Source organism: Halichoerus grypus, chromosome 2 (genome assembly GCF_964656455.1).
Source record: "Halichoerus grypus chromosome 2, mHalGry1.hap1.1, whole genome shotgun sequence".
Lineage (NCBI taxonomy): Eukaryota > Metazoa > Chordata > Mammalia > Carnivora > Phocidae > Halichoerus > Halichoerus grypus.
The window spans coordinates 36,077,962-36,138,909 of NC_135713.1; the positions used below are offsets into that span (position 1 = coordinate 36,077,962).

The 60,948-nt window shown below is 37.8% G+C and overlaps 1 protein-coding gene and 1 pseudogene across 2 annotated transcripts; one reads left to right on the forward strand and one right to left on the reverse strand.

Moving 5' to 3' along the window:
- The first annotated feature begins 8,093 nt into the window (after positions 1–8,093).
- On the forward strand, positions 8,094–15,862 carry LOC144381073 (endogenous retrovirus group K member 13-1 Env polyprotein-like). 2 transcript variants are annotated; one of them, XM_078066706.1, is made up of 3 exons: positions 8,094–8,669; positions 13,473–13,811; positions 14,330–14,461. In XM_078066706.1, exons 1-3 carry the CDS (start codon positions 8,535–8,537, stop codon positions 14,354–14,356), a joined length of 501 nt encoding a protein of 166 aa, XP_077922832.1. In that variant the 5' UTR covers positions 8,094–8,534; the 3' UTR covers positions 14,357–14,461. The 2 variants fall into 2 exon arrangements, with proteins under 2 accessions (XP_077922832.1, XP_077922831.1); XM_078066705.1 differs by having other exon boundaries at positions 8,132–8,669; positions 13,473–15,862.
- Positions 15,863–37,165: 21,303 nt separating this feature from the next.
- On the reverse strand, positions 37,166–52,710 carry LOC118547965 (unconventional prefoldin RPB5 interactor pseudogene; annotated as a pseudogene).
- Positions 52,711–60,948: the final 8,238 nt, after the last annotated feature.

The window sequence follows — 60,948 nt, forward strand, 5'->3', positions numbered from 1 at the left end:
ATTTTAGACTTTGTGTGTCTTCCTCTTAAGTAAAAGTCGACCAACCTCTATGGTTGCATGCCCAAATTTACCACATTTGTAGTATTTTTCATTCTTTCATTTTCTAATCATCCATGAGAGGTGAAACCAAGTAAGTAAACTTGTTAAAAATTATATGTTTGGTGAGATTCTGAAATACATTCTTATAAAGTACCTGGTCACTTGCAGGGACTCTGGGAAACTTCAGTGATTTGAACAGAACTTTGGGTTCACATATTTGCTAAAAGTTAGAGCTCCCCATCAATGAAATTACCTATACTTAACTCTGTTCTCTGTATGATGTCGGCAGAAGGGGAAATTGGTAACTGGGCTGCTTGCGCTACCATAACAAAATACCATAAACTAGGCAGCTTACACAACAGAAATTTCTCACTGTTCTGGAGGCTAGAAGTCCAAGATCTAAGTCCAACAGGGTCAGTTTCTGGGGAAAACTCTCTCCCTGGTTTGCAGGTGGCCACCTTCTTATGGTGTCCTCACCTGGCAGAGAGAGAGAGAGAGAATAAGCTCTTTGGTGTCTCTTTCTTTTTTAAAAAAAAAAAAAATTATTTGAGAGAGAGATAGAAAGAGAGACAGAGAGTGGAGGGAGGGGCAGAGGGAGAGAATCTCAAGCAGACTCCCCACCCAGCACAGAACCCAACGTGGGGCTCAATCTCACAACCCTGAGATCATGACCTTAGCCAAAATCAAGAGTCAGATGCTTAACCAGCTTAGCTACCCACACGTCCCTCTAGTGTCTCTTCTTATAAAAACACTAATTTTATCATATAAAGGCCCCACTTTTATGACCTCATTATCTAAATTACTTCCTTAGGAGTTACAGCATTACCATTTGAGTTTGGGAGGACACCAATATTCATCCATAACAGTTGGTTAAACTAAATAATATAATAATTATTATATCATTATTACTATCATTTAAATAGAGATGTGTGTGGAAATTCTGAGATATTTATTTTAGTGATCTTTGGTTGAGTGCCAATTTGTAGTCAAACTCAAAAATGGCGTCTATTTTTTGGCTCTCTTAAAAAGGATGTGAAAGTACTATGGCCTGCAGTTAATTTATACAATCAAAGATTTCGGTTTCCATTGTATTTTTTAAAATGCGGTAGACAAAAATAAATAAGTAAATAAAATGCTGTAGACATCAATGAGTGCAGAAATAAGTATACTATTGGGCGCCTGGGTGGCTCAGTCGTTAAGTGTCTGGCTTCGGCTCAGGTCATGATCCCAGGGTCCTGGGATCGAGCCCCACATCGGGCTCCCTGCTCGGCAGGAAGCCTGCTTCTCCCTCTCCCACTCCCCCTGCCTGTGTTCTCTCTCTCGCTGTGTCTCTCTCTATCAAATAAATAAATAAAATCTTTAAAAGAAAAAAAAAAAGAAATAAATATACTATTATCAAGCACATATGTCTCTCAAGGTCAGATTAAAAGCTGTATTAAGCATTTTCGTTAAGAGATTGATATTGCTGTTTGATGAGGTGAATGAAAGAGCAAAATTCACTGATCAAATTTGTTTTTCAGTACAGCCTCCAAATAGGAATGAGGCTTGGTTGTTATCAAGTTTCCAATGACTGTCCTTAATGTAGCAGTTGTAAAACTAATCAAGTGTAGTGATCCTTCATCTGGAAATTCCTCAGACTTCATCTAATGGATCTTTAAGTTGTTTGTCCAGACAGGGGTCAGTGAATTAAGCTAGTGGTTTTATTGTTGGTGGTATTGTCTAATGGGATGATACAATAGACAAAAAACACTGTAGTTTACCTTCATAGTAAATATACATTATGAATATTTTTTACTTATATACTGCAGTGGGACCACGAGTCCCTCGTTTCCAGCATGAATATTACTTGTCTTCAATCAACAGACTGCGGAGCACACAGTGTTTGCTGAACTAGCTGAGCACTTAAACTTGCAGTATTTCTTAAACTGTAATGTGTAAGTGAACAACCAAAGATATTGTTAAACTGCCCTTTCTAATTTTCAGATCCAGTAGGTGTGGGTGGAGTCCAAAATTTTGCAATTCTAGGAGTGATACTGATGCTGCTGGCCCAGACCACCCTTTGAGGAACAAGGCTTCAAAAGGCCGAAAGCACAATTCTTTTTTTTTTTTTTTAAGGTTTTTTTTATTTATTTGAGAGAGAGAGAGAGATGAGCAGAGGGAGGGGCAGATGGAGAGGGAGAGGGACAAGCAGATTCCCTGTTCAGCCTGAAACCCTACACGGAGCTCGATCCCAGGACCCCAAGATCATGACCTGAGCCAAAGTCAGACTCTTAACCCACTGAGCCACCCAGGCGCCCCACAGTTATTTTTCCTAAAAATCTGCAAAACGGATATCACTAAAATAACATTGCTATCCTACTCTTTATGGTTGCTTGGGGAATTGATGAGATTACATATATAAAGCAACTGGCACAAAAAGAGTGTAAAAACTATGAAAACTACTAATTGGATAAACAAAGACATTGTCTATTATGATGAATTTTATGTAGCTGAGTTTACCTAGGGCAGAGAATTTGAAGGGTTTGTTATGGTAGCATGGGCACGTCAGTAAGAGTTTGTTGAAAATATTAAATTCTAGAGATATGAGATTTTTATTTCAAAAGCAGGAGTAAATTCATCATTGGCTTTCACTCATGGTGAGGACAAGGTAAAAGCAATAATTTCATCTGGCAAAATTAAAGTTTTGGAAACCAGTGTGGACATTTGTGCAGTAATATGGATTTGACTTGATGAGGCATGCAGGTAATGGTGGAAATAATGAAAAGGTGGAAAGAGGCCAACAGATATTGAGTGCCTCCTCTCGGCCAGGCAACGTGCTCTACAGGACACTGGCTGCATGGAAAACCATCTGGGAGACTTTCAGAATGTGTGCACACATATTCAGACTTCACTCTCGTTTCTCACCAGAATCTCTGCAGGAAGGTCCAAGCAAATCTTTTTAAAAGCTCTTTACAGCATCTTTTTCTTATGACAGGTATACCAGTTCCCCTGGAAGACTTCTCCCCAGCACTCCTACAAGGAGACCATCACTCTTTCCCTTCTCCACATCTCCTCAAGACTGGCCACCTTCTTGTCATGTCTCCCACAGAAGAGAAAAATGGTTACAGCAGATAATCCTGTACTCTGATAACCTGACAGCCTTCTCTTTTTGTTCTCAAAAGTCTAGATTGAAAGGAAAAGATATTTTTAAATTAGCCGTGTTTTCTCCTTACCTCTCTGCTCAACCTAATTCCTCTAAGGCAATTAGAATTCTCAGGAGGTGTAGACAAGAAAGAGATGCACACAGTTCAATATTTCAAGATCCTTTCTCACTATAATAAATGGCCTGAGTCAGGGTGTGATTTTAGGACTAACTGAGTCCCAAGTACATATTTATTATTCCTACTATGCCCAGCTGCCAAGTATCGCAAGTTATCTAGGAAAAAGCAATTAAATTAATAATGACTTTTGCTTTTCCTTTTCTAAGACAGAAAAGAAATAAGAGTCAGTATTTCATCTCTCAAGAAATATACCCTGAAATAGGGGAAATATGGTGCCATAATCAGAGTGACATCTTTATCTTGAGCTACGAGGCTCTTGTCACAGATTCCATTTCATCAACATCTCCAACTTCCAAATATTTTTGGTCCAGTTCAGATTTTAGAAACTGAATGTCACCCTTTCCAATAGATCTTTCTCTCCCATTTCTGCCATTTAAAAGTTTCTCTTATGTCTCTTACCTGACTTGATTGGATCAGATCTCCCTTCTATCAGAGCATAGTTTGTAAAGTTTGCTTCCTTTTAGTTTTCTTGAACAGAAAGGTTGAGTCTACCCAGTTAAAAACCTGTATGCATTAATAGTCCCATCACAACCCTGAATCCTTTTTCAAAATTGGCATTTCCTCAGTATGTATGTTCTCTTAATATACGTTTTTTTATTTTATTTTAATTATTTTTTAAAGATTTTATTTATTTATTTTAGAATGACAGAAAGAGCTCGTGTGAACAGGGGGAGGGGCAGAGAAAGAGGGAGAGAGGGAATCTCAAGCAAATTCCTCACTGAGCACAGAGCCTGACGTGGGGTTCAATCTCACAACCCTGAGATCATGACCTGAGCTGAAACCGAGAGTCAGATACTTAACCAACTGAGCCACCCAGGTGCCCCATTAATATGTGTTCTTTTAAAGTTTTAAATTTAAATTTAGTATTGCATTGCCCTCTGATCTTTTCTTTAAAGCTTCTCTAAAATATGTCTACGATATTTTCCTGGGAACAGTGATTCTCAGCTCCAGCTACACATTAAAATCTTTTTTTTTTTTTAAGATTTTATTTATTTATTTGACAGAGAGAGACACAGTGAGAGAGGGAACACAAGCAGGGGGAGTGGAAGAGGGAGAAGCAGGCTTCCCACGGAGCAGGGAGCCCGATGAGGGTCTCAATCCCAGGACCCCGGGATCATGACCTGAGCCGAAGGCAGACTCTTAACGACTGAGCCACCCAGGTGCCCTACACGTTAAAGTCTTTTGAAGGCTGCTGATGTTAAAATCTTTTGAAGGCTGCTGACAGCCCTGCTGGCCTGGATCCGGGAGCCCTGGGAGGAGTTGTTTTCCATCGGACTCCGGACTGTGATCCAAGAGACCCTGGATCTCGATGGGTGAGGCCTCCCTGCCCAGCCCTCCTGGCCTCAGGAGACATGGCTGCGGAAGCTCTCTCTCCGGACTCTGGCTGTGGACTTCTCCGGCCTGTGGGAGCTCCTCAGCGAGGCCTCAGATGAAAAAAAAAAAATTGTTGCTGGGCCCAATTCAATTAGAATCTCTGGGGTGACACCACGTGTGAGTTGATTTTTTGAATGTCAGGATTGAGAATTGCTACTTTAGATCACACGTTGCTTCAAAAATGTCCCTTCTCTTTTCCCTAAAAAACAAAAACAGAAACAAAAATAGCTGCAGGGCATAGGTTTAGCTAAAGGGAGCCCCGGAAGGGCTTGGCGGCCTGGATGCTGGGGATCCCAAGAGAGAAATGTGAAAGTCACAGAAGTGGAGGACATAATTCAACCAAGGTTATTTACTCAGCTACTAGATACTGTATTTATAGTCCTCATTTCAGCTAAAGCTCGTGAGACTGTAGAAAGTACCTTTTGCTCAAAATCAATCTTTTAGTGGATTGACGATCAATGACTTGTGTTTCTCTGGTCTGCAGGAAGGCTGTGGGGAGAAGAGCCAGAGTCAACCATGCCTCAATTGTAGCTTCTCATCCTGTCAGTCCCATGGCCCCTGAACTTGCCGGGTAAAGAGGTTCTTTTCAGATTTATTAATGAAGGGCCCAGAATTTCTAGCTAAACCCCTACCACAGGGGCCCCAAGCACAGGAGCATCATGGGGTAGCCTGTGGTTCAGAATTTGAGACTAGGCACCATAAAAACTACTCATCATGACATTGCTCTCCATTTTGAGCTCGTCACTAACCAATACGTGCCTCGGTTTCCTCACAGGTCAAAAGGATGTGGGATCAAGTGCCATACACACCTCAAAGGATTTTGTGAAATGAGACAATCATACAGCTAAGTGTTGGAAAAACTCCCAAGTACAATTCAAATAAAAAATGAATTTTATCACTGTGATTATTTGTGAATGATAAATTTGGCCCACTTTCTTCTATTTATTGCCAACTTTTGAGACAGAATGGAATTTGGAAAGTAAAAATGAGGGAAAAAGAGTCACATTGCAGTATATTTAATGATATGAAGCCAGTGAAAACAGAGAAAATAAACTATTTTATAGGAAAAGAAAAGAAAGACATCCCGGGTATTTGTGATGACAATGAAAATTTGGGGGGAGGGAAAATAGGTTTTTTTTTTAATTTTGCCTTATTTACAAATGTCTTCTTTCTGCTGAAACATACTTACATTCCCCTTAGCAACCTAAGCATTGGTTAGGGCAGAAATGGCTGACTTTTAATGTAAGTTGAATTCTTAAAACTCCAGAAGGAACTTTTGTCACTTTCTAAGCCAAAATAAAAATTCAGTCTTTATCCTTATTATGTTCTCCAGGGAAATTTCAGCTCCTCAGTATAGCCCCTGGGACATGCTGCTGAAAAGCTGTTTGGCTGCTCTGGAGAAAAAGATCTCAAACTTCCCCTGAGATGCCATTATAACTGCTCATTTCAGATATTTATACACAAAATGACTTTATTCTCAAAATAATTTTTCAGAAATGTGTTTTCCAAGTGATCAACAATATTTAAATTCCATATCAGAAATTACATACTGGTAAAGAAGTTAACCTCATAAGAGACCAGGAAAAATTGTAAAATGTTCTATAAATATCCAAGGGTTTCATCATTATTTGTGAAAATAGTACACGAGGGAAAACGTGTTCCAAAGCCATCAGGAAAAATTGTGTTCCATTTAGTTCCTACCATGGTTACTCCTCTATTCTGTTTGCCCTCAACATTTGTGAAATTAGTCAATGCTATATTACTTTACTTTTATGATTAACTTTGGGTGAGTGTTTATAAAGATCAGTGGAAACTTTCCTCCTTAAAGGCAAAATTGCATATTATTCTATATGCACTCAATAAATACTTATAAATCACCTGCTAATTTGAATCACATGAAATTGATTTTCATGAGTCAAATGTGATTCAATACCAGCAAATTTATATGCCTAATCTCCTACAGACTAACTCTTGTCAATCACTTTTTCAAATATCAGGTTGTTTGTCTTTAATTTTTAAATATCTAAAAAATGTTTTCTCATATATGTCAAAAGTTTAACTAAGTGTTTTTTCTCTCTGCTTAGGGTAGACATTTGTACTTTATGGCAGATAAGTAACATTTCTTCATGACTATTTTGATGACTATTTCAAGTATTTTTTTAAAAATTTTCTTTTATAAGTCTTAACATTTTTCTCTATAATTCATGGATTTTAGTTACATTCTTTTGATGTTAAAGAAAAATATCTTGAAGATAGGGTAAATTGAACTAGAATGTTTTAGCTTTACTTTCTTCTTGGATTCCATATTTTATCTATACACACATAAGTCACAAATTAGCTAACAACATTCTTCTTTCTTTTTTTTTTTTAAGATTTTATTTATTTATTTGAGAGAGAGAGAATGAGAGAGAGCGAGCACATGGGGGGGGGAGGGTCAGAGGGAGAAGGAGACTCCCTGCCGAGCAGGGAGCCCGATGAGGGACTCGATCCAGGGACCCCAGGATCATGACCTGAGCCGAAGGCAGTCGCTTAACCAACTGAGCCACCCAGGAACCCCATTCTTATTTCTTTAACATCATTTTCCAACTCTGTTCATGCAAACTTGAAAAAGCAAATTCTCTAAATTCGTGCTGCAACAGGTGCTGAGGCAAGTATTTTTACCATTCAGTTAGTCAGTCCTAGTTTTTTCTTTCCCCTTCCCCTGACAGAAAAAAATGTTGAAAAATGTTTATTTTGCAAAGTATGGATTTCCCTTTCAGTTACAACCAGAAATCACAAATGTTTATAATGTCTAACAAAGACATGCTCACATCTCTCATCACTGATTTAATTCAACTTTCATTTTTCTCCTCACCATCAAACCACCAGAAACTCCACAAATACTAAAAAACAAAACATTATGAGGACTATACACTCAGATTGTCATTGTTTTCCCTCCCCTGCCTCTTCCATTCTGTTTTCTGTTGTGTAGATCACATTCTAAGATCATTTGTCTATCAAGCTACGCTTTCAAAATGCTGATCTCCCAGAGAGCCTGTATTTCCTAGAGGGTAATTCTAGTTCTTTCCCTTTTCATTTACTAAGATTCCTTGTCAATAGAATGAGTCCATTCTTTCCCATCCCAATTTTCTGCCCCTCAGTTTCAGTTTAGGCATATTTAGAGATTGTTTCACTCATTCTCCATACTCCTCTTCTGGGCAAATGCCTTTCCCTCCCTAGGAGTTTTTTTTGTTTTTTTTGTTTTTATGTTATGTTAATCACCTGAGGCCAACATAGGCATGTGAGCCCTCTGTGGCCGGAATTGTTTGTGTGCTGTGGCGCACGCAGGGTAAGGTCGGGAACGCCCAGGCCTGAGAGGGGGAAAAGTCTCCCTCGCCTTGTTGTGTGCCTATGCCTCAGGCATCCGGTCAGCTGAGAAATGGCTCATGATGTTTTGAGTAATCTTGGGCACATTGTTCCTTGTGACGCCCACCGAGGAGAGTGGCTTCGTGTGCGGGGATGTGATGATCAGATAACATCCTGCTTCAAATGTATATGCGGGGTGTTGTCTGATCTCAGCATTCCTGCATAGGGTTTGATTTTATGTAGTTTCGGGGAATGGGTCATAAGGTACCTTTGCATAAGAACTGATCAGAGAATGAGATTTACTTAAGATATGTAATTATTCCGGTGCAACCGAATTTGATTTTGTCCTCTCTTGCGTAAAGAAGTATCGGGATATCTTAATGCTTACATTGTTAATCAGTAACAATATATTTTGATTGTAAAGAGCATAAAAGATGTCAAGAAATAAACGGCAGTATGCAGTTGCAAGTGCTGCCTTTGCTCTGCATCCCCTGTGTCCCGGTGATTTCGCGACCCTTACCCAGGGACCCCAACGCACTAGACGTTGACAATTGGCGCCCGAACAGGGACCCTGAAGGACGTTCAGGAAGGGTGAGTAATTTAATACAATACAGGGTCATGGGACAAGAAACCTCTACTCCTTATGTTCGAATGCTGAAGCATTCACTTGCTGTCTATGGCATTACTGTCGCTTCTACTGATATTGAGATGTGTTTGAAAGTGGTTCGAGACTGGAATCCTTGGTTTCCCGAGGAGGGCTCCCTGGAGGTGGATAATTGGCGGCGGGTCCGCCATAATGTAGAAAAGGCCATGAGGCAGGGGGAAAAGATTCCTGTACGATTTTGGTCCATCTGGTCGATTATATTTACAGTGTTAAGAGCAATGGAGGATGATCGCACGGTTGAGAATTTTCAGAAGGAAGTGGCTCCTTCGATACAGGACCTTCCCCTTGATACAGATGAGAAAAAGGCAATAGAAAAGGATGCCTTTAAGCTTGCACTGCCTCGCGAACCTAATGAGTGCGATAGCGATGAATCGAAACTGAAAGTAACGTCGGATCCCGAGACCGAGCACTTATGGAAGGTTTTTCAGCGGGTCATGACCATGGCGGGGGAATCTAAGAAAAGGCCTTCCGCTCCGCCTTTGCCGCCCGCGCTAGCCTTTTCTCCCAAAAATCCTTTTCTTTCTGCTGCTTTAGCTGAGCTTGATGCGTTAAAGGATAATGACGATGAGAGTGAGGATGACAGACCTATCTTTGCCTTTCCGGTTATTAGGCCTCCCCCGGTCCAGGGAGTAGCACAAGCACCATATTATGAAGGTATTTCAATAGATGATATTGGTCGCTTGAAAAAGGCAGTGACTTTATATGGACCGCAATCACATTATGTCAAAGAGCTACTTCTAGGTATAGCTCGACATTATTGGAGAGTCCTTTGTAGAGCTCTCTTAAAGGAGCCTGAATATCTGCAATGGCAGATGTGGTTCTCCGAGCTCTGTATGGATCAGGCTCATCAGAACGCTTTAAGTAACAATCCTCGGGTCCAGGCTATAACTTATCAAATGTTGGCGGGAATAGGTCAATATTCTGATATTGCTGCTCAAGTTATTACCCCTGAAGAAATCCATGATCAATTACGGGAAATTAGTTTAGAAGCTTGGGATCGTATTCACCCAAAAGGAGAACATTATGGATCTTGGACTAAGGTTATTCAAAAGACTAACGAGCCTTATGTCGAGTTCTTATCACGATTAAAATTAACCTTGGAGAGAACTGTCATAGGGGAAGAAGCTAGACAGCAGCTGTTAAAACTGCTGGCATATGAAAATGCTAATGAGGATTGTAAGAGAATTATATTGCCTATTAAAGATACAGGAGATATTAATGCTTTCATGAAGGCCTGTAAGGATGTTACATCAGAGAGTAGAAAGATGCAGCTGTTTGCTGAAACAATGGCCACTACCTGGCATTCCTTGCAATCTAAGCAACTCGAGAACATGAAATGTTTTGGTTGCGGTCAATTAGGGCATTTGAAAAGGAACTGTAAAGAAAAGAAACCTGACAAAGGGCGCGGACCTGGAATTTGTCCACGATGTAAGAAGGGAAAACATTGGGCTCGAGAATGTCGCACTAAATTAAATACAAGTTTTGCAGAAAAGCCGCAGGGAAACTCGATTTCGGGCCCTACCCCGGGCCCAGGACAAATGAACAGGGGAAACCAACCATATTCTCCCTTAGCCCAGCTACCCAACACAGTGCCGCAGTGGACATACCAGCCATAAGGCCATTTACTTTAAAAGGAGGGGATAGACCTCAGAAAATTCCTACTGGAATTTATGGACCCTTACCAATTGGCACTTTTGCTCTATTAACAGGTCGCTCTTGTTTGACATCAAAAGGAGTGACTGTTCACTTAGGTATAATTGATGCTGATTACAGAGGAGAAATTCAAGTTCTTATGTCTTCCCTAGTTGATGTGTCCTTTGAAGCAGGAGAACGAATTGCCCAGTTATTGTTATTACCCTATCTCCCCATAGGTCAGACTACCGCTGTCAGGCATGGAGGGTTTGGCAGTACGGATCAAAAATGTGTTTTTTGGGCTACACAAATAACTCGTATGCAGCCCTTGATGACAGTTAAATTGAATACGAAAGATATTACTGTCTTGTTGGATACAGGGTCAGATATCACTATTATCAAAACTGTTGATTGGCCTGAAAATATCCCCTATAATGAGATTCCTTGTCAGATAAAAGGAGTTGGCAAGGCACCTGTCCGAAGTATTGGCTTAGCCACTCAATTTGTAACATTTACCTCCCAGGATGGGCAACTGGCCGTGTTAAAACCATATATTTTAGATGTTCCTTTAAATATTTTAGGCCGTGATGTTTTAGAACAGTGGGGAGCTCACCTGGAATTTTGATTATAGATGGAACCTATTAAAATATTATGGAAATCCGAAGATCCCTTGTGGATTGAACAATGGCCATTAACTAAGGAAAAATTGGCTGCTGCACACCAATTGGTAAGAGAGCAATTACAAAAACAACATATTGAACATTCCACTTCTCCGTGGAACTCTCCAATTTTTGTCATAAAGAAAACTTCAGGTAAATGGCGTTTACTTACAGATTTACGTGGAGTTAATAACTCCATGTTCCCCATGGGGGCTCTCCAGCCTGGGGTACCTTCACCGGCTGCCTTGCCGAGGGATTGGCATACAATGGTAATTGATCTACAGGATTGTTTTTTCACTATCCCTGTACATAAAGATGATAGGAAGCGTTTTGCCTTTTCACTTCCTTCTATAAATAGGCAGGGACCTCACCAAAGGTTTCAATGGAAGGTTTTGCCTCAAGGCATGATGAATTCCCCTACGATGTGTCAACTTTATGTTGACGCTGCCTTGCGTCCCGTGCGTCAAAAGTGGCCTCAGGTGTATATAGCTCATTATATGGATGATATTTTGTTTGCTAGCCCCCATCAAAATGAGTTAGAAGAAATCTTAAAATTATTGCCAGAGTATTTTATTCCTTTTGGATTGGTAATTGCTCCAGAAAAAATTCAAAAAGGAAGTATTATAAATTATTTAGGATATGTGATAGAAAGAAATACTGTTAGACCACAAAAAATAGCTATACGAAGGGATAATTTGAAGACTTTGAATGATTTTCAAAAATTATTAGGAGATATTAATTGGTTACGGCCATCTTTAGGTATCCCTACTTATCAATTACATAATTTATTTGATACATTACAAGGAAATTCTGATATTCATAGTCCCCGACAGCTTACTGCGGAAGCAGAAAAGGAATTACAATTTGTGGAAGAAAAAATTAAATCCGCTTTTCTTACTCGCATTGATCCTTCTTTACCCTTGACAATGTATATTTTAAATACATGGCAATATCCCACAGCTATTATTGGACAAAAAGAGTTGCCTGCTGAATGGATTTATACTAGACATCATTTTTCAAAAAATATCACTCCTTATGGTATTCAGATTGCATATTTGATAGAACAGGCTCAAGATAGAGCTATAATTATGACCGGATGTGATATTATGGATATAATTATTCCTCTTTCTAAAGATCAATTTTCATTTTTGTTACGGAATATAGAGGAATTACAGATTGCCCTTGCAGGGTATGTGGGACAAATTAATTACCGTTTTCCTAAAGGAAAATTATGGGATTGTTTTCGTAAACAAGAATTTATTATTCAGGATATAATTAGTGAACAACCTTTGGTTAATGCACCCACTCTGTTTACAGATGGGTCAAAAACTAAAAGTGCATATTGGACAACTAAAAGGTATTGGGTTCAAAATACAGATTTTAATTCAGTCCAACAAAATGAATTATTTGCCATCGCCCAAGTATTAAAAGATTTTCCCTCGGCTGTGAATATTCTTGCTGATTCAGCATATGCTGTTGGGGTCGTTAAAAATGTATATACTGCCGTGGTATGTTCTAATAAGTCCAACCTACTTAGTTTATTTTTACTCTTACAAACTTTGTTAAGAAATCGTAATACTCGTATTTATGTAACTCATATTCGCTCTCATACTAATCTTCCTGGTTCCTTGGCTTATGGCAATGCTCAAGTAGACGCTTTGGTGTCATTTGCATCTGCAGACGAGGAACATAATTTATTGCATACCAATGCTGGTAGATTACATGTTCAATATAAAATTCCTTATCGTCAAGCAAAACAAATTATAAAACAGTGTCCTATTTGCAGACCTTTACACTTACGTGCTGTAAAAGCTGGGGTTAATCCTCGAGGAACTTATGCCAACGAACTTTGGCAAATGGATGTTACTCATGTGGCACAATTTGGTCGCTTATCTTATGTACATGTTGTAATAGATACTTATTCTCAATTTATATGGGCCACAGCACAAATGGGTGAAACTGCACAACATGTTATTACTCATTTATTAGAAACGTTTGCTGTGATGGGTTTACCTTCCAATATCAAGACAGATAATGGGCCAGCATATAAAAGTAAAAAATTTCAAGCTTTCTGTTTGCAATATGGTATAATGCATAAAACAGGCATTGAATATAATCCCCAAGGACAGGCCATTGTGGAGCGTGCACACAATACTTTAAAATTGCAAATTAAAAAATTAAAAAGGAGAAAAACAGATCATATATTATCATTTACTCAATCTAATGCACGTTCCATTTTGTCACAAGTATTGTTTACATTGAATTTCTTGAATCTTCCGCAGGGAGATATTCTCTCGAGAGCAGAAAAACAATTCATAGAGGGAGAGACGGCTCCTCTTCCCTTGAATGAACATATATGGTTTAAGCCCGCTGCAGATGCAGAATGGCAGCCAGGAGTGTTGCTTTATAGAGGGAAAGGTTATGCTTATGTTTCCACAGAAGATGGACAAACCTGTTCCTGGCTCCCGGCAAGGTGGATCCGGTCACGAACCAATTCGGACGGCTGTCAGGCGACGCATGAAGGCCCCGAGAGTGCATGAATCGTTGTTACAAGCTGATGAATCTCTCCTGCAAGCTATGGCTCACTTACATTTGGATAGGCGTCATCATTGGCGGCCTCCGCCTCTTGCTTTACCCACTTGGGGGCATATTAAAAAGCTTGCTGGGGAGGGACAAAAAATCTTGAAGCAAACAAGGAAGCCTTGTACACCTGAGCATTTGTTCTTGGCCATGTGCGCTTTGCTTACTATGTCATCCCCTCCTATTGAGGCGACTAATGTAAGTTATTGGGCTTATATACCTAACCCACCTATGATGGAACCTGCACCTTGGGGAAGTGCAAATATTCCCATTTATACCTCCCCGATGATACTTTCGCCTCCTTGGAAGAATCTGACTTATCTTAATCAGGATGACGGTACCTTTTTTAATTTCCTGCATAGAGGGGATGGTCCATATATTTGCTTGGGTCCCTCGCCATGTGTAAATATGAATTGGCAGAATTGGATTTTACCTGGACCAATGGTTAATTCCTCTCGCACTCAATTACAGAGGCTTGAAGCATGGTCTCTTAATATGACCTGGGGAAATGTCACCTTTGATGAATTTCCCTCGTTCCCTGCTTGTCCTGATTTTACTTATATTGGAATGGCTTATAAGCCATTTAAATGGCAGGAATGTGTTGGTAGGTTTGCAAAATATTATAAGGATCTGCTTATGTGGGGACCATATGGTCAATTTTTACAAAATTGTTCAGAGTGGGATGTCTTGCGCTGTAATTTATCCTTGTCTTATAGGATGCCCCCACGGAACCGATGGAATGAATCTGTAGTAAATCATCGATTGATGGCTTGGGGAGATGGCGGCATCGCAGACCCTCGCATATCACATCAAAAATTTCCAGATCATATTCAAACACACTTATGGAAAGTTGCAGCTGCGCTTAAGACTGTCAGACTTTATAATGGAACCTTTTCCGGCACAGCAAAGACTGCGTCGGCTTATAATTTCACCATTTTTAAAGAAATTAATGTAACCGCATGTGTACCTTTACCATATCTAATTTTGATAGGAAATTTTAGTTTTAATGATGGAATTAGCTGTATTAAATGTCGATTGTATTCTTGTATTAATAGTTCTATAGAATTTAAACCAGGATATTCTCTTATGATTTTGCAACAACGCTCTCATATTTGGCTTCCGGTAAATTTAGAACGTCTATGGGCTCAAAATCCAGTGGATGCTCTGGTATTGGAATTTTTCAGGAAAGTTTTAAAACGAACTAAACGATTGATTGGTATTGTTGTAGCGGTCATTCTAAGTTTAATTACGGTAACCACATTAGCCACTGTTTCTGGAATTGCGTTACATACATCTTTGCAAACTAAACATTTTGTAGAAAATTGGCACCGTGATTCACGGGATCTTTGGCTTTCCCAAACTATGATTGATACTCGTTTGCAAACGCAGATAGATGTTCTTAGACAAACTGTTAGTTGGTTAGGGAAGAAGGTTTTAACAATTGAAAGACAAATTTGGTTGCGTTGTGATTGGAATTCCACATCCTTTTGTATTACTAATTTAAGATATAATGAATCTCAACATGATTGGAGTATTATCCAGAAATATTTAGAGGGCAATTCATCGGTGACAGATATGATTAATAATTTGCATACTAATATTCAGGAGATATTTGGAAAACCCTTTGAGAATGAGGATGCTGCTACATTGGCTCAGTCGTTTTTGAAGCAATTTGAAGGACTAAACCCGAAGGGAATTATTCAGAGCTTAGGGCATACCGCTGGAGGAATCGGAATTTCATTAATTTTTGTTATATGCTGTTTTCTGTGCATGTATGTATGTTTTGTTCGACCTTCCCGGAAGTCTATTGCCACCCTTTGGTGGGCGTTTCTTTCTAAACAAAAGAAAAAAGAAGGAATTGAGGCCAACATAGGCATGTGAGCCCTCTGTGGCCGGAATTGTTTGTGTGCTGTGGCGCACGCAGGGTAAGGTCGGGAACGCCCAGGCCTGAGAGGGGGAAAAGTCTCCCTCGCCTTGTTGTGTGCCTATGCCTCAGGCATCCGGTCAGCTGAGAAATGGCTCATGATGTTTTGAGTAATCTTGGGCACATTGTTCCTTGTGACGCCCACCGAGGAGAGTGGCTTCGTGTGCGGGGATGTGATGATCAGATAACATCCTGCTTCAAATGTATATGCGGGGTGTTGTCTGATCTCAGCATTCCTGCATAGGGTTTGATTTTATGTAGTTTCGGGGAATGGGTCATAAGGTACCTTTGCATAAGAACTGATCAGAGAATGAGATTTACTTAAGATATGTAATTATTCCGGTGCAACCGAATTTGATTTTGTCCTCTTTTGATTTTGTCCTCTTTTGCGTAAAGAAGTATCGGGATATCTTAATGCTTACATTGTTAATCAGTAACAATATATTTTGATTGTAAAGAGCATAAAAGATGTCAAGAAATAAACGGCAGTATGCAGTTGCAAGTGCTGCCTTTGCTCTGCATCCCCTGTGTCCCGGTGATTTCGCGACCCTTACCCAGGGACCCCAACGCACTAGACGTTGACAATCACCATACATTACATCATTAGTTTTTGATGTAGTGTTCCATGATTAATTGTTTGCATATAATACCCAGTGTTCCATGCAATACGTGCCCTCTTTAATACCCATCACCAGGCTAACCCATCCTCTCACCCCCTCCCCTCTAGAGCCCTCAGTTAGTTTCTCAGAGTCCATAGTCTTTCATGGTTCGTCTCCCCCTCCGATTTCCCCCCCTTCATTTTTCCCTTCCTGCTATCTTCTTTTTTTTTTTTTAACATATAATGTATTATTTGTTTCAGAGGTACAGGTCTATGATTCAACAGTCTTACACAATTCACAGCGCTCACCATAGCACACCTCCCTAGGAGTTTTATGTGAACTTTATCTAACCTCTTTGCCCACACTTGAAACATGCAGTTCTCCATTGCCCGAGTTCTCATTTCAGCAGCTGCCATCAGATGCTTGTCCACTGACTTAAAATCACCCTTGATATTTCTTTGCATGTATTTATTTTCCACTCTTTCCCCGTGGGAAGGGGGACAGGGGAGAGTAAGTAGGAATGTAGCTTGGAGCAGGGAAGAGGGAGGGGTGGAGGGCTGGGAGGGGGAGGCCAAAGTGGAAGGATGGGAGAGAGGAAGGCAGGACAAAACTGGAGAATGACTTGCTTCCTCTGAGCCTGTTACTTACTAGGAGTGCCCCGTTTCCAGAGCTCCTTAAGGCTAAGAGAAGGAAAACCAGTAGGAAGCATTGGGACAGTGCTGATAGAAAAATCAGTGTTACTCCAACAAGCAGCTGTGTAAACGAGGTAGTGCAAGAAGGACATGATATTAAGTGCTCAGTTCTTCACCTTTTTGGGGGTTCCTCCTCTCCCACTCCTACCCATGGCCCAGCTCCAACTCCTGCAAATACTGGCTGCACATTGGATCTACTGTTAGAATTCGCCTCCAATGTTTCATGTTCTCTTTATATTGAAACTCATCTCCTTTATATTGAAAAATCAAATCCAAATCTAAAACATTCTTACACTGAATTTTCTTGTCATCAATCCATGTCTTTATAGCATAATTTTGAATAACAACTGCATAAATTCACACTAGTTTTCTGTTGGATTGTCTAACCGAAGTTGGTTATCAACAGATATAGCTACTTTTAGGAGCTATATAACAAACAGGAGAATTAAATTAGAATTGGGTCTGTAGATGTGAAAGAGTAAAATCTGTCTGGAACTGAAAGACTAAAAATCAGCTTGGATTGAAACATAAAAAAGCACTGTTGCTGTGAATCAGGCTGGGAGGACAGACACAGATAAAGCCAACTGCAAAGAACAGGAAACGTTTTCTCCAAGGTCATGCAGCCCCTATAAACTGCTATCATGACCTCCTCTTTGTGCAACCACTGCTTTGTTACCAATGAGGCCCTAGGCCCTGCTTTGCTATCCCCACCCATCTATTACTGGGGATACCCCGTTGCTGTACCACCCTCACCTCATGACAGTACCCAGTCCCTAGTAATCCCTGCTTCTCCTAATCCTGCTTCAAAAACAGCATCCAACCCAGAACTGGTTTCCTTTCCCTTAGAGCTTCCTCAGAATCCTTCAGCAGGAAACCAAGCCTTTCAAAGGACAGTGCCATCCCCATCACCCACCCACCTTGCTCTGAAGACTGCCATCCACAGTTCTTCTGGAAAGTGCTTTCTTGCTTGCAAGTCAATAAACATGATTTTATGAAAGTACAGGTTTGAGCTTGGTAGACTTTGGCTGGTTGAGCTTTAACAGAAATCAAGTAGAATTTGGAAAGTTTTAATGATTTTTCTTGGAGACTTGGCTTACAGTTTGGAAATAAGATTTCCCAAAAGCTAGGATTTTTTTTTTTTTTTTTTGGTGGTATGTAATTTGTAAGAAAAAATGCCTTTTAAAAAGATCAAAATCCTTTGAGACATAATTAAATAAATATCTGAGGTTTCATGACTTCATCCCAAACCGACAACTTTCAATAATAAATAATAAAAATTTTCATTAATGGAGACATAACTTTTCTAACAGTCTTGACAGTTCGGCTAAGAAGGAATAAATTTCCATCTAGTGTTTGATTTAATTTTTTAACAAGTTGAAGTAACTCTGGGGTTTCTCTTCTCTAGAAAGCCTTGGATCTCCTCGGCAAACACCCAATATGAACATTATTTGCCTTCACTCTTCAAACAGGTCGCATGCTGTATATATTTGATTTAGATGTATGTTCCAGGTATGGCCTATTTCTGACATTGCTATATCATTCCATAATTTGTTTGTATACACTTATATTTCAGCTTTATGCACTATAACTTCAAAATACATTTTACATCCGGTGGGAAAATCCGTCCCCATGTTCTATTGCTTTTTCAAAACAGTCTAAATTATTCTACCAAGTACATTTTGTTAAAAATTGGTTCAATTCCAAAAGAAAATTATGTTAGAAATGTTCCCCATTTTAACTATCAAAAAATGACATTAAATTTCTAAATTAATTCTGAGATCTTTGAATTTGCTTTCTCAAGACTTAGTATGCATCTTCTCTTTTCCAAATATTATGTTGTTTCTCAGCAAAGTTCTTTTTTTAAAGATATGTATATAATATTTTTACTATTTTAAATGCAAAATGTATTATTTTTCTTTAATGAAGAAAATACACGATAGAAAATTTGGAAAGTACAAAAAATATATTATCATAGTCCTCATGCTCCTATTAGGCCATAATATCAACAATGTTCAGTGTTTTACAATCATATAGTTTTTCTTTTTTTTTAAATTTTATTTATGTATTTGAGATCTAGAGAGAGAGTGAGAGAGAGTGAGCATGATCTAGGGGAGGGGCAGGGGAAGAGGGAGAAGCAGACTGCCTGCTGAGCAGAGAGACCCACTCAGTGCTGGATCCCAGAAACCCCAGGATCATGACTGGATCCTAGCTGAAGGCAGATGTTTAACTGACTGAGCTACCCAGGTGCCCCAAATTCATATATATTTTCACATTTGTATTAAGTTAGTGTTTGACCGCATTATTCAATTATTAATTTCATTAGTATTTACAAACGTCCTTAGATTTTCTAGATGATCATATTATTACCTAAAAAGATTAATAATTCTATCCCAGCTTCTTAAGAAGTTCTACTTTCTATTCCTATTTCATGTGTGGTGGGCAGAAAATGGCCTCTCAAAGATGTCTATGTCCTAATCACTGGAACCAGGGAATATGTTATGTACATGGCAAAAGGAAATTAAGGTTGCAGATGGAATCAAGGTGCTAATCAGCTCACCTTAAAAGAAGGAAATTATCCTGATGGCCCTGATCTAATCACATGAGTCCTTAAGGCAAAAAATCTTTCTCAGCTTCAGTCTGAAAAGGATGTGGTGACAAAAGGTCAGAGAGATGAGCCATTCGAAGGATTCCATCCTTCGCTGGCTGTGGAGACTGAGGAAGGGAGCTGTGAGCCCAAGTGCGGGGGTGGCCTCTAAAAGCTGGAAACGCTTCCTCCCCTGGAGCCTCCAGAAAAGAATGCAGCCTTGACTACACCTTGATCTCACCCAGAGAGATTCCTGTCAGACTTCTGATTTACAGAACTGTAGGATAACGCATCTATGTTTTATGCTACTAAGTTTGTGACACTCTGCTGCTAAAGCAATAGAAAGCTAATGCATATGTCTTCTAACATTGATCTGAACAATATTAAATAATAATGTTTCAGATTTGGGGTAGAGAAAGAGATATTAAAGTTGAAAAAAACAAACGAGGCTGTCCTCTCTCAGCAACAAATGATGTAGGAATTCTCTTCTACTTCATTATATTTAATTAAATTTCTAACCTAGTTTTATTGATCTGGTTTCTAATGATACATTTTAATGCTTCATATTTCATCTCTCTGGTTTACTTAATTTATTTTTATGTATTAATTTCTTGAAGTACTGTTTTCAAAGGATTATACAAGATTTTTCTTCATTCATTTTTAAAGAAATTTTTGTCGGCATCTTTTCTAAGTGGGTTCTTATTTGAAATATGTGATCCCCTTAAATTATTGGCCCCTTCTGGTACTTCTGCTATCATGTCTCTCTGTATTTACTATGACAAGAGTCAGGTCTTATGTACATATTTTCATCTCTTAACTTTTGTCACCCTTAAGTTGTATTTCTAAAATTAGAATTTAGTCATGGGTGGAGTGAGTAGGCTCTTGTCTACTTAGTAGCCCTTCCTCATCCTTTTTGGAATAACACACTGCCCCAAGACTGTAAATCACCATGGCCCACCCCTTCCTAACTAACAGGGAGTAAATAAACTAAGATTCTCTCTCTCCTTGGAATCTGAATCTTGAACAGAATGGCATGGTGTTCTTGAAGTTGAGTTACTGGCACTCAAAAGTCACTGAATTTCTGGCTGAGATGCCAAAAGCTGTTGTAGTTCTATTGTTTTCTGAGGCTTGGCTATCCTGTTTTTCCTTCTGTTGTGTAAGCTAAGCAATATCCTTTTAAATATTTTTATTTACTTTTATTTTTTTTTTAAAGATTTTATCTATTTATTCATGAGAGACAGAGAGAGAGAGAGAGGCAGAGGGAGAAGCAGGCTCCCAAGGAGCAGGGAGCCCAATGCGGGACTCGATTCCAGGACCCTGGGATCATGACCTGAGCCGAAGGCAGACGCTTAACCATCTGAGCCACCCAGGTGCCCACTTTTATTTACTTTTACCAGAGGCATTTTCTAATTTTTTCAACCAAAGGCCTCCGACTGATAACACAGGCGACTTTGGGCAAGATGATATATAACTTTGACACCTATTTCTGGATGTAATGGATTAGTGCAAAAAATGTTTCCTTGAATGCTATCTTAGTTAAGAATCTTTTGGTTCTAGTGTAAGACTGGAAACAATAAGAAGAAGGAAAATATGCCAAATTAGTATAAAAAGGTATTAGAGTAAGAACAAATTCTAGTGGGGTCTCCCCAGTGATTCTAGTGTTGTCAAATGTGCCTTCCAATTAACTCCTGTATTCTCGCAGAGTAAGACTGCTCAATGGAGGTTGGAGTGAGATTCATGGAATGGTCTACCTTTTGTTTCCTGTTTTACAGTAAGGACGTCAGCAAACCCTTCCCAAGTCAGTCGTATGTGACTCTCAAATTAAATAAGAGGCTCTAGCAGCCATGTCTGTGTCAGCTCACCCCAGAACCTCGATGCTGAATGGTGACATATGACTGAGGGTGACCTCCACATAATGTAGTTTAATCATCCATATGGCAAATAAGGGCAAGACAGCCAATGGCAAGGAAATGAGTGACAATGAGGGCAGCCCTAGGGGGAAAAGCCAGAATGGCATATTGGCATCGGACATGCTAAGTGATAAGACATTAGGAAATCAATGAGATTTATGGTGGGTTTGTTACGTTGAGTTCTTTTAGACAAAAGAAGCTCTCTCTCAACCATTAGAACGCCCGCAATCTTGCCCCCCACCTTGAACACTTATAAACCTGAGTTGTAAATCCCTTTTACTGAGATTAATCTATGGGAGAAAAGTTTCAGAGATAAGAAACCAATGGATATACAACTTCATTTATCATGAAGGGAGAATAAAAGAAATTACTCAGGTATCTCTGCAAATCTAAGGAAAGATCAGAATACCTAGTTGTAAGATTAACATAACATAATAAAATAAAATTAAAAAAAAAAAAAGAACGTCTGAAACCAGGATAGCTTAGAGAAAGTGAGCAACAGGAGTTCATGTACCTCTCTTCTGTAGTTCTACCGCAAATTCAATTTAATTCACAAAGCTAGAGTTAAATATGTGAGAAATGAATGTGAAAGGGCTTTGGAACAACAATCCTACCACAGGGCTCTTATAGCTGTAACACTTTCTAGTTTCAATGTTTCCTCTTTCCTTCCTTGTATTTCCTTTTTTCCCATGTAAATTCCATTACTCTTTGATTTTCATTCTGTCTTTTGTTTTTCTTTAAGACTTAGGTCATTCAATTGTATTCTGTAATTTTGAAAATTAAATCTTGCACTTAATTTTTTCTCTTAGAATTTTTATACTTTAAATTATTTTATTATTCTCCAAAATTTTAAAGATAACAAATATAGTTTCCTCTCTGGTGTTATCTTTCCTTTCTATACATGATAGATGAAGTGTAAAAGTAAGTTACAAAAACTAGGGTGAGGATCTCTTATTTTTATAAAAATAATGTGTATATATAATAAAATTATACACCAAGGTCTACATCTAAGTACCACTTTGCAAAAAAATGTAAATGTAAGAGGAACTGAGTAAGTAAAGTGACCCCACAAGGAAGCAGTCAACCAAATTCAGAATGTGGGAAATTGTTCAGAAGAATGGACTTAATTTCTTCAATAATAAATGCCATAAAACTTGGTGGAGGGAGAAGCAATTGATTATAAAATTAAAAATTTGGTTTGTCACAGAATCCTCATAGGTATCCCCATTTGGAAAAAAACAACAACTATTAAAACACACTTTCGAGAAAATCAGGGAAATTATATTAAGAAATAAGTGTTAACTTCATTATGTGTGATAACAGCACTGTAGTTGTATTTTTTTATTTATTTTATTAATTTTTTATTTTAAGTTTTTATTTTAGTTCCAGTATAGTTAACATATAGTGTTATATTAGTTTCAGGTGTACAATATAGTGATTCAACACTTCCATACATCACCCGGTGCTCATCACAACAAGTGCCCTCCTTCATCCCCATCCCTATTTTATCCATCCCCCCACGCACCTCCCCTCTGGTAACTATTAGTTTGTTCTCTTCAATTAGAGTCTGTTTCTTGGTTTGTCTCTCTCTCTCTGTTTTCTCCCTCAGCTCATTTGTTTTGTTTCTTAAATTCCACATGAGTGAAATCATGTAGTATTTGTCTTTCTCTGACTTATTTCACTTAGCATTATACTCTCTAGCTCCATCCATGTCATTGCAAATGGCAAGATTTCATTCTTTTATATGGCTGAATAATATTCCATCATATATATGTATATATATATATATCACATTTTTTTATCCACTCATCAATCAATGGTCACTTGGGCGGCTTCCATAATTTGGCTGTTGTAAATAATGCTGCAATAAACATAATGGGTGTGTGTATCCCTTTGAAATCATTTTTTTGTATTCCCTGGGTAAATATCCTAGAGTATGATTGCTGCATCCTAGGGTACTTTTGTTTTAACTTTTTGGGGAACCTCCACACTGTTTTCCAGGGTGGCTACACCAGTTTGCATTCCCACCAACAGTGCACGAATGTTCCTTTTCTCTACATCCTCGCCAACACCTGGCATTTCTTGTATTTTGGATTTTAGCCATTCTGACAGGTGTGAGGTGATATCTTATTGTATTTTTTTAAAGCCTATCTTTTAGGGCTGCACACTGAAGTATTTTCTGGTAAAATGTTATGATGGGTGGAATTTGATTTAAAATATTCCAGTACCACTTGTCAAAACTGTGTATTGGGATGGGGAGGTGCCCTAGAAGGCAAGACTGAGAGAATGTTGATGATTGTTGCCCATGGATGATGGGGACAAGGAGATATATTAATGCTCTCTCTGTACTTTTATAAATGTTGAAAATTTCCATAGTAAGGGTGGTGAGGTTATAGGTAATTTATCTTTCCTTTTCAGTATTTTCTGGGTTTTTTTTTTTACTGTAATTTTAAGTGTTAGTTGTACAAGAAAATTTTATATTTTAAAATATGTCTTATATTTTATGTGTATTCTTATTTCTAATGCAATTCATTCATCCTTTATGTGCTGCTGCCAATTTTTCGAGTTTTGAGAAATGAATTTTTGACATTTTCAGGAAAAGTGTCATCTTCCACCGCAAAGGCAGTTTTGAAGTTCAATTGAGATCACATTTCTCAAAATACAGTATAGCCATCACAGTATTATCCAAATGTACTTTAAATTGTTATCAACTTGCTTCTTGCTTTCCTTTTTTGTTATTATAATCCAGACCGTTAACACACATATACAATCACATGGACTTTCATCTTATATTCCAGCAGATTGTTTACTATTATTTGGCTTTAGTAGTTGCTTTACTTACTTCTGGTTCTATTCTCTTTTCCCAAGATGCAAATTAAATCTTTTTTTTTTTTTTTTTTAGTTTCAAAGGTAAAGTTTAGTGATTCATCAGTTGCATATAAAACCCAGTGCTCATTCCTTCACATGCCCTCCTTCATGTCCATCACCCAGTTACCCCATCCCCCCATCCACCTCCCCTCCAGCAACCCTCAGTTTATTTCCTATGATTAAGAGTCTCTTATGGTTTGTCTCCCTCTCTGATTTCATCTTATTTATTTTTTCCTCTCTTCCCCTATGATCCTCTGTTTTGTTTCTTAAATTCCACATATGAGTGAAATCATAGGATAATTGTCCTCTGATTGACTTATTTTGCTTAACATAATACCCTCTAGTTAAATCTCCTTTGAATAACTGCTATGTGCAGGGTAATTATCCTCAGGTAACTCTTCATATTCCTCTTACGAGTATGCCCATTAAAGGGGCGCCTGGGTGGCTCAGTCCGTTAGGCTTCTGACTCTTGGTTTCGGCTTGGGTTGTGATCTCAGGATGGAGGGAATCGCGAGCCCCATGTCAGGCTCGACGCTCAGTGTGGAGTCTGCTTGGGATTCTCTCTCTCTCTCTCTCTCTCTGCCCCCCCACTTCGCTCACCCACAGGCACTCTCTATCTCTACAGTAAAAAAAAAAATGAAATCTTTAAATTAAAAAAAAGAGTATGCCCAATAGAAATTCTCATGTTCTCCTCTCAAAATAAATTACCACATTCTCAGGAGGTAAATGTAGAATATCTTGGAGCATGGAAATCCTGAGGTAATGCTAATAATAAAAGCCACAGTAGTAATTCCCTTTCCCCTCCACTCTGTTCAATTTCTCTCCTGCGTCTTCCACTTGGGTGGGGCCCTATTGTTATTGCTCAGCTCCCATGCTCCTGGTTCTTCTCGGCCTCATGGTCCATTTCGTTGGGACTGTTCATCTTACTTCTTTGATTCTTTCCTCTATTGATTTATCCATACACTTTTTTCCTCTCTCTGCCTTTCTATTATTGGTATTAGACAAAACTTCTTTGCTAAAAAAGGACTGTCATTTAGCTGCTCTTTGCTTTACGCACACCCTTTCATAGCAGTCGTGCTGTCTTCCTTCAAGCCAGCTCTATCCCCAGAAATCCATTGTCTTTGTTTTCTGGCTCGTTTCTGAGCCTTGGCTCACTCTGCTACACACTCTCCTGTGGCCGTCTTTGTTTTTTTTTTTTTTTCTTTAAATAGTCATTGGAGCAGAAGTAGTCAATTTATTTCTTTAGATTCCCATTTTATTTATCGGCTTGAGATTGGCCTGATTGTGTCCCTCTCGATTTTGTTAGGACCGGTTACTTAGAACCCATAGAGCCCACAAGGGGACTCTTGGAGATTGTGAGTCCAACTCCTTCATTGTAATGATGAGAAACCACAAGCCCATGCTTCCTGATTTCTGGTCCAGGACCGGAGCTCTTTTCCTGACACTTCAATTCATCATTCACTTAAATAGTCATATTGTATATTTGCATAATACTATTGTCCTCACAATGGGCTGTCCCATCTATCCTTTCATTGGCTTACAGTTTAAAAACCATTCTTGACCACTAACTCCTCACTCATCACAGTAGTCACAACCTTGGGGTATTCCTGCCCTGTGTCTCTACTTTCCTGTTCTGGGCCCTTGGATAATCGCACAGAATCTTGCACTGTGAGTTCTCTAATACTTTCTCACTCTCTGGAGAACAAACTTTGTTAAAAGCTCCATTATCGTGGTAATACTTGCCTTCAGTCCTATCTGGAACCATTAAAAATGTGCATAATATATATCTTGTAAATATTATCTTAATAAACATCACTTGTGGGGAGGGGAAGTAAATGAATAAAAGAAGGGTGTACTTCTTCCCAAACAAACCCTCCAAGAACCTCCTGGAAAGAATAAAATGAAGGAGGTTCACTTCAACACCAAAAGCAAACCCGCCAAGGTACTCCTAGTTAGAACCTTTCTGTAGCACTAGCGTGTTCTAAACCTTTTGACAGGTTTTTCTCCTTTGTTTCTTTTTTATCTCTTTTTTCCTTCTCTGGGATGCCCCATTCTAGCCTACACATAATTCTTTTTTATTGTTATGTTAATCACCATACATTACATCATTAGTTTTTGATGTAGTGTTCCATGATTCATTGTTTGTGTATAACACCCAGTGCTCCATGCAGAACGTGCCCTCTTTAATACCCATCACCAGACTAACCCATCCTCCTACCCCCTCCCCTCTAGAACCCTCAGTTTGTTTTTCAGAGTCCATCGTCTCTCATGGTTCGTCTCCCCCTCCGATTTCCCCCCGTTCATTCTTCCCTTCTTGCTATCTTCTTTTTTTTTTTTTTAACATATATTGTATTATTTGTTTCAGAGGTACAGATCTATGATTCAACAGTCTTGCACACTTCACAGCGTTCACCATAGCACATACCCTCCCCAGTGTCTATCACCCAGCCACCCCATCCCTCTTACCCCCCAACCACTCCAGCAACCCTCACTTTGTTTCCTGAGATTAAGAATTCCTCATATCAATGAGGTCGTATGATACATGTCTTTCTCTGATTGACTTATTTCGCTCAGCATAACACTCTCCAGTTCCAACCACGTCGTTGCAAATGGCAAGATTTCATTCCTTTTGATGATGGCTGTATAATATTCCATTGTTTATATATATATACCACATCTTCTTTATCCATTCATCTGTTGATGGACATCTTGGCTTTTTCCACAGTTTCACTATTGTGGACATTGCTACTATAAACATCAGGGTGCATGTACCCCTTCACATCCCTACATTTGTATCTTTGGGGTAAATACCCAGTAGTGCAATTGCTGGGTCATATGGTAGCTCTATTTTCAACTTTTTGAGGAACCTCCATACTGTTTTCCAGAGTGGCTTGCATTCCCACCAACAGTGTAGGAGGGTTCCCCTTTCTCCACATCCCCGCCAACATCTGTCGTTTCCTGACTTGTTGATTTTAGCCATTCTGACTGGTGTGAGGTGGTATCTCATTGAGGTTTGGATTTGGATTTGGATTTCCCTGATGCTGAGTGATGTTGAGCACTTTTTCATGTGTCTGTTGGCCATTTGGATGTCTTCTTTGGAAAAATGTCTGTTCATGTCTTCTGCCCATTTCTTGATTGGATCATTTGTTCTTTGGGTGTTGAGTTTAAGAAGTTCTTTATAGATTTTGGATACTAGCCCTTTATCTGATATACACATAATTCTTTTTTTTCTAGAAATTAGTCATGTCCGTTTCTTCCAAACATGCAAGCCTTTTTGTTTTTGTTCTTTGCCTGACAGCATGTGTCGAAAGGGACGAGAGGAAAATAAACCTCTTCCATTCTGCTCCCTAGCCTGCAAAGTCAACCCAGACAGTGTTTTTCACCGGGGCATCCTGAGCACCTTGTACAGGACCTGCCATGCATGGGCGCTTAACGTGTGCAGATCAATGAAGAGATGCAAGATCTTGATGGGATTTCCGTGGCAAACCCACTTTGCACAATTTTTCACGCAGCCCAGCTATCTCTAGAATTTGTTCTACCTGTTTAAGAAATTTACTAGTTGCTGTTAAACACGTTTACCATTTAGATCACGATGCCTTTATCTCGCCGTGCATTGATCCTCAATACAGCCCCCTCAGGAAAGCGGGGAACTTTAACAAAGAGAGTGGTTAAGAAAGAGAGAAATCAAGCCACTTGTTCAAAAAAGCTAGCAAGCTGGTGACAAACCCCGAATGAGCTCGGACTCAAGTCTCTGGCTGGGAGTTCGGTGCTCTTTCCATTGAAACCACACGGTTTCTTACAAGTCGATCAACTGGAATAATAAAAATTTGCATAGTGCAGTGTGACCGATCAGAGAGTATGGAGAGGGATATCGGGCATGGGGGGCATTTGGCCGTGGGTCCTCCTGGTCCCCCTCCTCCCTTCTGTTTGTGAACCGACTTGACTTGGCAGCCAGCAGCTGTCAGAATGAATTGAGGCCACCGTTTTATGTTGCTGAATGTGTTGGGTCATTTCCCTTAGTTCACACTTCTGCCTCACTCTGTCTTCTAAGTCATTATCACGACTTTAATCTCTCCTTTATTTTGACAGTTGGGATTCTTTTTGAGACATTATCCAAATGAAATATTGATTCTCACTTATGAGTCCTTAAGCCTTCCCCAGTGGAAGTGGCTATTTCTTTGATACAATAGTTAAAGCAGTAGGATTAAAAATGTTTTCAGGAAGACATTAAAAAGTTGTTTACAAAAAGAAGGGTTAATTTAAAGAAAATAGAAATTGAAACTAGAAATGACTGCCATCAGCTTTCTCTAATCTTTCCCCCTGCGATGTAAATTGAAAACCTTTTTCTAAGAAACCATTTCATTCAGGTGAGAAAAAACAAACAAACAGCCAAAACACTGAATTAGTTGGTACACTTACGATTCCTAGTCACTAACTATTTTTATATTCTTTTGTTATATAGTTGGTATTTCTTCAACCCTCTCTAATACTGTATTTAACTCATCTCCAGGTAGGGAAACTCTCATTTCTCTATCATTTATCATTCCCTGATTTTAACCTTTTATTCAATAAAAACTCAGCTTCTTTCTATATATAAATATTATTAGTAATCCAAAAATGCCATTTCTCAATGAATGGGATAAATCAATGTGGGAAAGAGAGAATTAGCTGGAGGGAAGTCAGCCAGGGCTGTGGCCTGAAAATATTGGAGATGCTTGTTGGAAGGGCAAGACCTAGAAATACTGGAGAAGCTTGTTGGAAGGGCAAGACCTAATATAGTTTATCTTTATACTTTTAAAAGATTTTGCTTCTTGCCTCTACTTGAATGCCCTATGTCATTTATTATAACTGGATTTATTGTTTCAATAATGTTGTACCTAGAGTCTTGACCACAGTCAAAACAAACAAATCACTGGATCTAGCTGAAGCCACAGATGAATGACATGGTAGGGATTCATGCGCAGATTTGCTCTACCGCCTTCTCACATTCTCTTACCATTAATCCGTCTAGCTTGAGTTCTCTGAAGGTCATCAAAGGTCAGTATAATTTCAATAAGGGTTTGTTTTTTTTAATATCAATAAGGTTTTAACTGAAGGATGGCCTTAACGTTGAGTGAATGTCATGCATGTTTATCACCAAAAAGCCACTCCCCCTGTTGAATGATCATCTTCTCTCCCCCAGCCTGTGTCACCTTTCCCAACAGCGTTCGTGCTCTGATACATTGGCTGTTGATTCCCCTAAGCTCAGCTGCCCCCAACATTGATGATCCAAATAATCTCGGTTATTTGCTGGGCCTTGTCAAAGCCATCTCATTTGCTGTCTTTATGTTTTTGCTCACACTGTTTGCACCTACTTCATTTTCTACTTCATCATTCCATCATCCATATGCTCTAGAGACTATCCACCATCAGAACTGCTCTTAGTTGACTCTTCATCAAAAAGCTTCCCCTGAACACATCCTGAGATAACATTTTTCTCTGCTAAATTACCATTTGTCATATATTAGTGCATGGCTTTTCTAACTATCATGAAATGAAATAGATAAGAGAAGATGGAACTTGAAAGGAAATCTGCTCTTTGAAGGTAAGCCCTGGGGAAATAAGGCCTGGCTGGAGGTGATGTACAGTCTAAAGGATGTTTTCAGGATCTGAAGATGGTAACAAGCCAAAACCAGTGCGAGCCCAGACAAGCTTTCAGTGCTCATCCTAAAACTAGGTATTTGAATGAATGGATGAATCAAGTTGGGGAATTGTGTCAGTAAACGGAGGAAGGACAGGAAAGGGTGCAGTGCAAAACTATTAAGGAAAAATGGCTAAGAGATAGCAAGACTAATACATGGCCTAAATTGTTAAGAACGTAAGGCTATTACTAAGTCACTGAATCATTTATAGGGGCATAAGACAACACAAGATCATAGGTTAAATCAAGATTAGCAGTAAGGTGAAATAATGTTGAGCCCTGCAACCCTGAGCTAGAAATATTTAAATCCTTCTTGCCAAAGGTAAATATAAAGGACATTTATTGGTTCAGGGTGAATTTCAGGTCTTTTGTAAAGACGGCTAGAACAAAAATATTCTTCCACTGAAAGGGAACAGTAAGCATAAAACCCCAAATTTAGCTGCAGGTTCCATCACCTGCTGATTTGTGTGTATGGAGCATGAAAGGAAGCCTCAGAAACAAAAGCATATAGAAAAAAATAGAAGGCAGCATTTACTTGCAAAGAAATGTGAGGAAGTCAGACTTCAGAAGAACGGGCTCAACAAATTAAAAAATAGGACAAATATTTTTAAACAAACAAACAATATTATGAAGCCTCAAACTCACACCAGTCCGTTCGTGGTGGAAAGCAGCAGTTCTATGGTGGTTACCATATTCACAAAGTTCACAACTACTTTCAGACAACAGCATTGCAAAAGTCAAGGACAAAGTCATTTCCATTTAGGAGTTAGCAACTTGCAGGGAATACTCCAGGTTTTTTTTGGAGGACAGAACTAGACAGATCTTTTTTTTTTTTTTAATTTATATCACAGTGGAATGTGAGGGTTTTTTTCTTTCTTCCCTGGTGAGGTATGATGCACACACTTAAAATAGTGGTGGTGGCAGGTGTCACTTTTAGTTTTTACAGTCCTTCTTGTGGTCATGATTCCCTGCCCCCCATAGGACACATTTGTCCACCTCCATTTGCTTAACAATTTTCTCAGTCAATATTATTGATTTTATATTTTACTTTGACTCATTTTCTAGATCATCTGTATAAGAAATTGCAGCAAAAGACAGAAAAACCCTTTTATCCATAAACTCATTAATATTGAAGCAACTTAGTAGGAAAATTGTAAATATTTGATTGCTCATTTAAACTCGTTTTTTTGCAATTATTATAAACTACAGTGAATAAAGTTTATTTCCCTCAGATATTCTATAATTATTATACTCCCTCAACTTTGTATTCTAAAGTCTAATTGCATATTCTGGCACAACCATAGCAATTTTGTTTTTAGAAAAAATTACTCCCATTTTGCCCTGATAAACAAAAACACATTAATATCTTGCATACATTTTTCCTTCCATTCACACTGACTTAAATTCTTAAAGAAGTAAAAATGAACATGCGCACTAATCGGTGCTAAAGGTGTTTGTACATATTGTTCATTCTCGTATCTGACAGTCATTCTGTGATGTATAGAAATAAGCGAAATGGTTTTTCTTGAGTAGGCAGAGATTATTTACTAATTACCTCAGTATAATATTAGTCCAAGTTCTCAACGTCAACTAGTATATTAAAATTCCATTTAAGCTGATACATGACATAGAAACAAAAATTTATATTAAAGTTTTGTCACATATGAAATTTGAAAAGTTTTTCCCAAACAAGGTAAATGTGATTTTACCTAGGCAGTATAATGATTTGTAGTCCTATCTGAAGTTACAGGAAAAAAACCTCTTAAAAGACAGTAGTTATTATAATTCAATTTAATTGAACCATAAAGCCAGCATGGGACATTTTGAGAGTTCTGATTAATTAGGGTATTTTATAAATTAGAAAAAAAAAATATGCTTACATTAATTCCAACATTGTAATAAAGTTAGGAAGAAAACTTATAATTCATTTTAACCAAAATTATCAAACTATATGCATTTATACAAGGATTTCCCATTATTAGAAACATTACTGAACTTTATTTTAATGAAATAGAAAAACCTTTCAACTTTTGTTGTAAAGTAACAAAGTCCTTAGTACTTTTTTTTAAAGGTTTTATTTATTTATTTGTGAGAGAGAGAGAGAGCACAAGCAGGGGGAAGTGGCAGGAAGAGGGAGAAGCAGGCTTCCTGCTGAGCAAGGAGCCCAATGCGGGACTCGATCCCAGGACTCCGGGATCATGACCTGAGCTGAAGGCAGATGCTTAACTGTCTGAGCCACCCAGGTGCCCCAAAGTCCTTAGTATTTTGTGGTTCTTCTTATGCACCTGCCTTCCTTTGCTTCTTATCCTCTCACAAAGAACCAAGTTCATTACTTCAACTCAGAACTAAACCTTAAAAATTTTTGTTCCTCCCAACTACAGTTCAGCAAATCACGTGTGTTTATGTAAGTAAGCAAATGAAAACAACTCCATTACATTTAAGACTTGTTTAACCTAATTCATTCATTTTCTCCAGGGATAGCAAAATATATAAGAATTTGTTCAAAAGATACATCATACAACAGGAGGTCATTATTAAATTCTGGGCCAGGCATGATTTTCCCCCTATTTTATTATATGCTTTTATGTGCCGTTTATTTATAGTCCTCATCCAGCTGGATTGTGGGTCAATTTAGGGGCATAATTATTGAGGTTAAATAATACCTTTTAGTGGGTATACAGAACCTAACATTTCTTGCATCTTCTTGTGACTCATTTTTTATATATCTGTGAGATTTTCCTGGTTTTGTTTTTTTGTTTTTTGGGCTTTTTTTGTTTGTTTGTTTTTGAGAGAAAGGAGAGGGGATTTTATACATTTGAAACTCTTTAGAGTTTCCAGAAGGGCATGCAACCCCAGACAAGTCAAAAGCAACAATTTCCACTACACAACGTATTCAAGCTCACTAATGTTTGGTTTAGGCAAAGCAAGCAAAACCCTCTTAAAAGTTATTCTCTATTTCACAAGCCATGTGAAATTGCCTTCCTTAGTTATTGCTACAGCCGTGATTGAACTTGCACGAGCATTAGAATTACCTAGCTTATTAAAATAGACATTCTTGGCCCTCACTGGGCAGTATGTGCTTCAGGGGGTAAGGTCCAAGAATTGTATTTCTAACAGGTTCCCAGGTAATGCTGGTAACACTGGACTGGGGACCATTTTGAGAACTAGTGTCCTAGAATGTTCTCTAACTGACCAATTTCTGTGTCCAATTAATCTGCCAAAATTTCCTGAAAGACAGAAAAAAAAAAAAAAGAAACAGTAGTAACACTTAACAACAGACCGCTATAAAGGCTAATTAACCTTTCTTCATAAGAATGGGGGGGGACTTATTTCATTTCATACCCACAAAAAGCTTTAAAATCTAATTCATATGTCAGAAGGAAGCATAGAATACAAAAATTTACTGACTCAGATCTCAAACGGAGAGCAGAGTCTCAGAGGCTGTCCATTCAAATGAGCACAAAATTTTTGAGTTCCTATTACTGTTGAAAAATTAAAAACAGAGGGTGCCAGAAGGTATCAAGTTCTTCAGTACAAACAGACCAAAAAAAGGAAAAAAAGGTATAAAAAATGTAGATTCCCTAGCAGTTTTACCAAAGAGAGAATGGCTCTCTAATATTACCCAACAAAATCAAAGAATACGTTAATACAGTAAAATTTGTTATTCCTGCTTCCTTGAAATCTTATTAAGAATTCCAGAGTAGAGGGGCGCCTGGGTGGCTCAGTTGGTTAGACGACTGCCTTCGGTTCAGGTCATGATCCTGGAGTCCCGGGATCAAGTCCCGCATCGGGCTCCCTGCTCGGCAGGGAGTCTGCTTCTCCCTCTGACCCTCCCCCATCTCATGCTCTCTCTCTCTATCTCATTCTCTCTCTCAAATAAATAAATAAAATCTTTAAAAAAAAAAAAAAAAAGAATTCCAGAGTAGAACAAAAAGAGGGTTACTGGAGGGGAGGTGGCCAGGGGGTGGGGGGTGGGGAGGGGGGACAAGATCAGTTAAATGGGTGATGGGCATTAAGGAGGGCACTTGTGATGAGCACTGGGTGTTGTATGGAAGTGATGAATCACTAGATTCTACACCTGAAACTAATATTACACTGTACGTTAACTAACTGGTATTTAAATAAAAACTTAAAGAAAAAAAAAAAGAATTCCAGAGTAAAAGAATCCATCACTTTCCAACCTTTTTTTCCTAGTGGTACAAAAATAAGGATGAATGGTCATGAGTTCTTCAATTGCCTCAACATAGGTTGACCCTTTTAGTGATATAATGGAGGATAAGTTGGAACCAATGTCCCCAGGGTCACAAAAATAGGCTGTGCAAAGTGCTTCACCAGGCTTTCTTAACAATTTTCAAGGAATTTATATTTAAATGTTTGCCCTTCATATAAACTATAATAAATTTTATAAATGTAATTTGACTTTGCCATTTCAACTCATATAAACAAAGTGCTTTACTTGCTTATTATACCATGAGAAAGTTCCCCTGGGGTCAATAAACAAAAATTAAAATTGTTGCATAACTGTATGATTTTTCCATATAGAAATAAATAATATATGTGTGGGTATATGTGTATATATGTATATGTGTGAGTGCATATATGTGCATATAACTAAATTTTACAAGTCATTTCATCATTCTCCTACTGATGGAGACTTACCAGGGTCCCATATCTTCTGCTACTATAAACAAAGCAGCAATAAACATTCTTACTTTCTGGAATATGTATTCTTTCGCTCTGGTGCTTTAATTTCCATGGGCTCAAGTCCCAAAAATGGAACTGCAAAGTCGAAAGGTTTTTTTGTCTTTAAAAATAATAACAATAATTACTGCCAGATTACTTTACAAAAAGTTCCAATTTACATTTCCACCAACAATGTATAATGTCGGTATCCTTGAATCCTCACCAGCACTGAATTTTTAAAATATAATCTAATGGGATAAAAAATATTAGTTTCCTTTTCAACTTAAAATTCCCTGAGACTACTGAAATTAAGCATCAACATTATTCCTTTAAGACACAGATGCTGAAAATATGTCTAACTATAATAAATGTCAAGAGTCTAATAGCCAAGAGTCCTGGTAAATTAAATACCGGAATTCCCAAGCAAACACAACACTAGCTGTGGAGCTGGAAAATTCCTATATAAATCCTGGCTCTTCCACCTACTAGTTTGTAAATGTGGGCCAATTGCTTAAATTTTCTAAGTTTTAGTTTCTGTAGTATCTAAATTGGACGAAATCATCATCCCTATTTCTTGAGGCGTTCTGATCATGTTAAGGAATAACACCTGTTAAAGGGCTTAGCACAGTTCCTGGCACACAGGAAGTGACAAGAAACACTGGCTAGGATTACAAGGATGCTTACCATCTTCTAATATGCTTTCACTTCTTTTCTCTCTAGGATCTTGAGTGAAACCTGGTTACAGAACAAAGCAGTTTGATGTCAACTTGATGACCTCAATGTATTCACATTTGAAATATCTTAAAATATTTTGCTGGTGAAACAAAAGTCACCTTCTATATTTAGTAGGCACTGACCCTTTCTTTAAACTCCCTAGGCAAACAATATTATAAAATGAGATCAGCAGCACCAAAAAAACAAAAACAAAACAAAATGAAGCCAAACGCAAGAAAACACATACATATAAACCTTAATAGCGAGTTCATGAAAATCTTAATGGTGAGATGGTAATGTTTCGAGGATTACAATTTCTTCAGAAATGACTAGGTAGCCCCTCTGAAACCACATTATCAGTTCACCCACTCACCTCATTCACTGTTCCTCTTTCCAGTATTTTTATCTTTGTTCTTTGTAAATTCACTAATTCCTTCCAACATTATACTCTTACACTTTGAGCCATCTTTATCAAATTTTTTAAAGATTTATTAATTTGGTGGGGGGCAGAGGGAGGGAGAAACTTAAACAGACTCTGCACTGAGTGTGGACCCAACACGGGGCTCCATCTCCCCACCCTGAGATCAGAACCTGAGCTGAAACCAAGAGTCAGAGGCTTAACCCACTGCACCACCCAGGCGCCCCTATATTTATCAGTTAACAATAAACTTTATCAAATGGTAGTTTGTATTTGTTTATCCTTGGCTGATTCAAAGCACTTGGTATAATTTCCTTTAAATCGTCTCCTCCCATTTCACAACACTACATTATTTTCAATTAATTCCCAATAAACTCTTAATTGTCCATGCTCTGTTAGAGCTAACAGTTCATCCCTGTTGAAGCTAATGGGTTCAACTTCTTCAACAAACAAATCTTTCATGAAAGCTGCAGACAACTCAGATAGTTTCATTATTTCTCACTTTCCTTGATCTTTCTTTCTCTTATTCTTTGGGAAATGGTCATAGCATTTTGGTGCTCCTATATAACATGATAAAAACTAGAAAACCCAGTCAAATTAATCTCCTTAAAGCTGATGGGATCCTTCTTGTATACTGAGCTTCAGATGACAAGCCCGTAAGTTGGGTAGTAGTCCTCTCCAAGCTCATCCTCAACCATAGGCAGAAAACAAACACTTCTGACAGTATGTGATTTCCCTTGTATCTTTCCACAAGCACCAAGAATAAGAAATCATTGTTGTATCAGATACAACGATACAACATTTTTCAAATGGAATTAATTTTTCAAAGTGGAAAAACTTCACTGTTATTTTTATTATAAAAGTACATGTACTTATCATTTTTAAAAAGTACAAAAATGTCTAAAAGGAAAAGGGAAAAAATTACCAGGGGTCCTACATCCCAGAGACAATCACTGTTAACACTTAGATGTAAAATATCCAAACATTTGGATAAAATGGATAAAATTATTTCCCCCCAAAATACTAGACGTTTTATTTGAAAAATCTGTGTTTTTCTAATCATATGTAGCATGAAATAAATGTCATCTCTTGATAATATAACCAATCCATTCTTCTAAACAGCAAGGTAAATCTCATTGTATAATATACATTATATACCATGAAGTATTTACTGCGGCCTCTGGATGGGAATTTAAGTTGCTCATAATTTTCCTATTATAATTATAAACATTATAAAATAATCTTCTGCAAAAATATTTTTTCTGTGTTATTTGTGTAGGAAAATTACTAGAAAGAGAATTGCTAGATCAAAGATGTATAACAATTTAAATTTCAAGATATTGGGACTAATTGTCCTTCAAAATACTGTACAGAATTGTATTTGAGTTTCTTTTTCTCTATTTTCAATACAGCCAATCATTTTATTTTTTTTTATTTTTATTTTTTTAGAGACCAAATTTCATAAAATTTTTGCTTGAAAAAAAAATGTTTTACAAAATACCATTCTTCTAATCAAAGAAACTTTCCCAGAGGGTACATGTAGCTTTCTGCCTCAGAGATGATTAAAATGACCGTCAAAGGAGAGAGTTTTTTTAAATAGCCACCTAGCTGCAAAACCTACAAGAAGTAGATTTTTTTAAAGTGCCTTTAAAATGCTAAAGCAAGTAATATAATTGTTGAATCTATTTGACATTTTTTAAGTTTCCTTAAAATGGTCCATATGGCATGCACAACTTCACAGCTGGTACAAAACTGCCTGTATTTAGTTCAAAACACAGAAACAATGCATATGAACAGTATTCTTTGAAAAATAATTCCAAATACTGCCAGTGCATCATAAGAAAACTTAGACAACAGTATTGACAGTATTCAGAGAATTAACAAAACAAGCTGAATATTAAAGTATTCAAACATTTACTTTGATTTTTAATGCCACTGATAACAGTAAGAGATCTTGCTGCCAAATGAATTCTGGATGCCTTGTTTCAAACTATGCGTAACATATTTTGCGATATAGATTCTAAAGAAATGCAAAACTAGGTTCCAGGATGTAAACTCCCATTGCCTAGGCAGGCCCTAGCTTTTCTGCTGCAATCTGGCAGCTTTGAACTTTGAAACCCTCTTTGTAGTTTCTTCTGATACCTCTGACAGAACTTCTTTTCGTTCTGGAATGGTCGGTAGCACAGGATGAACCAGGGTTGGGTGTGGTGTTAAGGAGGGCAATAGAAATTCTTTTTCTACTACGGTTCCAGAAAAAGCCTTAGGCGTTCCTGATAAGGACAAAAGTTTCTTGTGATGGTTTTCTTCTTGTTCCGCTTCCAAAATACTCTCACTAGTGTCCCTGCAAGTGGCCTCCTCGCAGCTGACACTCCTCAGGACTCCCCATCGGTCGTCACTGGTATCACTGCAAACACTGTTCTCTCTGCTGAGAGACTTCAGGATCGACTTACGAGGGACATACTCTCCGTTCACAACATCAACAAAGACTCTATAAATGTTAGGAGGAGTCCTGATAGTAGGCAGCTCTTGGGCAGAATGACCACCACCAGAGCTTTTCTTTGGTTTACGTTTGGCTTCTTCTTTCTTTTCACTGAATTTTAAAGCGGTATTTTTTCAAGTATTTATTCGGACCCTCTTAAGTTCGACAGTATGAGAAAAATATATTGTTGGTATAGAATGATCTCCAACCCCTAAAGCATCATGGTCATTTTCATTTTCATTATCACCACCACCACCACCACCACCACCACCACCACAATCATCATCATCATCATCTTCATTACTGTGGTAAGAATTTGAACCGTTCATTGAATGACTGCCATTCGTTTGACCGCCGAACAGTTCTGAACCTGTAACATCCTTACAACAGCTGCTGGACGTAACAGAGTCTGTTACTTGATGCATCACATGCACATTTATATTCTGATCTTCCTTTTCTTCAGAAGCCGTTGTATCCTCTCCATTTACAATCATAGTATCAGGCTTACTATCAAGTTCACCCAGCAATTCTTCTTGTCTCTAGTTCTTCAAGTGGAGCCCACAGTTCCTTATCAGCAAGCAAATCCTTGGATTTTACATCATTTGCAAAATCTGCTTCAAAAATATCTGACGTTTTGGTTTGGAGTGAGGTTTATGAGCAATTCGGTGTTTTGCTTTAAATTCAAAGTCACTTTTAATTTCTTCTCTTATGTCAACAATATCGCCTGCAGCATCACTCATTTTCTGCAAATCTGTGAATTCAACTATGGATTCAAAAATTTTCATCACTTTTTTTAAATCACCTATTGTTTTTCTTACATGTTCTTTCCGATGCTCAGCTAAGCCCACAGCCTGCTTTGCTGAGCACTTTGCAAACCAACTGTCCCCGAGTAAAACAGTGACTTCATTAGTATGGACAAGCTTTCCTGGCATGAAGGCAAAGGGGCCAAATGGTAACATGATATTAAAAGACAACTTATCAGGCAAGGTACTGAGTCTTTCTTGCAGGGCATTATAGTCAATATCTACCTTCTTCCAATGCTGGATTTTCTCTTGGCAGTTAGGGACCACCTTTTCCTGCTCCTCGCGGAGCCGCGCCACCTCCGGGGCGCGCAGCGGCACCACGGCCAAGGCTGAGGCCGAGGCGTGGGGCCCCGGGCTCGGGCGGGGCCTCCATGGCGGGAGCGCCGGGACCTCAGAGGGGCGAACGAGTCCTAAACAAATGTTTATGGAGGCGGCAGCCAATCATTTTAATTTTTGCTAATCTCTGACACACAAAAGGAAAAAAAATCCAATACAATAATATACAGGGAGATGAATAGGTAGAAAAAGAAACACACAAATGGCCAAGAGAAATAAGAGATGGTCAATGTCCGTCCAATCAGATTAGTGAAATTTTTAAAAATGCAATAATATTCAGTGTTAGCAAGTGTGTATTAGACATTCTCACATGATGTTAGTAGGAATATAAACTAGGGCCTTGTTTTGGAAGCTTATTTGGTCACAGCAACAAAAACTGTTATATTCCACAGCAGTTTCACTGAGGAATTTATCACAGAGATAATCTTGAAAAAATACGTAAACCAAGATATATTATTAACGTTATCTGTAGCAGATCATTTAAACAAAGTATGACATATCCATACAATGCAGTTGTTAAAGATAGTAATATCTTGGAGATCAATTATTTAAAGCTTTCATGATATATACACCTGTCAAATTATTATGTATGTATTATTATGTAATGTTATTTGTCAATTATATCTCAATAAAGCTGGGGAAAAATATAAAGCCTAGGTTCTGAACACCCTTTTGTATAATTCTAAAAGATAAAGCCATATTTTCTACAAACTTGTTTAAGATACAGATCCTATATTAGGGATATATCTTAAAGTCGTTTTTAGAAAGACATTCAAGAAGTCACAACTGTCAATGAGTGAGCCAATGATGTGGTTTCACAGGGGATACCTATTCACCTAGAACTTTCAGGGGATGTTCTGATGGTACAAGACTATAGGAGGAGAATTTTAATTTTATTTTTACCTTCATTTAATTCTTGGATTTTCTTACCAGGTGCATGAATTCTATTTTTATGTCAGCAGGAGCTATCAGCTAAATAAAATTATGACCATTTCTGTTGTCTCTCATTTATTTCTGTGTCTAAATGAAGAAAACCGAGGCTTTTCTTCTTTAAATTTGATAATTCTAAGGCCATGACTTTTGAGAAGTCCCCTGCTATCTTCGTACCTCTTTCCACAAAGACTGTTTATGTCGTACAATAACTCTTTTCTCAAGACAAACCTTATAAGGGAGATACAAAAAGTGGCTTACATCCTCTGGGTCAAACTAATTTCATGTAACAAACAAAACTGTGTAATATCATTTTTTAAGACCTTTTTGTGATCTATCAATCCACCGAGTAAAATAGCTGAAATCACTCCCAAAACAAATCCTTTTGCAGTCAGCAAAATGAAGCAATTACATGAATAAGTTTTTCCACTTGGCCTATTTTTCTGCCCATGGTTATTAATCAGTCTCACAGACTACATTTTCCACTTTCCATCCACTTTGAGGCATTACTCCAGGTGGCCAAACATTTCACATTATGTAAATAAAATAAAACAAAACCTTTGTCCATTGAGCAAATGGATGTATTTCATATCTACCTCTTCGAGCCTCTCTCAAATCATTCAGAAAACACAATGTGGTTTCTATAAAAGGATACTCAATATTTTCATTTTATTTGGCTAGCTGGAATTTATTTAAGTGAAATTTTACTTCAGCCAGTCTTCCCCAGATAGCTGAATTAATTTGAGTTGATGCCCTGTGTTATCTAATGGCTCTTTGAGACCTTTGGGTCGAGTGTCTGTTGCTTTGCCTTGTCTCTTCCAAATTCAAAGTCTGGAGAATGCCCCTTCTGAAACTGCTGTTTTGCATAATGTGACTTTCAGATGCTACACATCATAACCACTATTTCTTTATACTAATACTCTAGACACAATTGCGTAGAGATTCAAATTTAACTGGGACAAAGTGGGGCCAGGGTCATTTTTTTAAAGCTCCAAATGTGATTCTCTTGGGCCCATACATCCTGGCCCTCAAGCAGGGCCAAATATTACCCAATGTTATGATATTTCTCTTAAATTTAATCCAGGTCCTCACAGCTGATAGATTTCTGTAGGCTGATCTGCTCTGAATGATGACATGGCTAAAACAAATCTACTCACAACATTTATGTTCTTCATAAGAATTCCAGGAATTATAAAGATTAATGGTTCTTAGGCCTGAGAGCTTTAAATAATAGTGATGCTTATACCACTCCCAACATCTGACATGTGAACTGGGCATTGAAATACTTTAAATTTTTCCCAAGTGATGCTAAAGTGCAGCCAAGGTTGAGAACCACCATATAGGGCCAAGATGCTTAAGAAAATCCAGTTCCTGCCTTGTTAAATGCAGTATCCCTCTTTCCCAAAGAGATCCCCAAGGGACACTCAACCAAGGGATAATGACCACAGGAAATAATCCATGACTACTATATGTACACATACTCTTCTATTTGTTGAACTTTGTCTTGAAAATATCTGTTAGAGTTCATTTCTAGAACCCTATGTAGGGGCAGTCCTAGGAAAAATAATGAGGCTACAAAATATTTTCCATGGCTTCTTTTATCAATTTTCCTCATTTCTCTACCTGGGAACCTCTCTTATGTCACAATCTCTGAGGGTTTTGCTCTCAGCTAATTAACTAAGACATTAGCTTTCAAAAGCATGAGATGTTTTCTCACAGAGATGTAGAGTATCTATATTTAATAGGACAGGCTATGGAAAGATTTTAATTCTTTCCAGGAACACTGCATCTTCTCACCCAATTCATCAGAATAATCGGGTTTCTAGACCAAGGCTGAAATTCACAGTTAAAAAGTGAATTCTTGTATGACTTTTCTACAGTCCTAGCATGCCCAGGATTGTCTTGATTTTAGCAACAAAAATTCCTGAGTAAATGGGAATATTGATCACCTTTCCTCCTGTGTGTCTCTCCTTTTCATGACTGGCTCATAATCATGGCTGCTATGGTCTGAATGTTTATATGGCCCCAAATTTATATGTTGAAATACTAACCCCCAAGGTGATGGTATAAGGAGGCAGGGCACTGGGAGGGGATTAGGTCGTGAGGACCAAGCCCTGACGAATGGAATCAGTGTCGTAATGAAAGAGACCCCAGAGATTCCTCACCTTTTCTGCCATGTAAGGACACAGGAAAAAGACACAGTCTGTGAACCAGGAAGTAGGCTCTCTCCAGACACTGCATCTACCAGCACCTTGATTTTGGACTTCCTAGCCTCCAGAACTGTGAGAGATAAATTTCTGTTGTTGATAAACCACACAGTCTGTAGTGATTTGTTAGAGCAGCCTGAGCAGCCTAAGACAATGGTGAAGGTCACAGTGTTGTTGTTGTTTTTAATATTATTTTAGTGCATTACTCATTGCTGTTTCTGCATTTTAAAAATAATATGCACTTATTAAGAAACACTGGAAATAGAGAGAAAATAGTAAAGAATAAAATAAAAATCCTTGATAGAAATAGTAACTATTAAATTCTTAACACACTCCCGTTCAATTTTTTTCTCTGATGGATATTGGTACCTATTAATGTCAAAAACAGAAATCAGAGATTCACTCCTGTGAACTGACTATCACTTGCCTATAGACAATGTCGGACAAACATGAAGCTCAATTCTAGCCAGACTTCATGCAGATTAACCCTTTTCCATTAAGACATCATTTTGTGAGGTAAAATAAATATAGTTACTAACATACAAGCTTTCTCAGTTAAACTATAATTCAGTTAGGCTTCCCTAACTTCGTAGCAGTTGGATTTCAAATGATCACAGAACATTTCTTGAATAATTTCTAAAGATGGTTGATTATTTCTTTTGCAATTTGCTTCTTTTTTAAATTCAATTCTTGGAACATAACTATAATTTGGGGGTACTTTTTTGCTTCAGATTCGTATTCTCTCTCTCCCAAAGTTCATGTATATTTCCATATTTATGTATTTGAATACTGTATGTAAAAATGTATAGAGCAATAATGAGATTATACAATATATGCAAATTTGTATACTGCTGTTTTGAAAAGTAAATACTGGATATAGATATAATATTTATAAAATATGTATACAATATGCACGTTGGTAATAAAACAGTAATACATCCACCTTTACATTTAAAACTAGGATATTGAAATACCTTCGACATCTGATTTGACTAGCCCCTCTGTTCCCTGCTCTTCTCAGTCATTTATTAGGTCCCAAACTAGTTTGTTCTCAGACTACTTCCAATCTATCTCCTTGTCTATTCTGCATTTCAGGAAAACACATTTGCAGGTATGTTTAACCTCCAATTTTTCATTAGGTTAGCTGGTGGGAGGCACTGGGGAAAGACAAGTTATCATCTCCCTGTCTCCTATGGTATCTTCAGCAAAACTTGTCCTTTTTCTGAGGGTCTAATTCCCAGCAGGGAACCCCTCCTTCCATGAAGCCTGCTCTCCTAGACAATGATGATCTTAGCTCTAGCAGTTGCCAGAGAATCCAGTCTCTTGACTCTGATAACACCTCGTCCCACTATCCTTCTACCCCCTCGGGGCGTGACTGGCTTCCTGCTCTCAAGTAGCTGACTCAAAATGCTTGCTTTGGCTTTCGTAATCTGAGTAATCAATTACCTGTATTAAGTTACCTCTGCTTGAAAGACCAAGAAGTTTCTGATTTATAGGTGGACACTAAAAGCTCTTCTATTTCTAGTTTGCTAGAAAAAAAAATTTATTAAGCTTAATTATTTAATTTTATTGAATTCACTTTCTGCATCTCCTGAGATGATAATTTGCTTTTCCTCCTTTAACTTGTTACTATGATAAATTACATTTATAGATTTTTTCTATTATTAAAAATCCTGCCTAAACCCAGTTTTCATACTTTATTATCTTTTTTATAGATCACTATATAAAAGATAATTTCCTAATTTCTAATTTAGAATTTTTGCCATTAGGTTCATGAAGGAGATTGGTAATAATTTTTCTTTATTGTACATTTCTTATATAATGTTGGTATCAAGATTGTAGTAACCTCATAAAATGAACTAAAAAGTGTTCCTTCTTTTCCCGTTCAAGAATAGTTTTTGTATGACAAAAATAATACATTCCTTGAAAACATTTGTAGAACTCCTTGGTAAAATTGTCTGGGTCTGATGGTTCTTTTTTTGTGAGGAGAATTTTTAACTTCTAATTAAGCATCTTTACTGGTAAGAAAAATTTGCAAGTGCTTTATTTCATCTTGAACATTAATAAATTTGAACTATGAAAAGTCCTCAGATATTATTTCCATGACTACAACCTTTCTTAATTCTTTTTATTTTTCTTTTGTACGTCTTATCAGATAGTGTCTCTATTTCTCAATCCTACTTTATGTATCCATCTTCCTGTCCTCCCTGTGCTATAGTCAGAATAATTTTTTCATATCTAACTTCCAATTCCTTATTTTATCTTTGGCTCTATCTAATCTAGTACTTAACCTGTCCATTGAGTTTTTAGTGTTCATTATATTTTTTATTTCTAAAAGTTCTCTAAAATTCAGTCCTGAATCTGCTGAATACATGATATATAGACTGTTGCTAACTTATGTTACTGGCAGTTTCCTGATTTCTTTAAGCATATTAAACATAGTTTTTATGGTTACATAGTAATTCTAATATCTGAAATCTTCATGAGTAGAGTTCTATTTTTTTTTTAAGATTTTATTTATTTATTTGACAGAAAGGGAGAGAGCACAAGCAGAGGGAGTGGCAGACAGAGGAAGAGGGAGAGGCAGACTCCCTGGTGAGCAGGGACACCCCCCCCCCACCAACGTGGGACTCGATCCCGGGACCCTGAGATCATGACCTGAGCTGAAGGCAGATGCTTAACCGACTGAGCCCCCTAGGCGCCCCAGTAGAGTTCTATTTTTATGTTTCTGCTCATGATGCCTATCTCCTCATGAGTTTTGTGATAGTTTATGTTTAATCCCACATTTAATGGAATTTTGTCTGTGGTAATTCTCTGAGACCTGGAATACATAGATGTCTCCAAAGATGCTTTGCTTTTGTTTTGGCTAGGTTCTTAGAGAGAGCACCAAACTGGGACAACTATAAAATAAATTTTAGTTGAGTTTTTTTTTTAGTTATAGAGACCATGAGAAGTTAAACTACAAATTCATGTGAAGATGCACTTATGATTTTTTTTCCTCCTCAACCTAGTACCAAGGTTTGGGGCAGAAAAATTTCCTAATTGCTCCTCTGAGGGGATGTTATTTTTCCTACTTTATCCTTTCACTGAAATTATAGTCCCTTAGAATTCTGGCTTTAAATGGGTTTCTCTATAAGACTGCTATGCTGAGCAGGCTCCAGGCTCTGTCTCCCACTGTCCCATATCTTGGATAGTCATAAAAATTGCAAGTCAGGGTTTCAGGGACAGCCCTGTGTTATGGAAATCTCTGGTTATGGTGCTTTCATACCACTCTGGATTTATGTATTTTCTTCATGGTCTTCCTATGGGTATGCCTTAATTCCTTGGTGAGTCAGCAATACACTTTAAAAAATGACATGTATATTTTATCTAGGTATTTGTAGATGTTATATAGCATGATGGTGGCCCAGCAAATTAGTCTGCCATATTGCTGGTAGGAAAAGAATCCCCAGCTTTTGGAAAACATTATACCAGATCATTTTTATTGCCATTAATATTTTTTTAGAACTGTGCTTTTAAATATCTGCACTGCATTTTGTTACATCTTTTGGTATCATATATTTAACTAATCTGCTCCCCTTCCCTTCGTTTTTTGGAAGTGAAGATTGTACTCAACTCTTCATTTTAAGTAACATTGCAATAAATATCACTCTCTATATATGCATTCGTGATTATTTCCTAGGGAGTAATTAGTAAATCATGGTACACTAACAGTCTTGATGCTTGAAATACATATTTTCAAATTGCATCCCAGAAATAATGGTACCAGTTTATACTCTGATCAAGCTTCATATGAAAGTGTCCATTTCACTGCACTCCTACCAAGAAAAACTATCACTGTTTTTATACATATAAATCTGACAGACTTTAGAAGGCATCTTATTATTTCAATTTGTATTTATTTGATTATTAAATTACTCAACACTTTATCGTCTATTTTCAGGAACAACATAAACATTTTTTCTTATTGTTTTTTTATCAATGCAAACCCTATATCACTGTTTTCTTAGTCCAAAATTGTTTCCTAAGCAAAATTACATATGCCTTATTCATATGTTTTATACTAGATTATCTTCTTATATTTATATCCTGCAAAATCTGTTAAAATATATATTAATTATGCATGATTGATCGTATGTAATATCTTTTTTAAGGAATTTTCTCTGTAAATCTAAATTTCATAAATCTTCCTTTAAATAGCTCTATAGAATTTCCCCTAGTTTTAATAATTGCAGATAAACCTTTCTCCCATTTCCTATTGCTTATGGTCTGTTGCTCTCTCCTTTTTCTTCTGTAAGATACCAGATTCTATGATTTATTATTTCTTACTCACAACCTCCCACGACATTTTAAGGATTCAAATTTTCTCCCATTCTTCTTATTTAGAGTTACCAGTATGTCAATACCTTTGAAATCTCATCAAGGGTTTAACAGTCCATACCCTACTGACTCATTATTTCAGTTTGATCTTTCTTATTCTCATTCAATTCAATTTTTTTCAGTAATATAACTTCTTCAAGCATTTTACCCTCTAATGCATTTCTCCAAATAGCAGCTGCAACCCTTACTTGCCCTCATTCAGCAAAAAAATAAATTGCACTAATCTTCTTGGAAAAAAATGATTGTATCAATTTGAGAACACCAAAACTGATGTCCTATGAGGACCTTACAGTCATGTTCCTTACCAGTGGAGCAAAGTTGGGAATCCCTGGGACCCTCCTGGGCTTTATTCTGAACAAGCTAAACATATTCTTTTTTCTAATATTAAGGATTCCCCCCCACACACAGTTCTCTACTTTTTGCTTAGATTTGTCCATGTGTACACTTTTCCAATTTTTAGGTCTCTAGACTTTGCTGCTCAAAAAGGGGTAGCATCAACTTCACTTGGAGGCTTGTGGCGAAGGCAGGATTATAGGCTCCCTCCCAGAGCCATTAAATCAGAATCCACCATTCGTCAGGATCCCGGGGGTTTGAGTATGTGCAATCCAAGCGCTGCTCTGAAAAAGAGAAGACTCTTCTATCTCCCTCGTATAAGTTGTATGTGACAAAATTAGTTAATTGGGCAAAAAGATCACATTTCTTAATGAGAAGTAGACACTGGCTATTATTGTCAGTGGCAAAACGGGTTATTCAGTCCCAATTAAAAATAGAGATGGCAGAGCCTGAGACCAAGATTTTTAATATAAGATGTGCCGGTGATGCAATTACATTTGCTGAATAACACTGCTTGAACAATCAGATGTAGGCTTCTTCTTTCTTCTCTTTGAAGAGAAGGGAGGAAACAGTAGGCTTAACAGAGCTCAAAAAGGTGCTATCTAACTTCCTTCACCCCACCGTGTTGCTTTCTTGTAAACATTGTACAGAATCCGTTAGCATTCAAAAGGTTGGGTCTCCCAGTTCTAAACAAATATAAATGACCCGCTGTGATTTTATTCCGGAAGTTTTTATCGAATACTATTTACAAGTCTTTGCTTTTTGCCTCATTAAAATCTGATTAGAAATATGTAAAAACTCCCACGTTATTACCACTTGGTAGCCTCTTTTCTTCTGATCAGCATTATTATTATTATTTTTTTTTTTTTCTATTAACTTAAGAACCTGAGATTCTGGGAAGTCTCCTTAAACTCTGTGATCCTGAGATCTTATATTTTCAAAGTCAAGTGACTCTCCTCTTGCACCATAAAAAGTGCTTAAGACGGTTTAGATTACATTTAAATGTTCCTGGATGAAATGTGCTTAGTGCCTGAAGCCAATTGTTATACAAATCATGTGTTTTTCCAGACCAAATTAATGAAATGAAAGAAGATGACAGTTCTAACTAGTATTCCTGCTTCAATATTGCACAAATTAGGAACATCCGTATTCTATTATATTTACAAGTTCTTGGGCTTCTCTTTAATTAGAAATAAAATAATTGATAAGTAAATAAATGGTGTGTGGGTGTATGATAACGAAAGAATGGATAGATCTGGAAACCTAAATTGCCTGATAGCTAACTAAGGACTTTAAGCAATGCACATTTTTATTTCGACAACTTTGTATTCAACTTCAGTGATAAATAGGTAGAGTAAATGGAACATAATGAATACTTGCTGAGTTAGAGTTATCACTACACATTAACAGTATGATAGAGAATTTATAGTTAAAAAGTGACTGCTCCTAAGGCCTATGAGGTAATTGGAGGATGTAAATAACATATGAATAGAACAACATACCAGTAGAATTTAGTCTGCTACCTACAGCAACAGTATCTGAATTGTTAGGATTCCCTTAGCTTTGAACAACTTCGGCTTGTGTTTGGATATACCCTATAATCCTGGGGCTCGCCAGGCTCTACCTTTCTGTTTCACATTGCTGAATGAACACCTATACTTGGGTCTGGTTTTTCCTAATCTGACCCATTTTGATTTCTTTAACCCTGAAGCTTATTTTTATTTTACGATAAACATGCATTAACACATAGGCCAACAAGTAGAATGGAGAATGCCAAAGAACTGTGTTTCTTTGTTCTTTTCACAAACCAGACACCACAACACAGAAAACAAATTTAAGAATGTGTGTATGTTCAGTGCAATTACACTGATTGTTCCAAAGTTTGTAGGAATCAATATTTTTTGAAGGTGTACCAGGTCTGTGATAGTTAATTTTTTTTTTTTAAAGATTTTATTTATTTATTTGAGAGAGAGAGACTGAGCGAGAGAGCACATGAGAGGGGGGAGGGTCGGGAGGGTCAGAGGGAGAAGCAGACTCCCTGCCGAGCAGGGAGCCCGATGCGGGACTTGATCCAGGGACTCCAGGATCATGACCCGAGCCGAAGGCAGTCGCTTAACCAACTGAGCCACCCAGGCGCCCTGTGATAGTTAATTTTATGTGTCAACTTGATGGGACTACATGGTGCCCAAATATTTGGTCAGACATTGCTCTGAGTGTTTCTATGAGGGTATTTTTAGATGAGATTAGGTTTATTTATTTATTTTATTTATTTATTTTTTTTAGGTTGAACTGTTAAGGTTTTTTTTTATTATGTTATATTAATCACCATACATTACATCATTAGTTTTTGATATAGTGTTCCATGATTCATTGTTTGTTTAAATCAGTAGACCAAGTAAAGCAAATTGTCTTCCCTAATGTGAGTAAGCCTCATCTAATCGGTTAAAGGCCTGAATGGAACAAAAAAACTGACCCTCCTCCAAGTAAGAGAGGTTTAGTTTTTTTCTGCCTTCAAACTTGAACTGAAATATCAGCTCTTCGTTCTTGAGCCTGCCGGCCTTCTAACTGAAACTATACCATTGAGTCTCCTGGGCTCCGGTTTATGGACTCACCCTATAGATTTTGGGACTTGCCAGCTTTCATAATCTTGCGAGCCAAGATATATGTGTATCTTTTTTTTTTTTAAGATTTTATTTATTTATTTGTCAGAGACAGAGAGAGCACAAGCAGGGGGAGTGGCAGGCAGAGGGAGAAGCAGACTTCCTGCTGAGCAGGGAGCCTGACGCAGGACTAGATCCCAGGACCCTGGGATCATGACCTAAGCTGAACGCAGACGCTTAACCGACTGAGCCACCCAGGCATCCTGATATATGTGTATCTTATGTATCTGATTGGTTCTATTTCTCTAGAGAACCTTGGCTAATACAAGGTCACTCACATAATTTTAGAATTTTGACTCGGAAATAACAATGAAAATGTATTTCTCACAGTGTTCTATAATCTCCTACTATTTCCCCTTCATGTGGTGTTCTGGTTTGTGTGTGTGGTTATTGTTATAAGATCAGAAGTGAGTAAAGGTATTTGTCATGACCTTTTAGCTTTTTCTTGTATACTCAATTTCCTGACTGGTTCATGCTTTCTTCCTGCCCCCATCTCTGCAAGATTTGGGGGCAAGTAATAGACTAGCTCATGGTACCTATATTAAAGATGAATTTATCTTCAATCAGTCCAGTTTTTTAAAAAGACACTAGTGAAATTATTTCATATTGTAACATCAAAATCATTAAACAGATTACAGAGCTAGAAGACAGAGTTGACCCTCTCCATTCTCAGATGGTTATAAAGAAAGCTGTATCCACAAAAAATGTAATTAAGTCAAAATCTCTTGCTGCATATCCAACAGCCATTTCTCTTTTGTCTTTGATAACAGATCCTGGTCTCAAATGATAAATCATGAAGGATTTTGAGTCAGTATGTAATATCATTTCTCCTTTGCTTGTGATTGTCTTAGAGGCAGGTCTGTGATCTATTTCTGATCTCTGGTATTTGAGAGGAAATATTTTGAGGATTCTTGGACAGATTTCACCCCTAATGAAAAAAAGAAGAAGGTCTTTTTTTCCCCTTTCTCTATTTTCCTACTTTGGAAACTTTCAAATAAATATGGGCTATCTAGAGCTGTAGCCACTATTTACAACTATGAGGTAACAAACCTGATGATGAAATTCAATACTTTGAAGAAGGCAGAGTTAAAGGATGGAAAGAAACTAGTTTGTTAAGATCCTACTGAGCCACAAAACCAACCCTGGGGACCGCTGCCTTAAGACTTCTTGTTAAGTGGGCGCCTGGGTGGCTCAGTTGGTTAAGCGACTGCCTTCGGCTCAGGTCATGATCCTGGAGTCCCGGGATCGAGTCCCACATCGGGCTCCCTGCTCAGCAGGGAGTCTGCTTCTCCCTCTGACCCTCCTCCCTCTCATGTTCTCTGTCTCTCATTCTCTCTCTCGCAAATAAATAAAAAAAAAAATCTTAAAAAAAAAAAGACTTCTTGTTAAGTCAAAATCAAATGTTGCTATGTTATTAACGTTTTCTACAGGTTTCAACCAGGCACGACCTAACTGGCACAATCTAACAAAGTTAGTTATGTGTGGTAATGTATGGATTTGTCGTTATTTTTCAACAGTTCTTTCTTTTTATGTTAGCTTCATACTGAGTAGCCTATCTTTTTTGCATTATGATTGCATTATGTTAATTTCTATTATGATATTTTTATTGACAATCCCATTGACTTAATACCCCATGGTTGCCTTTGCTTGCATAGTCTAATCTTCTAACATACTTTTTTTTAAAAAAGATTTTATTTATTTAAGTTCACAAGAGTTTATAGCAAAATGCTTCTTTTTTTGGCAAAATAACATTTTTTTTTTTTTGAGACAGCTCTTGACTTGATCCTGGGCCACTGTGGAGACTGAAGTCCTATCAATGGAACAAAACATGACAAGATGAACTGTTAGTCATGAAATTAGTACTACCCAATTAACTAGCATACCCCATCAGCAGGCGGGAATAATATATATGGACTTGAGCCAAAGCAGATCCTGAAGACACAGAAAGCTGCATGAGGTTCCTCTCTGCGCTGCGGCCCCTCCTTGAGCCTCGTCTATGTCTTCATGGGAAATTCCCTATGGCCAGCTGATTAATGAGGGAAAAATTGAGCCTGTTTTATAGAAGTCACTGCACAATATATCAGTGCCAGCCAAAAGTAGATTGCTTAGGCATCATAGCCCACTTGAGTGTAATCTTAAGAGATATTTCAAGCTATGTATTTGGTTGTCCACTATTCCAGCAAGATGAGGCATTATTGAGTTATGCGTGGTAGCTAATAATTTAGTTAAATGACTAGGGACTTGGAAGGAACAAGATTGGAGGATTGGTGGGACACCTGGGTGGCTCTGTTGGTTAAGTGTGTGCCTTCGGCTCAGGTCATGATCCCAGAGTCCTGGGATTGAGTCCTGCATCGGGCTCTTTGCTCAGTGGGGAGCCTGCTTTTCCCCCTGTCTGCCACTCCCCCTCCTTGTGCACACACGCTCTCTCTCTCTGACAAATAAATAAATAAAATCTTAAAAAAAAAAAAGATTGGAGGAATGGTAATAATGAGTTTTGGGGAAGAAATATGTGGGTGAACCACTGAGAATGAGCTAGAGTATGAAAACATTTATGGTTAACATGAATGCTTACCAAACTACTGTCAAGAAGATTATCAATCAGATATGTAGGTATGCAACAACCTCTTTCACCAGGCACTACATTGCTTGTTCAGAAGGCTAACGAACAAAACAACCTTAGTGGTGGCAGGAGAGAACATGCATAGGCTCAACTACATACCTTGTTCCTCCCTGAAGCCAATTTATCTGCCAAGATTATTAGCTGTCCAACATGCAAGCAACAGAGACCAAGGCTAAGCACTCAATAATATATCTCAGGTGAACAAACTACTTACCTTTTGGCAGGCTCGTTGATAATATTCTAATTCCTCTGTCACCGGGGCAACAAGGAGTTTCATAACTGGAATAGATACCTATTCTGAGATTACATTGTCTTTATCTGCACACTATGCTTCTCTGATAACCATTCTCCAGGGACATATAGAACGCTTTATATGGTGCCATAGTATCCGATTCTATACTGCTTGTATGCAAGGAGCTCTCTTTATAACAAAATAATATATATGCATTGACCTTGCCTGTCTTACCATCTGCCCCATAACCCAAAAATAACTCTTATCACGGAATGGTGAGAAATAATGGCTTGGGAGGGTGAGCTGATGTTAGAGGATGTGGTGTGTGTTCTGAACTAGTAATCAAGTAGGAGCTTGTGCGGGTCTCCCATAGAGCAAATACAAGAATCTTTGAGCTGTGTTATAGATGTCGGAGTCACACCTTTCACCATTACAATTACTGATCCTTTTCAAATTTTAGCTCTTATTCCTAAGATTCTAGGATTTACTGAATTAGTACCCAAGGGAAGATATTCCCACAACAATATTCCTTTGAATTTGAGGATGAAAGACTGCTATGTTGGCTTTTAGGGCTCTTCATGCTTCTGGACAAACAATCAAAAATTTAAGAGATGGTTACATTGTTGGCTGGGGAATAAAATTTGGCTCTGGAGGGGAATTAAAATCGCAATTTCTCAGAAAAATAAAAAAGAACACAGGGGATCCCCTTGGATGGCTCCTAATTCTGCCAAGTCTTGTGGTAAAAATTAATGAAGAATAATGGCCAAAACTTGGAAGCAACCAAGATATCCTTTAACAAGTGAGTGGATAGATAAACAGTGGTACATCCACACAATGGAATATTATTCAGTGATTTTTATAAAAAGATATCAAGCCACAAAAAAGTCATGGAGGAAACAGATGCATTTTACTAAATGAAAGAAGCCAGGCTGAAAAGCCTATATATTGTAATATTCCGACTATATGACGTTCTGGAAACTATAGAGACGGTAAAAGTATTAGTGGTTGCCAGGAATTGAGGGAAGAGGGATAAGTAAGTGGAATAGAGTAGATTTTAGGGCACTAAAACTATTCTTGAATGATGCTGTAATGGTAGATATGTGACATTATACATTTGGCGAAACTCACAGATATATACAACACCAAGAGTGAAACAATGTAAAGGAGCAACTTTAGCTAATAATAATGTATCAATATTAGTTCACCAATTTTAACAAATGGACCATACCAGCACAAGATACTAAAAATAACAGAAAGTGGGGCTGGGGGGGATATGAATAGGAATGGCATACATAGAAACTCTATACTTTCTTCTCAACTTTTCTGTAAACCTAAAACTGCTCTAAAGAATAAAGGCTATTAATTTTGTTAAAATAAAATAAATGACCACAGCAAGCTCATATAAGTTGATTATGAAGGACATTTCTGTCAAGAATGAAGATTCGGTCACCCTACAATGGAAAGCCCTGACTAGCAGAGATGTTCCAGAAGGTACCAGAGCTGGCAATAATGACCGGCTGATCATTCACAGAAATAAAGTCCTTAACCTCCACCCACTTTTTTTTTCTTGCATTGTCTGGTATATTTATATTTTATGTGTATTTTTTTGTATTTTTATATTTTTGTATTATATATCTTTGTATTATATATTATTTTTGTATTATATATTTTGTATTTTTTATTTTTATGTGTATTATTTTGTATTTTTATATGTCTTAAATTTTCCTTCTTCTTTCCTCTTTGTTTCTCCCTATTTTTTGTATAGGATATATTGGGTGTGGTTAGCTTAATTTTAAAACCATACATGACAAATTATCAAGATAGTACAGTGATGAACTTAGAAGAGGAATGGACAACACCCAGAATTTTTGGACTTGGAGTAGTTGCTGTGACTGATGAGATTTTGGTTTGTTCCTTTGTGGAAGAGAGTGTAGGTAAGTGTTCAGCCATTGGAAAAATAGTTCCATCTCTTACAAGGGCGCATGAGTCTTTTGTGTTTAAGAAAGAGAAAAGTTTATGCTGATAATGAACAAATCAAACATGGATTTTATTATTATTATCATTACTGAAGTATAACTGACATACAATGTTATATTAGTTTTAGGTGTACGACATTTTAATTCAACAATTCTACACATTATTCAATGTTTACCATGTTAGGTATGCTCACCATCTGTCACCATACAATGTTATTAAAATATTATTGACAATATTCCCTGTGCTGTACTTCTCATCTCTGTGACTTATTTATTTTATAACTGGAATTTTGTACCTCTTAATCCCCTTTATCTATTTCATCCATCCCCCGACACCCACTTCTCTGGCAACCACCAGTTTGTTCTTTGTATTTAAGAGTCTGGTTTTTGTGTTCGTCCACTTTTATTGTTGTTTTTTAGAATCCACATATAAGTGAAATTATATAGTATTTGTCTTTGTCTGACTTCACTTAGCATAATACCCCGTAGGTCCATCAATATTGTCTGTCACAAATGACAAGATCTCATTTTTTTTAATGGCTGAGTAATATTCCTTTGACTATACCACATCTTCTTTATCCATTCATCTAGCAATGGACGCTTAGGTTGAAAGCATTGATTATTGGGTTGAAAGATATTGATTATTATTTGAAGTCTGTTGCTGTTGGAGAAACTCCTTAGCCTATCAGCCTTGATGGGAGCAAAAGACCACCTCTTGCCTGAGAAGCTAAAATGCCAAATGCTTGCTTTCTCAGCCTCCTTTGCAGCTAGGGTCCCAGCGTATGATTTAAGTTCTGCCAATCTGTTTGCCTGTGCTGAGTTTTGACTCAGGAATTCATAAAAAAGAACCAGCTTTCGTTAAGCACTCTCTGTTTCTAGTGGAGGCCATGCAGCAGCTGCTACAGCATCTGTTATATGGCACACAGTGGGAGCGGTAAGGGGGGGTTAACAGGTGGCCTGGGATTGAGCAACAGGTACAATTGTGCCATCTGCAAACGGCAACATTAGTCCTTAAAGACGGTGCCAGTAGAACTCTGGACAAGTTCTATAGCATCGTTTGGAGCATGTTTCATGGCTGTTTAACTTTGAGTCTGGTTGTCCAGCCTTTCCGTTGTACCACAAACTCCCTGATATTTCTGATAAACGTAACTACTGTTGAATTCAGAAATGTTAGGCTACTGTGGTTTATGTTTTTAAAAGTCCAAGTTACACAAATGTAACAGATGCTCTGCAAACACTTGTCTTTTTAAGTTAAAATACAATCTATGTCACAGAAGGTAGAATGAGCAAAAGTCAACAAGTTGAACTGAGAAAAAACCAAAGCTATCGTAAGCCTGGTTGGTCTTAAAAATGTAACTGGGTCGAACTTAGGTTTTTAAGTAAGTAGAAAATACTTTAGGTAAAATACAAATGATGCATTAACATTCTAATCATGGATTTTTATTCTAGAATCTTATTCTAGAATTTTGACTCTAGACTTTTTTTGTTTGTTAAAATGTTTACTACGTTGCAATCTTTGAAAGTGTGAAATATAATCCTCAGTATTTTCCAAATGTATTTGAACATGGACTATTTTATTTCCTAAGTTAGCAAGCAAGTTCTCTGCGTTTAGCATAGATCGATTATGATCTAACATTTTAGTGCTAATGTATTCTGATAATTTTGGTCACAAGTAACAAAAGCATAATTCAAACTGGCTCATATAATAAAGAGAATTTGGATAATAAGTAAGACTCAGGGATAGTTTAATGCAGAGTTTTAGTGATGACACAAAATAAATGCTTCTTGTCCTCTCTGTATCTCCACTCTATCTTATTAGGTCTCTGTTTTATCGATTGAAATTCCATGTCATCACCAGACAACTACCTCACACTTCATCTGCTATGTTTGAAGAGAAGCTATTTCCCCCCTAACCACTGAATGAAAAAAACTGTGCTCCTTTCTGATTTGATTAGCTAAAGACACAGGCCCCTTCCTGCCCCAATAGTCATGACCAAGAATTCAACGTGGGTGTCATCCCGCTCAAACATTGCCATGGCTGAGCAATTAATTTTTTGGCAAGGAGTGTGTGTGTGTGTGTGTGTGTGTGTAGTGGGGGGGATGTTGAATGCACAGGAGGCCATTGCATATATTCCCAACAATGTCCACCACACGTATTTCCATTTCAGTAAACTTTGCCATTAAGATACTGCTTTAACAGAAATCGGAGGAGCAGAGCCGAGAGGAGCCCAGTTTTTGTTGATCTGACAAAATGAGGTTGCTTCCAACTGGATCATTTTCAATCTCACATGTGCCTTTATGTCTCAGTCCAAATTTACATTAAATAATTTTCAGACCCCTATCTTTAGCATATTCCATTTGTCTATACATACGTATATTGTGTATTATATGTAAGATATATATATTTAACATATGCACCCAACGCACACACATACACACACATATACATTCTACATATAGTTTAGAGGACTTCACATTAAACTGTTTTCCCTAAAGAGTGAAGAGAAACAATGGGTACAGGAGTTGAAAAGAAACACTTTTACTTTATTTACACTTGTAGTATATGCATCTAAATATTTTACATTATAGATGTATTAATATTTTTATAAGTTTATTCATTTTTTTATAATTTTATGTATTTATTTATGTACGGCTTAAAGCAATAGAAATTTATTTTCTCATAGTTCTGGAGGATAAGAGTCTGAAATCAAGGTGTCGGCAGGGCCATGCTCCCTCTGATACCTGTGGGGAGAATCCTCGTTTCTTCTAGCTTCTGGTGTTTGCTGGCAATTCTTTAAGTTCCTTAACTTAAGGATACACTCGTCTCATCTCTGTTCCTGCATCACATGGCCTCCTTCTCCCTTTGTGCGTCTGTGTCTTCACATGGTCATCTTCCATAATTCTAAACACTACTTTAAGACAAGCAGACGATTTCCCTTAAATTTGGTCAACTACAAGATATCAGGGTATATTCTAGATGTAATTTGTTTCTCAGGATCCTGTATAGAAATTTGAAAGACCCCTATATTTCAGAAGGTACCTAACATGGGTAATTCCACACATGCACAATGGTCTCCAATTGTCAACCAAATACTGATAGAGAGAGCAACGGGATGCTTCCGAGAGATGGTAGCACCTGTGTTTGCATTCGCTTCTACTCCTTCTTTCTTCTGTATCTGACATGTCTCATGTCACTGCTATTTAACCGCTGAGCTAATGTGCTTATATCTATAAGGGGTCTTATGTGAACCTGTAAATAATTAAAGACACATTAGCTCCCTGGAGGGCCAACATGACTCCCTGAAGAAGCCAAGATACCTAGGGACCTAATCATGCAATTTTCCTAAACCACCTAGCTTTGAGGAAGAAATCACATCACTCAGCAGTGAGTATTATAATTATTCACAGCAGTTTGCTTGGTGCAATATAACATTCAATTTACAGAATTAAAGGTAATGCAATTCAAAAGAAAAAGAGCTGGTTTTAAGAAATGAATGGTCATATTAACTACTATAAGTGTCTTCGGGTTAGAGCCTCTATGTTAAGGTTTCAGGAGGCTTATATTTTTAACTAACATCCTATTCAGCGGTAAAACTTCCATTGAGCTTCCCGAAGACAAAACAAATCAGAAATTGATCTTTGATTATGAGCCAAAAAACAAAGAGCCAAAGAATTGAGACAAATTTTGGGCGCCTGGGTGGCTCAGCTGGTTAAGCGACTGCCTTCGGCTCAGGTCATGATCCTGGAGTCCTGGGATCAAGTCCCGCATCAGGATCCCTGCTCAGCGGGGAGTCTGCTTCTCCCTCTGACCCTCCCCCCTCTCATGCTCTCTCTATTTCATTCTCTCTCTCAAATAAACAAATAAAATCTTAACAAAAAAAAGACTATCGTTAAAAAAAAAAAGAATTGAGACAAATTTTGAAGGAAGAGGTCTATCGGGACTAATCATCTCAAAAGGATAAAGACTACTCAGACAAAAAAGAACCAAATATAGTACAAAAACCCTATGAAATACACTGAGAAAAAATAATTTAACTTTTTTAAGAAAGAAGGTTTAACCTTCCAGAGAAGAGTTAGTAGTTTTGGCAGTAAAAGAACCAAATAAAATACCAAAGAATTACTGAGGTCTAGAAGATGAAGCTCTAAATGTTCTCAAAAAGAATTGGGATGCTAACAGATATGGTTTAGTTAATAAGAACAGGCAATAGAGGAATAATATCTTCCAAGTTCTGAGGGAAAATAACTATCAACCTAGAGTTTTACAACCAAGTAAACCATCGTTGGATGGACGAAGATTAGAGATATTACCAGATGTATATGGAGAGATGTTAACTCACAGATGTCACTGTAATTTGATTGTTGAGATGTGCTAAATGGACACCTGATAAGCTTATTGGAAATTAGTTAAAAGCTCTTCAAAGCTTAGGTCATGTGTCCTCATTGAACACATGGAGCTTTGCATTTGATGTATGAAGAGATTCTGCTTACTCTCCAAGGAAATTTCTGCAACTTCACTCCCCCCAAGCGGAAGAGGAAGAAGTAAAACGTTCTATTCTTGGTCTCTATTCCCTGCTTATGTGTATGCGTATTTTATTTACTTAATTGCAGAGACCATCTCATTCAAAAATCATTGTATTCTCACCACCCATGTAGAGTCGTGCTAAGTTAACCTGGTTTAACTGTATTGACTGCGTGGCAGTTATCTGGTTGGTACGTTTCTTTTTGTTTTTTTTTTTTAAAGATTTTATTTATTTATTTGAGAGAGAATGAGATAGAAAGAGCATGAGGGGGGAGGGTCAGAGGGAGAAGCAGACTCCCTGCTAAGCAGGGAGCCGATGCAGGACTCGATCCCGGGACTCCAGGATCATGACCTGAGCCGAAGGCAGTCGCTTAACCAACTGAGCCACCCAGGCGCCCCCTGGTTGGTACATTTCTTTATAAAATATTTTATTCTCAGGTGGAGAGCACTAGATATATTCAAACTAAGAGAATATTTTCTTTGGCAGTTTCTGGACACTTAGACACAATGACTGTTAACCCCTCCTTCAGCAAACAAACAAGCCAAAAAAAAAGTATTCATCAATATAATTATTTTGATCATGCTTTCAGGTGGCATATGAGGTAGCCCGTAAAAAACAAATAATATTCAGGGGAAAAAAATAATTACTTTTTAAATATTAGTGCTGAGATAGAGAAGTGTGTGGTGTGAGGAACATGAGAAAAGCTTGAGTGCAGATAAATCTTACATTTTTGTTAAAATCTGTCTGCTAAGAATTCCTGGTCATGTAATGAGTAGGACATCATAAGATGCTCTTTTTCCTCAGTGTTTGGCACACTGCAATACCTTCTTACAAAAAGGAAAAGTTACATTATATGAAAAAACAGAATGAGTCGAAAAAAACTGGATTTTCTAGATGAACATGGTTCATTGTGGATCTGAAAGGGGCAGGGAAAGGAAAAGGATTTGGGCCTGGAATGTGGGGAAATTCGAGGTGCTACAGAAGCCTCATGGTATCTTTCCAGGAAAGCTGTATTTGAGTGAAGACAAGGAAGAAGAAGGGACTTTGAGGGGGAAAAAAAATAAGCAGGATTTCTTCATCATAGACGGGGTAGAGGGGCCACTGAGAAAACACATCGGAGAAAGGAGAGCTGCTGTGGGAGGAAGGATGTGGGAAGAAAACCGGTGAGTCAGGAAGAAAGGATCGTACACAGGAGGGTGGAGGCTTTGATCAGTTAAGTCTGCCGTGAAAGGCAAGGGTGTGAAGCTTGATGGAATTTGTTGGCTGCATGTTTTCCAAAATAGTTAATTCTGGCAGTCCCTTGGTCCTTGCCAGCTGAGGAAATAGCAGACTAGTGGATGGAAGACCTTTCTAGAAGAAAAAAGCTAAATGCTGTCTTTTAACAATGAGTACAGAAAAATAGTAATTATGCGGTGATGACATGGCCATTAATTTATTCAACATATATCTCCATCTATCTACTTCTCTATCTCTATCACCATTATTTCATTTTACTTTTTTCTCTCGTTTTCCCACCCAACCCTTTTGAGGACTTTTTAGACCACTGTGTGCTTGTTGCCTCTGGGGAGGGATGTGAAAAGATAAAGCAGAGAAAAGTGTTTTCCTGGCTTTGGTTTCTAAAGTTAGAAGCTGTTTGTAATAGAGCTTGAAGTCCGGAATTGTGATGCCGCCAGCTTTGCTTTTCTTTTTCAACATTCCTCTGGCTATTCGGGGTCTTTTCTGGTTCCTTACAAATTTGAGGATTATTTGTTCCATTTCTTTGAAAAAAGTTGATGGCATTTTGATAG

Excerpts from the sequence above, each read along its gene's own strand:
- LOC144381073 (XM_078066705.1), top strand. The coding sequence starts at position 8,535 with ATGCAGTTGCAAGTGCTGCCTTTGCTCTGCATCCCCTGTGTCCCGGTG. Across the intron at positions 8,670-13,472 it reads CTGAAGGACGTTCAGGAAGG|AAGATGGACAAACCTGTTCC; the intron begins GTGAGTAATTTA and ends ATGTTTCCACAG.